This window comes from Beta vulgaris, chromosome 5 (genome assembly GCF_026745355.1).
Source record: "Beta vulgaris subsp. vulgaris cultivar EL10 chromosome 5, EL10.2, whole genome shotgun sequence".
NCBI classification, from domain to species: Eukaryota; Viridiplantae; Streptophyta; class Magnoliopsida; order Caryophyllales; family Amaranthaceae; genus Beta; species Beta vulgaris.
In genome coordinates, this window is record NC_079206.1 from 39,404,465 (window position 1) to 39,476,553 (window position 72,089).

Here is a 72,089-nt window from a genome sequence, read left to right on the forward strand (position 1 = left end):
CTTGTAACCCTCATTGGGACATCAAACCATTCCCCAGTTTCTTCTCAGTTATGTAACACAGACCCATTACATGACACACAAACACCCTCAGTTATGTAAACCCAGAACAAAATGCTTTCATTCTTTTCATAAAGACCCTCATCACACTGACAATTTTCAACCATTTTGAAATTTTAAAATTTCAATACTCATTCCACTTGAACTTTTTGCACCATGCAACATCACACAAAAGCCCACAAGAAATTGTGAAGATTTGTTTTCTTACCTCGCTTTGTAGGTACTGTAATCTCTTTTCTTGTCGCTTTCAACTCGTTTTCAATCTTCTTTTTCGGAGAGAGAGAAACAGGAGCAGAGATGCCGATTTTGACCCGGTAGAATCTGCTTATTCTTGGATGATTCTTGAGCACTATTTCATCAGGGATGGTGTTTTCTTTCTTGGGAAATTTTCAGGATCACCGGAATTTTGGGTTTTGGAATACATGGTGAAAGTGTTTTGAAGTGAGGTTGAAGATGAGAAAGGAGAGAGAAAGAAAGATGAGTTGATGTGAGAGGGAAATTATGAGGGTCAGTGATGTGAGGTTGGGTTTATAAAGTAATCATGATTCGTGTGAAAAGAAATGGAGAGTTAGGTTTAATGAAACGGTTTATGGGTTTTGGAAGGCATTAATGAAGTTTCTTCATTTAACTTAGATTAATTGAACGCGTAATTGTGGATAATTCAGATTAATGTTTTTAATTTTGGACGGAAAGGTGTGAAAAGAAAGAAAACAAGGAAATTTGGAGGAAAATAGAAAATAGAAAATAAAAATTTACTCTTGCATATGATAAAATGTTCCATAATTACAAACTACATACGTACCAAATATGTGCAAGGACACTAAGGGTAATATTCAAAGACATATGTGAGTCCTTATACTTGACCCTAGGTGTATAATTTAATTCATGAAGTTGCAGGACATACTTAGTAAGAAACAATTTGGGGGAATCAACATCATGTGTACATTTAAACAATTTTTATCATTCCTAGTTCCAAGCGTATCTTTTCAAACCTGTCCCTAGATAGAGGTTTAGTCAATATGTCAGCTATTTGATTTTCAGTTGGACAAAAATCAACTTTGACTAATCCCTTCTCTACATTGTCTTTTAGGAAATGATGTCTAATGTGAATATGCTTGACTCTAGAGTGATGAACTGGATCCTTGGAAATGCAAATGCACTAGTATTACACAGATATAGGAACACACTTAAATTTTATGCCAAAGTCACGTACCTGTTGCTTGATCCATAATACCTAGAGCAGCAGCAGCAGCTGCCACGTATTCAGCTTCGTTGTGGAAAGAGCAACAGTGTTTTTGTTCTTTGAGCTCCAAGAAACCAAGCTTGATCCTAGGAACTGGATAATCCCGAGTGCTTTTGCGATTCACCAAGTCTCCAGCATAGTCAGCATCGGAATAACTTACTAGATCAAATATGTCACTTCGAGGATAGAACAAACAAAGATCATTACTTCCTTTCAAATATCTAAGAATCCTTTTGGTGGCTGTCAAATGAGATTCCTTAGGATTTGATTGGAATCTGCACATAAACCAACACTAAAGGATATATCAGGCCTACTAGCAGTTAGATAAAGTAAGGAACCAATCATACCTCTATAGAGTTTCTGATCTACGGACTTACCACTTTGATCCTCATCTAACCTTGTACCTGTTCCTATAGGAGTATGGTTTGTTTTTGCTTGATCCAGTCCATATTTTTTCAATAACTCTTTACGTATTTTTGTTGATGGATCATTGTTCCTTTCAGTTTGCTTGATTTGCAAACCGAGAAAGAAGTTTAATTCTCCCATCATCTCATTTCAAATTCACTACGCATTAACTCAGCAAATTCTTTACAAAGAGATTCGTTAGTTGCACCAAAAATTATATCATCCACATAAATCTGAACCACTAGGATGTCTGTTCCTTTGGATCGAAGGAACAGGGTCCTATCAACTTTCCTCGTATAAAATCATTATGAAGTAATAATTTTGAAAGTCTTTCATACCATGATCTAGGAGCTTGCTTAAGCCCATAAAGAGCTTTATCTAGCTTATAGACATGATTGGAAGATCCGGGTTTTCAAAACCAGGAGGTTGTTCCACATAGACGTCTTCAATCAAATATCCATTTAAAAAGGCACATTTGACGTCCATTTGGTACAACCTAAAACCCATGAATGTGCAAAGGCAATCAAAATTCTTATTGCTTCTATTCTAGCTACAGGAGCAAAGGTTTCATCAAAGTCAATACCTTCTTGTTGATTATACCCTTTGGCTACGAGTCTGGCTTTGTTTCTTATGACTGTTCCATGTTCGTCTAGCTTGTTCCTGAAGACCCATTTTAGTCCAATCACCTTTTGGTTTTTAGGCTTGGTCTCAAGATGCCAGACCTTGTTCCTCTGGAACTCATTCAGTTCCTCTTGCATGGCGTTTATCCAGTCAGACTCCAGTAGGGCATCATTGTGATCTCGTGGTTCTGTCATAGACAAAAAGGCATGGAAAGCACAAAATTTTTCAGTTGGGATCTCGTTTGAGTTCCCTTTTCAATATCACTTACTATTAAATCCAATGGATGGGATTTAGTGTTTCCATGGTCTTGGTTCAAATCTCTTGTCTCTGCTCCTCCAGCTTAGGAGACTTCATTCGTCTCTCTACTGGATGAATTTCTGTGCCTGTTCCTCCTGTATAACAGGATCAGGAACACTATCTCTTCTTCAGAATATGCTTTTTGTCGGTTCCTGTAGGTGTTAGTTCCTCATCTACTGACTCCTCAATACGAGTCAGTCCTATTTCAAAGTCATTTTCATGACTTGGTTCCTGTAGAGAGTTAGTTTCAACAAAAATAACATGGACACTTTCCTCAACACACATTGTTCGTTTGTTGTAAACTCTATATGCTTACTACTTAAAGCATATCCAATAAAAACAGCCTCATCGCTTCTAGCATCAAACTTTCCTAAATTGTCTTTACCATTGTTATGTACAAAGCATTTACAGCCAAAGATTCTAAAGTATGAGATATTGGGTTTTCTTCCTTTGAGTAGCTCATAAGGGGTCTTCAAGACAATAGGTCTTAGCATGACTCTATTGATTATGTAGCATGCCGTATTCACTGCTTCAGCCCAGAAATTCTTCGGAAGATTGCTTGCTATGATCATTGTTCTTGCCATGTCCTCCAAAGTGCGATTCTTCCGTTCTACCACGCCATTTTGTTGTGGAGTTCTAGGAGCTGAGAAGTTGTGATCAAGACCTTCGTTTCTGCAAAACTCATCAAATTTGGAGTTTTCAAACTCCTTACCATGATCAGAACGCAAGTGCTTAATTTTAAAACCACTTATTCTTTGAGTTCTTTTTGCAAAGTTAACAAATTCATCAAATGTCTCATCTTTGCTATGAGAAAAATAACCCAAGTGTATCTTGAAAAATCATCAACTATACAAGCACATATCTCTTACCAGATCGACTTTGGATTCGAACAGGGCCACATAAGTCCATATGAATCAATTCAAGAGGACTTTGTGTACTTACCATTTTCTTTGATTTGAACGAGGATCTAACTTGTTTACCTTTTGCACATGGTCCACAAACTTCATGATTTGAGACTTTGATAGTTGGTAATCCAACCACCAAGTCCTTACCACTTAGCTTCTGGAGCAATGTCATACTTGCGTGACCACATCTTTTATGCCAAAGAAGTGGTTCATTGTCGACGGCACTTAAACAAGTTAGATTGTTCCTAGGAACAAGGTTGAGATCAACAACGTATGTGTTCCCTTTCCTTGTTCCTTCAGAATTTTGGTACCTGTTCCTGCATTACTTACTACCAACATTCATCAGTAAAATTTACACTGTTCCCTTTGTCCAAAATTGAGAAATACTAAGAAGATTGTGTTTTAAACCCTCGACCAAAAATACATTGTCTATGGAATGTGACTTAGACTTTCCTACCTTCCCCATTGCTACATTGTTACCGGTAAGATTGTCTCCGAAAGTCACAGTTCCTCCATCATAGGCTGAAAGCGAGAGAAATTTCTCTTTATCTCCTATCATGTGTTTAGAACAACCGCTATCGAAGTACCACAAGTTGTTCCCCCTCACTTTAGCCTGTGTCAAAAGCAATCAGTCAGTGGTAGGAACTCAGTTTGACTTGGGTTCCTCTGTCGGGCTAGTATTTCTCTTAACTTTCCACACTTGCTTAACTAAGTGGGTGTTCATTTCAATATGTTCTTCTCTGGAGGAACAGTCAGACACTAGTGTCCACTGTTCCCACAGTAAGAGCATATTCGGCTGCTTGGAAGATCAACATATTTTTTCATTTTGTTTTTCTTCTTGTGATTGAAACCTAACCCACTTCTTCCTTCATTTTTATATTTTTGTATCCAACTCACTGGATCAGGAAGTTTCGTTCTTGAAGATTCCATTTTCTCTTTAAGTACCAGATATTTACTTAAAACTTTTCATGTTCGAATTTTAATTTTTAAAACTCGGATCTGGTATTTATAGAGGAACTGGTTCCTTCTAGAACGAATATTTCAATTCAGCCATTTCCATATTCAAGAAATAATTTTCATTTTTAGCTTTTCAAAAGCTTCTCGAATAGTCGTTTTCATAAAGACTTCAAAGAATCTTTCCTCAATGTTTGCATTACTGTTTTAAACCAATTTGAATGTCCTTTGGTGACTTCTAAGGCTTTTCTAAATTTTCTTCTCTAACACAAATGGCCTTGTAGTCATCCAAAGTTTCCAAAAGTAGTTTTATTAATTGATTCTTTGAAAGTTCTTTTAATTCTTCTTCAATAACATTTATGCGTACCTTGTTGTTTGGCAAGTCTTCTTCCTCGTCTGTTTTTGCCATGAGACATAAATGAGCTGTCTTCTCTTCTGGTTGTTCACTAGTGGAAAAATGAAGAAGGGTTGCGCTTTTGGACAGCAGCCCTTCACTTTTTAAGTAGGGCTGCACTTTACAAGCACAACCCTTCTACAAGTGAAGGGCTGCGCTTTTTAGTAAAAGCGCAACCCTTCTAAAAGAGAAGGGCTGCGTTTTTAGGTAAAAAGCGCAACCCTTTTAGACCAAAAAAAAAATTGAAATCATATAGTTTCATAAAGCAACATCAACAACAGGCGTGTAAATGCAATTCCAGAATTAAAATTTAGATTTTTATTGATTCTGATAAGTATCATACAACCAAAATAATGTAATTACAACTGAAATTAAATAATTCTAGAAATTAAATAATTCCAGAAAAAAAAAAACGAACAAAATAGAAGAAAAAAGAACAAAAACAAAAACAGAAGTTAACAAAAATGAATAAAAAAATGAAAAAATGACCCTAAAATTATAGATCTGAAAATGAACTAATCTGAACATTAACGAAAATTAAAAAAAAAAACCCTAAAAAAACTAATCTGAAAAAGAACAAAAAATGAAAAAAAAAAACGAAAATGAAAAATGAAACCTAAAATTATAGATCTGAAGTTGTTGCTCTCATGGTTGTTGTTGCTGTGTTGCTCTCGTGGTTTACAAAATACGATCTAACATTGTTCTTAACATGTTGTTGAATAGACTTGATTGGGTAATAATTCCACCTCGCAAATCCTTGATCTTTAAGACCCTCAATTGCAGCCAAACTTGTTGCTACAACCCAAGTTCTTGTGTTGTTCATCTTTGCAAAAGTAAATATTTCTTCTTGTGTTTATATTTTTTTGTTGAATGTAAGATTTGATGTAGTAGTAAGAGTAAGTAGTGCGTTATATTACTCGATCATTACTCGAACAGAAGGGCTCTCGTGGACGTTTAGTATACCTGGGAGAAAGAGGGTTGAATGGAGGAGAGAGAAAGAGAGAATGAGAGGAGCCCTTCTGTTCTGTGAACTGAGAGAAAGAGGGTTTTTTTTTGTGAGGAGGCGTGAGGATGAGAGGCGTGAAGATGAGAAAGGAGTAAAGTGTATGAGGGTTTTCTTGTGAGGAGATGAAAAGCCTTCAACCGTGTATGAGTTTAGCGGGCTTTATTTAAGGCCCAATAGGGCTGCGCCTGTTTAAAAAAGCGCAGCCCTATAAAGTAGAAAAAAAATGCAGCCCTACTAACTGAAGGGTCGCGCTTTTCTACAAAAGCGCAGCCCTTCTGTTCTGTAGGGCTGCGCTTTTGTAGAAAAGCGCATCCCTTCATTTATAGGGCTGCACTTATATAAAAAGCGCATCCCTTCCTTTTTTTTCCTAGGGTTCCTGCTCCTCGTCTGAATCCGATTCTCCCCAGGCAACAACCTTGGCTCTTCTCATATCAACTTTTGAGAAAGGTTTTTGCTATTCCTTTCCCTTCTCCTTGTATTTTCCTTTGCTCTTTTCATTTTCCCAGAAAGGGCATTCCTTTATAAAGTGATCCCAACTTCCACGCTTGTGACAACTTAGCTTCCCTGGCTTTTTCAAGTTCTTTCCTTTGTAATTTTTGTTGAAGAACTTTTTGAATCTTTTTATGATCAGTGCTACCTCTTCATCGATCATCAGTTTCTGAATCCTGCAGATCATCGGACTTGAGAGCCAAAGCCTTAGGCCTATTAGAGTCAACTTCATGAGTTCCTAGATGAATTTCGTGAGTCAACAAGGAACCGGAAAGTTGCTCGATATTGAATGTGGTGAAATCTTTTGTTTCAAGCAGGGCAGTGACCTTTGCCATCCATTTTTCATCCTGAGGAAGACTTCGTAGAACTTTTCGTACTTGTTCCTCCGGAGTGATGATCTTTCCTAGAGATTCAAGTTCATTAATGATGTTGGAGAACCTTGTGAGCATCTCCTGAACAGACTCCTTAGGCTTCATTTGTAATAGCTCATATTTGTGCATGAACATGTCAATCTTTGATCTCTTGACTTCGTTTGTTCCTTCGTGAGTAACTTGAAGAAGTTCCCACATTTGCTTGGCTGATTTGCATCCCATGATTCGATTGTGTTCATGGGGACCAAGACCACAGTGGAGAATCTTTTTGGCCAAGTTATTCATCTCCATCTTGTCGAAGTCATCTTTATCATATTTAGAGAGAGGCTTGGGGATTTCTTCACTTTTTTCATTTTTCTCTGTGACTTCGAAGTCACCAATCTCTATTACTCTCCAAGCTTGATAATTTTCGGCCTTGATAAAAAATTTCATACGGTTCTTCCAGTATGGATAATACTTGCCATTAAACATGGGTGGACGCTGAGTTGAGTAACCTTCTTCCAATCTTTCTCCTGATGTGTTCATCGTTTCCAGGAACTAGCTCCTCAGTGTTAACTGATTTTGGAGGAACTAGGCTCTGATACCAATTGTTAGTCTTAGTATTCAAACAATTATGAGGCTTTTCATTACGAGTAATAATGATTCTTATTCAAAGATCAATATATCACGATTATATTCAATATATGATAACTCACTAGAAGAGGTGAATCATATAGTAGGTAATGTATATACTCCCTCCGTTTCCTAAAGATATTCCCTCTTTCCGTTTAAGTGCGTTTCCAAAAGATCTTCCCTCTTTTACTTTATTCCTTATTTGGAATTTTTTCTCTCTTTTTACCCTCTCATGTCCCTATCATATGGTCCACCATTACATTATTAATTCAATTTTACTCCCTTTCTCTCTCCTACTTTTGCCCTTTTTTATTTGTTTATTTATCTTAACCCCTTTCTCTCTTCTACTTTACCCACCCCACACTCCACACAAATGGATCCTCCTTGGTATCTGTCGGAACAGTAACAAGGAAGATCTTTAGGAAACGGAGGGAGTACAAACTAGATCTTGTATAACGTTTAGCAGGAGGAGCAATCTTAAAGCTTGAATGAAGATTGAATGAATATTGAAGATTTTTGGATATATGTTTGAAGCATTTGAAGTCGTTTGAAGAGGTATTTGCGTGTGAAAACTTGAATGGAACAAGGTCTATTTATAAGGAAAATCGGGAAAACAAGATAAGATCCGTGTTGTGCAGTATGCACACATTAGTGATGCGTGACATGCATTGACCGTTACGTGTCTGAGTTTTGCTTATTGTCTCGATGTCACGCGTGCACAACCTGGTGCACATGACACATTAGACTACGCATCGCGCAATGCATAACCGAGTTTAATTTGTTATCCAAAATTAAAAGATTTATTTTATCTTTGATTACATATTATCATTTCACTTCGAAAAACAATTATCGAAAGGATAAAATTTGATTTTGCATAACAACTTTTAATTTAGAAAATAAATATCGCAAATACAATGAATTATCAAGAATAAATAGTTGGGCTTTTCGAGTAGACTGGAAAAATACAATTAATTATCACGAATGATTAATTGGGCCTTTAAAATTGGACTTGGAACAAATAAGTAGACTTTAGGTTCTTAAAATGATTTTGGGCTTAGCTCTTTGGATTACTCTCCTTTGAACCTGACCAATTAGGATGATGGTATCTTTCATCATTGGGTAGTAAATTGGGGAGATACAATTATGTGTTTACGATTATTGTCTTCCACCATGACTTCTTACAACCGTCCAACCTAAACTTATCATTTTGTTTGTGCATGTCCTTGAATCTAGTTTAATATAAAGCGTTTCTCTTATATTTTGTTATTCTCCTTTTATTTACTTTAAAGGTGATCATTGGCCGGGCCGGACTTTGGTAAAAAAAAGTGGCCCGTTTTCGGGCAAAAAATCCGCACCAGTATTTTGGGCCGCACAAAAATTTGGCCTATTTTTCCAAATGTAGGTTGCTTGCAGCTTGACCTTTTTTAACCAAAAAAATCAGGCCGGACTGGGCCGAAAAAACATACCCATAACCCGCCCAAAATCGAGTCGAGCCTATGGGTCGGGCTAATCTTAATTACCTCTAGTTTACTTTTGCTAAGTACCTATTTTGAGTAATTTAATATTGAAAATTATTTATAAGTTAGTCAGGCCTTGCTAAAGTTAGTAACACCAAAAGGCATCTGCCCTCATGAGTCATGACACTCCAGATCCCATGCGATAGGATATCATATGCTCGTCGGCAATTATTTCCAATAAATATACTACCTTTTATAATACTATCACCAAAAATTATTTTTTGAACATAGTCTCAATGAGGTCTAATCCGCTTGTTAAAAAAAAAAAGAGGTCTAATCCCAATGCATCGACTATGGACCCAGGTGCACAGTGATGTAGGTGCACCCGGTATCAAACGACATTCCTCTATATATAAAACGCATGGAAATCTTTGGAAATAATATTGAAAAGAACATCACCTATTAAATTAAAACCCATAAATTTTGAATAATTAATTTTCGCTAGATACTTTCATGTTCTTTTTATGTTGTTATTCATTTTTGTGATTTTGAATAGTTTTTTGTTTATCAAGTCTTATATGCGCATGTTCTTTTATAATCAGTATGATGTTCTTTACTAGATATCATCATGTTCTTTTTTTTTGTTTTATTCATTTTTGTAATTTATAATAGTTTTTGATATCTCGCAAAAAAATAAAAAATGTTGTAAAGTTTTAAGTTGTGAGGAAAATTATAAAAGATTGTTTCCCACAATAAAATAGTACATAAAAATTTTGTTTTCACAAATTATCATTTTTCTTAAGGAAGTAATATGTTCCTTTATTAATTAATTATGTAGTGTTCTTTTCATATAAATATTATTCTAATTTAACTTGCAATATACTTTTTTTTACATAATTGGTGAAAAGTGGTTTGTTAGTGAAAAATTGTGACAGTAATTCTTTGATTTAGATAAGAGTAGTTTTTTTTTATCCACATGATGCGTGATGGAAATTCCATCCAAATGAATCGTGATGGGTTGGTTTGGGTTATTTTTATCATATATAATATTAAAGCAAGAAAACTTCAGCCTACGTGGCAAGACATGAAGCTTCCTCTGCTCTCCTTCACCCTAAACTTTCCAGCTTTCTCTTTGCTTATGCCACGTGGCACAAATGTTTTTCTAATGTTGAACATTCTAATCACCCTTCATCCTTCACCGAGTGCATTGTGCAACAAATAGTGTAAAAAAATCAATTACAATAACTAAGGAAATTAATCAAGCTTTTATCAATTAAGGAAACAAATCAAATCTTATTATAACCGATTATTATAATTCAACCAATATTAAAAAAAAAAATAACGCTTCCCTTCAAAAAAATAAAATAATGCATAATCAACCAATAGTAGAACGGCAAAACAGCAGCAACAATACTTGGTCCGACAACAGGGAGAGTCGAGAACCCCCAGCAGTAGTAGTTACTTAGGGGGCATCAGATGGCGCAAACTGAATGATGTTACAAAAGGGTGATCGGAAAGTATTCAATATATGATTAATTAAAAGAAAAACTTCATTCTGGTGCTATATATAATTATATGAGGAGTATGTTGAAGAAATATTAAATGCACATCAGCACATAGGGTTGAGATTTAGATGAAAGTTTCGAAGGAGTTTCATTCTTTAATTGTCAATAAAATAATAAAATGAGAAGGGGTTTATATAATTATGTTGTACAGAAAATTCCAAATCATTCTTCATAACCAACTTGCCATGCCTCACAAGTTACGGCTCATAAAAATTGAAACCACTGGTATACAAATACAAAAGCTAAACTTGCTGATAACATAGTATGATAAATGCTTTCTATCATCTAATATAAAGCCTTTGACTTAGCTATTTTTGTCATGTATGTTGTATAGAGTGTACAAGATAACAACAAGACTCATGATATAACTTACGTTCGCTTGATAATTCATTTTGTACTAACTTAGGGCCTGTTCTCTTCGGCATAAAACAGTTGAACTGAACTGAGCTGAGTTGAACTGAACTGAATTGAATTAAATTGAATGTAATAAATATATAAATAATATTTAAAAAATAATAACATGCATATTAAATAATTATTATAACGATAAGTAATAATAATGAATATTAATAGTATTTTGGATATTTTTAAATGATAGTTATGAATAAATAATATTAATAATCATAAATTGTTATTATTAATAATTATAATTAATGATAATTAATAATACTTATTTTATATTATTTGTATTAATATATTAATACTTGATGATGATTATATAATAACAATAATATATAAGAAGTAAATTAATATTACTATTTTAATAATTAGATTTAATAATATAATAATATATTTAGTAATAAAATTAATGATTGGGTCGGACCGCGCAAAATTGCATCAAAAACCGTTTTGACGCGATTTGATTAGTTTATGGGCTAAAAAACGTGGGTTCATTTGTGCTTTGAACTGAACTGAACTGAATTGAACTGAACTGAATAGTGATATGTGAGAGCAAAAGTGTAACACCCTCCAAATTTAAATAAGTGTAAAATCCAATAAGTATAGTTTTAAGAAAATCCTTTATTCAAACTTGGAGGATATTACCGCCCATTTACTCTCTAAGAGTAAATGAAAGGGAACAAAAGATAAGTTAACCCAAAAGTCATAAAATGGAAATATCATTACAACCCAAGTTAATAAAATCTAAAATAGTAACTCCAAATAAAAACTAAATAAGGTCGTCTAGGTGAATTAACTAAGCCTCCTCACACGAGATCCCGTCACCAAGTCCAACCTGCAAGTAATAGAAAGAAGACAACAAGGGAGACAACTCCCAAAATCAGAAAAACTGAGTAATTCGACTCCGATCCATCCCGTAAAAATAATAATTTTAAAATAAATTTTTGATTTTAGAAATATAATAAAGTGCTCCACAATTCAACACTAATGTGTGGATTTTCAACGTTTGTATTACTAACTCCAAATACAAGTCATATATCATAACGTTTAGGCACACCACTTAAAATAGTAATTTTAAAATTAAGAGAGGGAAATGTGAACGCCAGTAGGCCGGGACTAATCCCTATTAACCGCCCACTTCAACAAGAGGTCGTCACCCCAATATAACCATGGCCAAAATCATAGAGTCCCTAGTGTGCCACCCCTTCTACTTGGATCACAACAAATAGAAGGAAGACAACAGTTCGTATCGTATTTATAAATCAACCTATAGATAGTTATACCATCGTATAGGGCAACCTGTTCAACACCCTTTCAGGCTTCATTACCCTCCTTAGTTTTTATTTAAAGGTCACAATAAACATAAATTCTCAAGTTGATAACCATACAATTCCACATGTTTTGTTAACATAAAACATACTCTAGTCGTAAAGGTTTTGCCACAAGAATAATCACATAATACTTTAGTTCAAAAGAACACATGATTATAACATATTTATACTCTTACCAAGTTATAATAACATACTCCAGTTCATAGTATTATGAGGATCCTACTGTTATAATAGTGATTAGTAACTCAGAAGTTCATAATATTAGTCTATAAAAAAATATTGGTCACATACATAATCACTTAATCATATAATCACACAGATAGCCGTTTTGCAACGGGAACTAGAGTACGATGAACATCGAAATTATCTCGAGTAGCGCAGATACGAATAATAAAGTCACCCCTAGAAAGCTCCTTCTACAAAATCTTCGTCTACAATAGTAAGTAAATGAACTAAATTAGTTACCTATATATAATACCCGACGTAATTAAAATTTGTTAAATTGAGGATAGTAGGTACTATAAACTTTTACATTAAAATATAAAACCAAGTGTTAAAAGTTGTACAAGAGTCTTTGTTCAAATTTAGAGAATGGAAAGAAAATGATAATATAAATAATATAATATAATAAAGTAAAAAGTAGATATCTTGCAAAAGTAGAAGATGTAAAACATCTTCCTTGAATAGTAGGCACGAGATGACACAAGGGTGAGAAGAAAAAGAAATAATAATAAAAAAAAGTAAAGTAAAAGAAGTACGTAAAGTGAAAGGTAGTAAAGTGAAGTAGAAAAGGAAGGAACAAGAACTGGAAGTCCAGTTCCTTCAAAAATAAAACAGAGAGCTTGCACAGAGAAGAGACATAAGACGGAAAAGAATAAAGAGAGGACAGAAGAAGAAGATGGTCGGACGGTCAGCCAACGGAGCCGGTGGTGGTCACGGCGGTACGGTGCAGACCCCCCCTGTTTTTTCTTCTTCTTCTTCTTTTTCTCTCATATTTCATTTTACAAGAACATGGTGATTCGAAAATGGTTTCTTACCTACTGGAATTTGGAGTAAAAATTGTGTTTGAATGAGGTGTAGGAGTCCGGTATTTATAGTCTTAGAAGAGGGAGAGAGGAATAATTCAAGAAGGAAGGAAAGATTTGATTGAAACAAAGAAGGAAGGTTATAATTGATTTTTCGAAATTTTTGGGTGATGATTGATTGAGAATCAATTTGACAGAATGCTTGATAAACTGACAAGATTCTGAAATCTGCGTGAGATTTGCTTCAAAACAGATTTTTTTTTTTTTTTTTATAAGATTATTATTTTCCGAAATTCAGATTTCCAAATAATTCAAGTATTTTAGGTAATAAAGGATTTTCGAATTTTTAAAATAAAATCATGAATTTTGTAGTTTGGAGAAAAATAATTATTTAAGAGTTTAAGAATTTCGGGATATTACATTCACTCCTCCTAAAAAGCAAAGTTCGTCCTCGAACTTAAATCGCATAGACTCTCTAAGTTAGAAAACGAAAAGTTAGTATTACACTCTTCCCTTCATTAAGGAAGTTTCGTCCTCGAAACTTTACCATATCTGGGGAAAAAGTTCCGGATATCGGTTTCTCATGGCATCCTCAGCTTCCCAAGTGGCTTCCTCGGTTTTCTGATTCGACCATAATACCTTAACTAACCTCACCACTTTGCGTCGAGTATCTCGCGTTTTGGTATCTAAATTTTAATGGGTCGGTTTTCAAAGGTAAGGTTTTGATCTAATTCGACAGTTTCAGGTTGAAGGATATGGTTTGGGTCATGAACATATCTGCGAAGTTGAGACACATGGAAAACGTTATGGACATTGGCTAGTTCCGTAGGTAATGCTAACCTATAGGCCACCTCTCCGATTCGCTCCAAAACTTCATAAGGGCCAATATATCGAGGGCTTAGCTTCCCTTTTCTCCCAAATCGCATTACACCTTTAGTTGGGGAGACCTTGAGTAAGGCTTTTTCTCCAATCTCGAACTCTAAGTCTTTCCTTTTTTTATCTGCATACGATTTTTGGCGATCTTGAGCGGCTTTCATGTGTTCTTGAATGAGTTTCACCTTTTTGGTGGTCTCTTCAATCATGTCGGGCCCCAAATTCAATGACTCAGTCACATCACTCCAGCATATAGGGCTTCGGCATTTTTGTCCATACAAAGCTTCATAAGGTGCCATCTTTATACTTGAGTGATAACTATTATTATAGGAAAATTCTATATACATCAAATGGTCGTCCCATGATCCTCCAAAGTCCATCACGCACGCCCGTAACATGTCTTCGAGTGTCTGAATAGTTCTTTCCGATTGTCCATCAGTAGCTGGATGAAATGCTGTACTAAACTTGAGTATGGTTCCCACAGCTTCTTGAAGCTTCTGCCAGAATTTGGATAGGAATCGAGAATCCCGATCAGAAACAATATCCTTGGGTACACCATGCAATCTTACTACCTCCTTGAAATAAGCATCTGCTAGTTGTTGCATTGACCATGTGTCCTTCATGGCCACAAATCGTGCTTTTTTGTCAAACGATCTACTATGACCCAAATGGCATTCTTTCCTGACTTAGTGTTTGGCAATCCCATAACAAAGTCCATAGAGATCGATTCCCATTTCCATCCTGGAACCGATAAAGGCTGTAACTTTCCACCAGGTTTCATGTGCTGGATCTTAACCTTTTGGCAAGTTAAGCATTTGGCTACGAATTCCGCCACTTCTCGCTTCATTCTGGGCCACCAAAAGTGTTGTTTGAGGTCTTTATAGAGTTTGTCTCCGCCAGGGTGTATAGAGTAATGGGAATTATGAGCTCTTTCAAGATTTGTCCTTTAGGGTTTCATCATTAGGAACACACCATCTTCCCTTGTACTTTGCTATTCCTTTAGCATCGACCTCAAATTCAGGTGCTTGACCCTCCTCTTTCATCTTCCTCAACTTAATCAACCAATCATCTGTGCTTAGCTTTGCTTGAATTTCTTCGAAGAGGTTAGGCTCGACAGAGACTGCATTTAATCTAGCTTCTACATAACCATGTTCAACCACCTCTAAGTTTAACTTATGGAAGTCCTTGCATAACTCGTCGGCTAAGACCAATACATTCAAGGTATGACTACTCTTCCTGCTTAGAGCATCTGCGACTTTGTTGGCTTTGCCTTCGTGGTAGACAATGTCGAGATCATAATCATTGATGAGTTCAAGCCAACGCCTTTGTCTCATGTTTAACTCCTTCTGAGTGTAGAGATATTTTAAACTCTTATGGTCTGTGTACATTGTGCACTTGACTCCATACAAATAATGTCTCCATATTTTGAGTGCAAACACAATCGCTCCTAACTCTAAATCATGAGTAGGGTAATTTTGTTCATAAGGTTTCAGTTGCCTGGATGCATACGCTACAACTTTCCCATGTTGCATTAGCACACACCCTAACCCATGCTTTGAGGCGTCACTGAACACCTCGAAGCCTTCTGTTCCACAGGGTAAGGTCAACACTGGCGCTGTTGTAAGTCGTTTCTTCAATTCTTGGAATGCTGACTCACATTGGTCGTCCCAATGAAATTTAGTGGTTTTCTTCATTAGGTTGGTTAGAGGTTGAGCAACCTTAGAGAAATCTCTAACGAATCCCTATAGTACCCTGCAAGACCCAAGAAACTTCTAATTTCCGTAACACTTGTGGGTCTAGCCCAATCGGTCACTGCTTGTATCTTTGAGGGGTCAACAGCAACTCCGTCCTTTGAAATCACATGGCCTAAAAATGCGACCTTCTCTAACCAAAATTCGCACTTTGAGAATTTGGCATACAATTTCTCTTGGCGAAGGATCTCCAAAATTATCCTCAAATGGGCCTCATGTTCTTCCTTATCTCTTGAGAAGACCAGAATGTCATCGATGAATATGACCACGCACTTATCTAAGTACTGCTTGAAGGTTCGGTTCATGAGGTCCATGAATGCAGCAGGCGCATTAGTGAGTCCGAATGGCATAACTGTGAACTCATAATGGCCATACCTTGTGCGGAAGGCTGTTTTGGGTATGTCCTCATTTGCGATCCTTAGCTGATGATAGCCAGAACGCAAGTCGATTTTTGAGAATATTGCAGCACCTTTTAACTGATCGAATAAATCCTCGATTCTAGGAAGTGGGTATCTGTTCTTGACAGTGACATTGTTTAACTCTCTATAATCAATGCATAATCTTAGAGACCCATCCTTCTTCCTAACGAACAACACTGGGGCTCCCCAGGGTGAGACACTTGCTCTTATATATCCTTTCTCCAAGAGTTCTTCTAATTGCACTTTCAATTCTCTCGTTTCGGCTGGGGCCATTCGATATGGTGCTTTAGAAATAGGGCCTGTCCCGGAACTACGTCGATTTTGAAATCAACTTCTCTCTCTGGTGGCATTCCTGGAATTTCTTCTGGAAATACATCCGGGAATTCACAAACAACAGGAATGTTGGGTATCTCCTCATCCTCCTTACTTATGTCTTTCATGTGACACAGGTACACTGTGTAGCCTTTCCTAAGGTAAGTTTGAAGGTTCAAAGCTGAGATAATCTTGATTCCAGGTGTAAAGACAACCCCTTGGTAAGATATCCTATTCCCTTGCGGTCCTTTAAGAGACACTTTTTGTTTATGACACTCAATCTTGGCCTTATATCTACTCAACCAGTCCATTCCTAAGATAACATCAAAGTCTTTCAGGGAAAACAAGATCAGATCAGCAGGTAGATCAGTCCCGCCTATGGTAATAGGAATGTCTTGAAAAAGGGTATTACATGGGATTGTGGTCCCGGTGGACATGACAATGTTGGCTAGACACGACGATGAAGGTTCTAAAGAAAACTTTTCCACAAAGGACTGAGAAATAAAAGAATGAGACGCTCCAGAGTCAAAAAGTAGGAAAGCAGGATTAGAGTTTACGAGAAAAGTACCCGTCACGACGTTACTGTTGGTGTCCGCTTCAGTTCTGCTCATGACGTGAATTCTGCCATAAGTTGGACGTGCACCATTTCCATTGATCTGGTTGTTGTCTGGGTAGCATTTGGAGTGGCTTGATTACCATTGGTGTTTGGAACTTGAGGATTGGCAGGGCGATTAGGGGTCTGGTATTGGTTTCGATTGGTATTCCCATTATTGTGGTTTCCCCTATTTTGCCCATTTTGGTCAGTTTGCCTATTTGGACACTGGTTGGCCTTGTGTCCAGGTTCGCCGCACTGGAAACACTTAATTCGCTCACCCTGACATGTGAAACCTGGGTGACTCTTATTGCACTTCTTACAGACAAACACCTTCTTATTATTGTCTCCTGGTCTCCTTTGACCTGATTGTTGTTGTGAGAACTTTATTGTTGGTATAACGACCTCCCTGATGGTTACCCCCGCTATTATTTCCTCCATAGCGAGCCTTTTTCTCATAACCTTGAGTTTGAGAGTTCCCACTTTGGTCCTTCCTCTTGATTCGTCCCAACACTTCCTCTTCTCGTTTCAAAATTCTCTCCATGTTGCAAGCTTTACCATAAGCCTCCATAAAAGTGTGGGAGGTACTACCGCCTAGTCTCTTTTGAATTCTAAAACTAAGTCCATTCTCAAATTTCTGGGCTTTTGTAGCTTCATCAGGAACCATATTGGGGCAAAACCTAGCATATTCGTGAAATTTCTGAGCATACTCTTCTACACTCATAGTAGATCCTTGATTGAATCTAGTGAACTCACTACATTTTTGTCTCCTAATGTGCTGGGAAAGAATCGGGCCCTCATAGCAGTCTTAAAAGTAGACCAATCAAAATTAGGTTGCATACGAATGGTTGGTCCTTGGGTTTCCCACCAAAGATCAGCATCCTCTCGAAGGTAAAAGGTAGCATGGTCAACCTTTTGGTTGTCAGGGGTTCCATTAGAGGTGAATATCTTCTCTATATCGCGCAACCAGTTTTCTAACACAAGAGGATCTTCTCGACCAATGAAGGTTGGTGGTTTCAAATTGGCAATTTTCTTGGCCATGGTTGCTTGGGATTCCTCACCGACATGGTTGTTGAGTTGGTTTTGAAGAACAAGTCCAAAACTTTGAGATAATTGCTCGAGAGTTCGCAATCGAGCAGCAATTTGTTCGGGAGTCTCAGACATATTTTTGTTTGAGCGGAAACGAGAACGAGTATAGACGTTAAATTGCATAAGCTACCTAGAAAAGAGAAAACAATGGTGTGACCACCATTTATTATTGATGTAAAATATAATAATGAGACATAAGTATTTAGTTTGAGCTAGTAACACAACTTTAGAAAAAGTAAACATCTTTATTCAATCATTCAATCGACATAACATCGTTGGTCAACATAACATCTATTGGTTCTAAAAAAAAAAATTTTATTGCACGTAATAAAATAAAAGAAAGAACAAATTAAAGGTCATCATCCTCCATAGGCTCTTCATCCTCCATCTCGGACTGAGGGTGGGTAGGGTTAGGGCTTCTATTAGCTTCCCCTTCATCAGAACTAGAGCCATTTACATTGAGATTGTAATAGTATTCTTCCATAGCATCAATCATGACCCTTCGTAGATACTCAATGGTCAGAAACCATGATCCTTTATGCGTGTACCTCTCAACATTAGGGGCATCATTAACATAAACATCATTGTATTTTCTTTTGATTGCTCCTAATGGTCCTCGCTCGGGTAGGGTTGTCAATAATACATATGCTTTCTTTTCAGGAGTGCAAAAGTCTGAATCTCCATACAAGTCATTAAAATGGTAGCTTTCAATAGCCAAGTTCAAACGATGGACATAATTACAAACATCCTCCCCGTATCTCATGCGAATCAAGTAAGGTGAAGCAGAGAGAGGGCCAGTGAGTTTCCTCGCTGTCCTTTTTCTTGCGGTTTGGTGAAGTCTTCCCATCTAAAACATAAAGAAGCATATATTAAGTACTTAGAAGTAGTACTTCAAAACATTAATAAAATAATCCCTTTTCGAACCCACTCTCATAACTTAATTCATTTAGTCCTAATTTTATTAATTTAATTTACTTAACCTATTTAGTTCGTTTAGCCCAAGTATCCCTAGTTAATGTTAAACCTAAGCTCTTGATAATATCCCGAAATTCTTAAACTCTTAAATAATTATTTTTCTCCAAACTACAAAATTCATGATTTTATTTTAAAAATTCGAAAATCCTTTATTACCTAAAATACTTGAATTATTTGGAAATCTGAATTTCGGAAATAATAATCTTATAAAAAAAAAAAAAATCTGTTTTGAAGCAAATCTCACGCAGATTTCAGAATCTTGTCAGTTTATCAAGCATTCTGTCAAATTGATTCTCAATCAATTATCACCCAAAAATTTCGAAAAATCAATTATAACCTTCCTTCTTTGTTTCAATCAAATCTTTCCTTCCTTCTTGAATTATTCCTCTCTCCCTCTTCTAAGACTATAAATACCGGACTCCTACACCTCATTCAAACACAATTTTTACTCCAAATTCCAGTAGGTAAGAAACCATTTTCGAATCACCATGTTCTTGTAAAATGAAATATGAGAGAAAAAGAAGAAGAAGAAGAAGAAAAAACAGGGGGGGTCTGCACCGTACCGCCGTGACCACCACCGGCTCCGTTGGCTGACCGTCCGACCATCTTCTTCTTCTGTCCTCTCTTTATTCTTTTCCGTCTTATGTCTCTTCTCTGTGCAAGCTCTCTGTTTTATTTTTGAAGGAACTGGACTTCCAGTTCTTGTTCCTTCCTTTTCTACTTCACTTTACTACCTTTCACTTTACGTACTTCTTTTACTTTACTTTTTTTTATTATTATTTCTTTTTCTTCTCACCCTTGTGTCATCTCGTGCCTACTATTCAAGGAAGATGTTTTACATCTTCTACTTTTGCAAGATATCTACTTTTTACTTTATTATATTATATTATTTATATTATCATTTTCTTTCCATTCTCTAAATTTGAACAAAGACTCTTGTACAACTTTTAACACTTGGTTTTATATTTTAATGTAAAAGTTTATAGTACCTACTATCCTCAATTTAACAAATTTTAATTACGTCGGGTATTATATATAGGTAACTAATTTAGTTCATTTACTTACTATTGTAGACGGAGATTTTGTAGAAGGAGCTTTCTAGGGGTGACTTTATTATTCGTATCTGCGCTACTCGAGTAATTTCGATGTTCATCGTACTCTAGTTCCCGTTGCAAAACGGCTATCTGTGTGATTATATGATTAAGTGATTATGTATGTACAAATTTTTATAGACTAATATTATGAATTTCTGAGTTATAATCACTATTATAAAAGTAGGATTCTCATAATACTATGAACTGGAGTATTATTATAACTTGGTAAAGTATAAATATGTTATAATCATGTGTTCTTTTGAACTAAAGTATTAGTATGTGAATATTCTTGTGGCAAACCTTTATGACTAGAGTATGTTTTATGTTAACAAAACTGTGGAATTGTATGGTTATCAACTTGAGAATTTATGTTTATTGTGACCTTTAAATAAAAACTAAGGAGGGTAATGAAGCCCGAAAGGGTGTTGAACAGGTTGCCCTATACGATGGTATAACTATCTATAGGTTGATTATTAAATACGATACGAACTGTTGTCTTCCTTCTATTTGTTGTGATCCAAGTAGAAGGGGTGTGCACACTAGGGACTCTATGATTTTGGCCATGGTTATATTGGGGTGACGACCTCTTGTTGAAGTAGGCGGTTAATAGGGATTAGTCCCGGCCTACTGGCGTTCACATTTCCCTCTCTTAATTTAAAATTATATTTTAAGTGTGTGCCTAAACGTTATGATATATGACTTGTATTTGGAGTTAGTAATACAAACGTTGAAAATCCAAACATTAGTGTTGAATTTGTTGGAGCACTTTATTTATTTCTAAAATCAAAATTTATTTTAAAATTATTATTTTTAGGATGGATGGAGTCGAATTACTCAGTTTTTCTGATTTTTGGGAGTTGTCTCCTTGTTGTCTTCTTTCTATTACTTGCAGGTTGGACTTGGTGACGGGATCTCGTGTGAGGAGGCTTAGTTAATTCACCTAGACGACTTATTTATTTTTTATTTGGAGTTACTATTTTAGATTTTATTAACTTTGGTTGTAATGATATTTCATTTTAAGACTTTTGGGTTAACTTATCTTTTGTTGCCTTTCATTTACTCTTAGAGAGTAAATGGGCGGTAATATCCTCCAAGTTTGAATAAAGGATTTTCTTAAAACTATACTTATTGGATTTTACACTTATTTAAATTTGGAGGGTGTTACAAAAAGTATTGTCAAGAGCTGAACTGAATTGAATTGAATTGAACTGAACTGAAAATAAGCTGGGGAGAACAGACCCTTAATGGTCCATGTTTTTCATCAATCTATAAGATAAAGAAATAAAGTCGTATACAAAAGAATTAGCTATTTAACAGATGAAAAATTTCCCTTGATTTATATTTACTATACTCTAAAGAGCATAAACATTTCCTTCAATCTTGCAGAAATTGTACAATATAGAAAAGAAATATAGAGCAACTTTTATTTATCTAATCGGCCTAAGCATACAACAACGCCCACTCAATTATTTTTCATCCAATTTTTTGCTCCCTATAGTCCCAACTATGCATTATGTTAGTAAAAACACATTGCTCAATTTTAAAAACATTAAAATAGTATTTGCTTTTAACTCTCAATTTATTTTCAAGCAGTAAACATGAAGAAATATTATTCATCAAAATTTTTTATTATAAGAACTCTTTTCCATAACAAACCAAGAACAATTTATAGTAAGTAAAAAAAATTGATCTGCACTCATATATGTTTCAAAGTATGAAGATTTTAAACTAATAAATTATTGTTTATTGCGAGAAATTGAAGGATGTTTTGGTTTATATTTATAGATATGTTCTGAATATATAGATATACGGTAACACCCTGATTTTTATACTAAAAACTAAGACATAAATTATAAAAAACAAGATGGATAAATGGGTGACGAATGGGACATAGCACCACCCAAATCTAATCTAATGTGTCACCAGCTGCATCCAACAAACCACCACCGACTTTTCATCTATTTAATATGGGCTTTTATCTGTTTTCGAAATTTGGGTGAAATAGATATTCCTATGGAACTTTTTTTTTTTGACAGAAAATGACAATGTTGAACATTAGCATACAACAGTTATAAAATTACCAAGGTATATGAAATAAACAATATATTTGATACTTTCTAATGATATAAGTAATGATAAATAAAATATAAGATTTGAAATTATTAATTGAGGGATAAATGAATACCAAAAAAAAATCACATAATGCAAGATAACCACAAAAATTAAAAGTCATAAGTTGCTTTAAGTAGAAGGATCATTCCAACCATGAAAGTCTAAATAGTATTCTGAGACAAAAGAGAATAAAATGTATTTGGATTACTCTAGAACAAAGAGGGTATTAAAGATTAATTTACATTAATTTTCAACGTAACATACAATGATACAAGACTATAAAACAAGTATATATAACAGAAATAATATGATTAGACTTTTGTGACAGGTCATTGAAGATTCTCATTTATGTGTAATTATTCCCTTAAATTGTAAAATCTGCCAATTTTTTTTTTGAATAGATAACGCCTGTCAAAGTTCCCCGTGGCATGGTGGTTCGGTGGGTGGTGAAAAGTGGGTTGCCAGGTGCGGTATAGTGTGGTGTAAGACAACAAGAATTGGGGGTGAGTGGAACTGCATAAAGCGGGAGCGAAAGTAGTTGTATGATTGAGTGTAATAGTAGTGCAAATTGTGTTTTTATCAGAGCTTCCGAGTGAAGCTACAGGCAGAGCGGCAAATTTTTCAATCAATATGTTTTAATTCTAAAATTATGGTTGGTAATACGTCCTACCATAATATGAACTAAATTAGTCACTGAACGCACGAGTCATAAATCAATTTTGAACATTTCTTATTACATGATATGACTATAAAAACTTTGAATCGTGAGCTAATATCACACTACGTTTTCAGAAGAAATGTCTTAAAATCTTAAAATTATATAAAAAAAATCTCGTGCATTTTGAACGGGTCCAACAACTTTAAATGACAAAAATATTTCAATCACCATAATCGATGTGATCATGAGTTATGGGTTTCAAATTTTAGAATGCAACTCCCGAGTTATAAGTCATAAGTCATTAGTCATAATTGTGCAACTCACGGGTTGTAAGTCATTTTCATCCGAATCAATGTGATCAATACTTATTATTACAAATAAGTGATATGTCATAATTGGACTCACGGGTTGTAAGCCAAGTCAAATTATTATTAATTTACCATAAGCAAGGTACATGTTTTTATTTCATAAAACTATATACTAAAATATTTCCCTAAATCTTTAGTAAAATTTTATTCATACATTATATATTGTACGATACAATAAGGATATATCACAATTATATTACATTTGTGAGCACTAAATTTTTTCTAATATTACATCGTTGGTAAATTAAAGAAAATGATAAACAACATTAGCATAATATATTCTAGATGATTTATATTGTACAATATAATTAACAAGGATATAGCATGGGTAACATAAATCATAATGGTGCAACGCATGAGTTGTAAGCCAATTTATAATTATTTTGAATACAAAATCATAAAATTTTAATTCAGCAGCTAATACCTCAATTATACATTTTATATTCTTTCAACTTTATATGCATGTTGTATTCTAATAATTATACATTTAATAGATTTGGAACAGAAAAAAACTACTTAATAAACTAAAGGATTCCCGTGCATTATGCACGGGTCCAAAAACTAGTTTTGAGCAATAAAACTTGTACACTGTCGGTTTGATTTAATTTAGGAGGATTATTTTTTAAAAAAATCTTACTTGTTAACCAGGAATGTTAAAACTTAGAAGATAATTGTATCTTGCGTTTCATTTTAGACAACTTGCGTTTTGGAATGGGTGCACATAGCTCTATGTGAACTCTAGTCCATATACATATTTGGGGTCTAATCCAGCATTTTTCCATAACATCGTGGCCTGCCAACAGCTCCTTAGGCAAAGAATAGATAAGGTGATACCGGATACGTGAGAATATGAAGATGTACCAAGATAGACAGCACTGAAACCCCAGCAGGAACATCTCTCGAGTTTAAGGCCACCCCATAACTTAAAGGCGGTGAGACATCAACGGAGTTGGGGCATGTGGTAGTCAGAAAAACTACCAACTAACTGCTACTACTAACCCAACTGTACTCCTCCCTAAATATTTAATGGGTTCAACAACATACGTTATTCCTGGCCCACTGCTTTCATTTTCCTGCAATCTCAGTCTAAGTCACCGTAAATACGGTTGTTTATCTCCATCAGTAGCTTCTCTACAATCTTCCTCAACATCTCATTCTATCTCCTCTTCTTCTTCTTCTTCCACCCCATCTTCTGCCTGTTGTAGTTGGCGCGCCGACGGAAAAAACCGTGTTAGAAGAAGTTGTGTGTCAATGGCTACTGATTTGAACAAGCCTACTGTCCTTGTTACTGGTGCTGCTGGCAGAACTGGTATAAATTTCAGTTCTCTTCTTCTCTTCTTATTATGTTATCTATTAGAATTTGGCTTCATTATATCAGTTTAGAACTACAACTGTTATTTGTGGTTTTTGATTGCACATACTGTCATACTGACAAATCAAATTTTGGGGTCAGGGTAATTAACTATTGTTATATTGGTAACTTACAGTTGATATAACAAAAATATGACGGAAATTTGAGAATTTAGAAATGAGAATTGAGTGGGAAATTAAGTTACTAAAATTTTGGTGTTATAGGGATTTTATGGTGGATCGAGATAGGAGAAAGAAGTGACTTTTGAGAGCTATAGGGCGATGCTAGAACAAATGAGGATGAAATAATAAAGGCGAAATCAATTTTGAACATTTAGCTAGCAGCTATGTTGCACGGAAACGGGTACGGGGACGGAAAACGGCAAAATCAAAATTGTCAAAAATGGGTACGGCATGGATTCGGCAAAAAAAAGAATTTTTTTTTAACTAAATCAAACGTTCATACATAAATAGTTTAAAGTTAAAAATACCATACAACAACAACTAAATTTAATGTCTTAAAGTTGATAAAGCTTAGATAAGGCAACACATCAATCTTCAAGGAGCAACTCATTTTCTAAATCCGGCTCATCTAGTGAGAGCTTTGCAAACTCTAGAAACCAAACATCCTCCAATGAATCAAATGCATCTCCACCAATATCCCACATCTTTGTATAAAGCTCCCAATATTCTTCGAAATTCCTTGATAAAAGGCGAAGATTGTTGTGGATGAAAATCGAATCTTGTGCACGACTTGGATTTAGCTTGTTCCTCCTAAGTGAGTGAATAAAGGAATAAGTACTCCAATTTCTCTCACTACAAGATGATAAAGTAGGTTGCCCAAGCACTTTAATTGTCAAAGATTGGAGGAGAGGAGTTTGAGCTCCAAAGTTTGCCCACCAACTCTTAGGATCCATAGAATGCATCCTTGAGATACAAGTTGAATCCTCAAAAGGTCCACTTTTCATAGAGAATAGTGCATGTTCTGTTAAAGTTATTTTAAGCTTATCCTAAAATAAGGAAAATTAAGTTTAGTTTTATTGGTAATAAAAGATTGTAGCCTTGATTATAGGTTTACCATTTACCTATTCATAGTTAAGCATGTTAATATATAATATGTTGTAACTTATGTAAAGCAGAAGTAAGAAATAAAGAAAATAAGTTATTCTCCTCTTCCACATTATATTATTCTATCAAATTTTGTATCAGTGGTATCAGAGCCAAGTTATTTTTAAAGAGAGAGAGAAAGTGTTATCAAACACAATATTATTCAATGGCTTCTGAAACGAATTCCAGTTTTGTCCAAGCCGCAATCCTCTTTGATGGTCATTATGATCATTGGAGTATGTTAATGGAAATTTTTTGCGCTCAAAAGAATTTTAGGAGGTTATAGAATCTGGCGTTCCGAAACCAGTAGAAGGCACTACTTTTTCAGACGCTGAGAAAAAGGAACTTGAAACTAAAAAGCTTTTAGATTTAAAAGCAAAAAATTTCCTATTTCAAGCTATTGATCGATCTATCCTAGAGACTATTCTTTGTAAAGATACGTCAAAGGATATTTGGGATTCGATGAAAAAGAAATATCAAGGCTCTGTGAGGGTGAAGCAGGCACAGCTTCAAACCTTGAAAAGTAATTTCGATACATTGGAAATGAAGGAGAACGAATCTATTACAAGCTACTTTGCTCGTACAATGGAAATATGCAACAAGATGCGATTCCATGGAGAAATTATGACAGATACGACTATTGTAGAAAAGATATTACGAACATTAACAAAAGACTTTAATTATGTAGTATGTTCAATTGAGGAATCAAAAGACATTGACGCTCTCTCAATTGATGAGTTGCAAAGCTCATTATTAGTGCACGAACAAAAGATGAACAAAAGTTCACCTAAAGAAGATCAAGCGCTAAAGGCTTCTACCAATACCCAATTTAATAATTTCAGAGGAAGGGGTAGAGGAAGAGGTAGAGGTCGAGGAAGAGGAAGAGGAGATCGTGGATATAAAGATGATGGTAGGAATTACAAAACAAGTAATGACCATTATCAGAATAGAGGTAAAAATCAAAATTCAGAAAAGTCAACGATTGAATGTTATAGGTGTCATAAATTTGGTCATTATGCTTCTGAATGTTACACGAAGTTACCCACAAATATAGGAAAAAGGAGAAAGTTCAAATTTTGCTGAAAATAAAGAAGTGGAAACATTGTTGATGGCCACTCAAGATAACATAATCGATGCAACATCAACATTTGGTACGTGGATACAGGTTGTAGTAACCACATGAGCGGATGTAAGTCATCTTTTTCACATTTAAATGAAGATTTTCATTCTACATTAACGTTTGGTGATTGCTCTTCAGTAAATGTTGTGGGTAAAGGTGATATAAAAATAAAAACCAAGAATGGTTCAATTGAAACAATTTCAAACGTAATGTATGTTCCAGACCTCAAAAGTAATCTACTGAGTGTTGGGCAATTACAAGAAAAGGGTTATAAAATAACCATACAAAGGGGTGCTTGTGAAATTTATTCGCCTACTAGAGACATTACTATTGCAGTAATTCCAATGAGCTCTAATAGGTTGTTTCCTTTGAAGATTGAAGGCATTCATTCTTCTTTTTTGGCTAAATTAAAAGATCCAATATGGCTTTGGCATTTTCGTTATGGTCATCTAAGTTTTAGCGGATTAAAGACACTACAACAAAAAGAAATGGTGATAGGACTTCCCAGTATCACGGCTCCCTCTCAAGTTTGTGAAGAATGTGTTATTAGCAAACAACATCGTTCACAATTTCCAAAAGGCAAGTTGTGGAGAGCAAAAGATGTTTTGGAATTAGTACACATTAATATTGTGGTCCCATAAATCCGACTTCAAATGGAGGTAAAAGATATGTGATTACCTTTACTGATGATTTTTCAAGAAAAACATGGGTCTATTTTCTAAAGAAAATCAGAAGCTTTTACTACTTTTAAAAGCTTTAAAGCTCTTGTTGAAAATGAATCTGGGAAAACTATTAAAAGCCTCCGAACTGATCGGGGAGGCGAGTATTGTTCAAAAGAATTTGAAGCTTTTTGTAAAGAGCATGGTATTCGAAGAGAGCTTACAGCAGCATATACACCACAACAAAATGGTGTATCAGAAAGAAAAAATAGAACGATTTTGAATATGGTAAGAAGTTTATTGGCAAGAGGGCGAATTCCAAAGACTTTTTGGCCTGAAGCGGTAAATTGGAGTATTCATATTTTGAACCGAAGCCCTACTTTTGCTGTTTTGAACATGACTCCAGAAGAAGCATGGAGCGGAAGAAAACCATCTATTGATCATTTTCGAGTATTTGGGTGTATTGCTTATGCCCATGTTCCAGATGTCCAAAGAAAGAAACTCGATGATAAGGGTGAAAAATGTGTATTTTTGGGAGTAAGTGAAACTTCCAAAGCATACAAATTGTATAATCCTTTCACACAAAAGGTAAAAATTAGTAGAGACGTCGTATTTGATGAAGAAAGTACATGGAATTGGAATGAGAAATCATCTATTCCATTAACATTTGATGGCGATGAAGATGATGAAGTTGAGGATGAACTAACAAGGCAACCACATACACATAATATTGAAGAACCGAGTAATCAAATTGAAATTTCACCAAGTGAACATCCACCTGTCAATCATGCTGAAAATAAGGACGTCACGCCGTAATCGTAGAAGGCCTGAATGGATGAAAGATTACGACGTAACAGGAATTGATCAAGATGAGGATTCTATTTCTCATTTTGCTTTATTTGCAGATTGTGATCCTACAACATTTGATAGTGCCGTTGAGGAATCTAAATGGCGCAAAGCAATGGATGATGAGATAGCATCCATTGTAAAGAATAATACTTGGGAATTATGTGATCTTCCCAAGGGACACACAACCATAGGTGTGAAATGGGTTTTTAAAACAAAGCTAAACAAAGATGGTGAGGTAGACAAGTATAAGGCACGATTAGTAGCTAAAGGATATAAACAACAATTTGGGGTTGATTATACAAAAGTATTTGCTCCTGTTGCAAGACATGACACAATCAGAATGGTAGTATCTCTGGCAGCACAAAATTCTTGGTCTATCTTCCAGCTAGATGTCAAGTCAGCATTCTTGAATGGGTATTTGGATGAACAAGTATATATAGATCAACCACAAGGTTATGTGAAGGTTGGAAAAGAAGAAAAGGTTTATAGATTAAAGAAAGCTCTTTATGGATTGAAACAAGCCCCAAAGCTTGGTATAGTCGCATTGAGACTTACTTTATTAAATCTGGTTTTGTGAAGTGTCCATATGAACACACCATGTTCATTAAAATTGGAAAAGACGGAAAAATGCTCATAGCTTGCTTATACGTTGATGACCTAATATTTACTGGAAATTGTGAAGAGAAAACATTTCATGAATTTAAAAAGTCCATGATGGAAGAATTCGAAATGTCTGATCTTGGACTAATGCACTACTTTCTAGGCGTAGAAATCATGCAATCAACTAATGGAATATTTCTTTCTCAAAAGAAATATGTTGGAGATATATTGGAGAAATTTCAAATGAAGGATTGTAATCCTGTAAGTACTCCAATTGAATGTGGAATGAAGCTACATAAAGATATTGATGGGAAGAAAGTTAATGGTACACTTTATAAACGGATGGTAGGCAGCTTAATGTATCTTACTACTACAAGGCCTGATATACAAATTCTGTAAGCCTAATAAGTAGATACATGGAGAATGCAACGGAATTGCATTTGTCAGCTGCGAAAAGAATCCTTCGCTATCTACAAGGAACTCGAGATTTTGGTTATACTATAAAAAGGGTGAAAAGACCAACATGATTGGTTATACTGATAGCGATTATGCGGGAGATCAAGATGACAGGAAAAGTACTTCTGGTTATGTCTTCATGTTCGGAAAAGGCGCTATATCTTGGCATCTAAAAAGCAAACCATTGTTACTTTTATCTAGTACGGAAGCTGAGTTTGTTGCAGCCACGGCTTGTGCTTGTCAAGCCATATGGATAAGAAGAATATTAGATGAACTAAAATTCAAACAAGCTCAACCCACTAAAATATATTGTGACAACACCTCAACAATTAAGTTGTCAAAGAATTCGGTGCTACATGGAAGAAGCAAGCACATTGATGTCAAGTACTACTTCTTAAGAGATCTATGCAATGATGGAATAGTTGATCTTGTGCACTGTAAGAGCGAAGATCAACTTGCGGACATTTTTACAAAAGCTCTAAAAGAGATCTTTTTGTAAATTCAGAAATTTGTTGGGTGTTCGTTCTTCAGAAACTAATGAAAGTTAAACTGATATTGTACCATTATCAGTTTAAGGGAGGCAATGTTAAAGTTATTTTAAGCTTATCCTAAAATAAGGAATATTAAGTTTAGTTTTATTGGTAATAAAAGATTGTAGCCTTGATTATAGGTTTACCATTTACCTATTCATAGTTAAGCATGTTAATATATAATATGTTGTAACTTATGTAAAGCAGAAGTAAGAAATAAAGAAAATAAGTTATTCTCCTCTTCCACATTATATTATTCTATCAAATTTTGTATCATATTCATCCATTACTTTACCAACATCATCACTAAGTGCAAATAATCTACGAAAGCACTTCATTCTCTCTCAACATACTTCACCATCTCTATGAGGAGCAACTCTAGATGGAGCTCCAAGTAGCCATTCATCACTATAGAACCTTCAATATTTTAAAAAAAGGATTATAAATTTGTGTATAAATATAATAAGATAAAAAGAATGCCAAAGAATATATACCTCGGGTTCAAGGAGTGGGCTAAACAATGGAGAGGAGTGCTGCTTTTTGCACAAAGAGCTACCAAGATTTCATAAACCACATGAAAAAAGGCTTTAAACTCCCGGATGAGGACGACATTCTTTCTTGTAAATCTCAAACTTCACTTGTTCAATCATAAAATCCCACATCTCATACATTAAGTGAAGGCATGGTTTATCGGTATCACAATGCCTAATCATGTCATAGATAGGCCTTGTGAAATCAACAATGTAAGATAGTTTGTCCCACCAATCATCATTCACAATCTTCTCCTTCACAAAGTTTGCCTTCCCCTTGTCTTCTTCTCTATAAGAAGTCCACTCATCACTTATAACCATAGCTTGAAGACCTCGTTTGATGAGCTTAAAACTCTTAAGCATCACAATAATGGAGGCAAAGCGAGTATCGGCCACGGAAAGCAACTTAAGAGGAGAAAACCTTTGGAACATGGCCAATCTCATGTTGTGGTCCATGATGAAATTTTTAATTTGAATGGCATCCCCATGGATTTCAGTGATCCAACTACATTCTTCATAAGTTTCATGATTGCTATTCACATTCCTTGCCGCACAAATATTCTTCAAAGCAAGATTAAGGGTATGAGCAACACATGGTGTCCAATAAATGTGAGGAAACTCACTCTCAATGAGCTCTCCCGCCCCTTTGCAATTTGCTGCATTGTCAATTATGATTTGCACAACATTTTGATGACCTACTACTCGAATGACTTCTTTCATGAGATTAGCAATGAAATACTTATCTTTCACTTCACCAAAACAATTCACAGCTTTAAGAAAGATTGGACCATTACCAGAAGTAGCCATGAAATTAATGAGAGGGTTTCTTGTTGGATCACTCCATCCATCAGTCACAATTGTTACCCCTTTTTCTCTCCAAGTTGATTCTAGTGGTGTCATTAGCCTCTCTACATTAGCTTTTTCTTGGACAAGTAATGTAGTTCTAAGCTTGTTGTAACCAGGAGGTTTGTAACCTACTATATTATGGGTAGCAACAAAAGTAAAGGCCCTCATATAGTGTGGATTCCTAGCAAGATTAAATGACAACCCTCCTGTGTAAAACATCCTTGCAATTTCTTGATCCAATTGATCCCTAGTTTCAATCCCAAAACATCTAGTAATAGGTGATTTATCAGACTTCCTTTTCTTGAATGTAGCATTGGAGTCCAAATGAGAAAGAGATTCACTAGGCAAAGGAATCCCTAGGGCCCGAATCAAGTTTCTTATTCTCAAATTCATCATCAAGTTTTTGCATTTCGTTTATCAACACGAGACACTTTCTTACAACATGCAATTCTTTGACCCTTAATTTGAAGCCAATGGGCTCTAACTCTAGAATAACTAGATGTTCGATTTTCATTACAAAAATTACATTGATATTTCCATGTTCCACCAACCGCCCCTTGTTTTTCAAATCTTGTTACAAACCTTCACAATGGAGGAAAACCCTCACTTTTCGTTGATTCCGCACCAATTGACCCAGACCCATTACCCCTGCTGATACCAATATTAATACTTTGTTGTTGAGATTGGGATGTCATATTTTTCCTAATAAACACATTCAACACAACAATCAACAATTCAATAACACAACAATTTCAACAGAATCAACACAACAACAATTCAACTTTCAACACTCAAGTAAAACTAAATAAACTAACAACACTAAGTCACTAACTAACTGCCTTTCTTCCTAAAAAAAAACCAAACAAAAACACAAAAAACGAAAAAAAAGGCAACAAATACAGACCCAAACATTTTACATGCGAAAAGTCGAAAGCCCTAGAATTCAAAAGTCGAGAGAAGCTCACCTAGGCTAGTGAGAGAAGAAATCCCGCGAGTCGAGCTTCCAAGGAGAAGAAAAGAAACAGAGAAGAAAACCGTCGACTTGCGAGTCGAGCTTCCAGGGAGAAGAACTGGAGAAGAAAATCGGGCGACTGCTTCCAAGGAGAAGAAACTTGTCGAGAGAAGAAACCGGCGAGAAGACCGGTGACCGGCAGGCGGCGAAGCACTTAGAATTTGGGAATTTCGAAAATCTGAAACCTTAGAAAATGAATTTGGGCCTCTCAAAGTTCATTAAACAAGGTGGGTACGTGGCTCTCTTCTAAAAAACGTCCCCAGCCCGTCCTTGAATTTGACTTAGCCGTCCCCAAAAACTACCCGCGTACCCAGCCCTTAGGATTCGTTCTGGGTAAGGTGAATCCGTACTGTACCCAGGATGTCCCCGTCCCTGGTACGGGAAACGGTGCCTAGGAGCCGTTACCATGCATCATAGGCTAGCCAGAGTGGTTTAACTTTAACGTTGTGTTTGGAATTTTATTTTAGTAAAGGAAAGGAATGAGAGCGAATCAAAGGGAAGAGAAGAGATGGGAAAGGGAGGGAAAAGAAGGGAACTAAAATCCTCAATTTAGAGGGAGTACTTATTTTTGTCCATATATGGAAGTTAGATGTTGAGAGTAATTGAAGAAAACATTTTTTTAAAAGGTAGGAAGGTGCACAGGGATGATAGTTTCAGATTATTCATGTCATTACGAGGATGAAGAGGTGATCATTCATGCAATGTGAAGCTCTTAGAACTACCATGTAACATACTCGGGAACACAGAGAGAGAGAAATAAATATTTAAAATGCATGGGTGATCTACTGATTGTCCAGGTCACCACCTTCATGCATTCCCCAATTCACACATTGAATCATTTTCTCTCAATATGACCTCCCTGCCTTGGTATTCAAGTGCATGAAAACTTCGGAGTCCAGGTGATACTCTTGTGATCTGTACTGAAGAAACTTCATTGTGGATGGACCTTGTTGATCTAATCTTCTATGGTATATTTACGACCACTTCCGGATTCCTTGACTCATGTTACTAGATCATTCTATAGGCATCTCTGCATTTTATTTTTTCTTGCTTGAAGTTTGTGGATAACATTACAGTCAGCTAGTTGTGGGATTTCAGGTTTGTGTTGGTACGAACATTTCTGGTCCAAGTCAGAACCGAGAATGATGCTTGTTTGTGTGGTTTCTTGAGGACAGTACCCATGAATTCTAGATTTCCTCTCTCTTGTACTGAAATCAAATGGTTGAATAGAATAAAACTCGTTTACAGAACCTCTTGATTCCTAATTCTCCTGGGCTTGATTACTTGTAGAGGCAAAATTTAGTTACCAGGGGAAGACAATTGATTAATTCGCCAACAAAACAAAAACCAAAACGAAAAACTGTGCTTAAATATCAGTAGATGCTGAATTAATTGTAGCAACTAGCAAGGAATGATAAACAAATTATTATTTAGGAAAAAAAGAATTGATGACGACGTCCTTTGTTTGCATCTTTTTATGTAATAAATCAAGGCTTTTGGACTGAACTTTTAAAGGATATGACATACCTTAGAGGTCTCACTTTCCCTATACAGATTAGAACTGGCCTACTGATGGAGTCGCAACCCGCACCCCTCAACACCTTTCAATTACCCCCACATATGTATGGTTTGTATCAGATCTCTTGGTTTTGTTCATTCATGTAGTAGTGTGATGTGTAAGCACCTCGTGATTTCAATGAGAAACACAATAATTTTGATCTAAGAATACTAATAATCGTTTAGGTGAATAAAGGGTTAATCTTGGAACATTTTATGGTTGGAAGATCGAATCTTTAACTAAACCAAACTAAGGATATTACTCTTGTTCCCATGAAAACCATAGGGTCTCTCACTAACCTCGATTAGGAGTTGCACTCGAACAACGATCTATGTGTTTTTGGTTAGACAACCAACATTCAATGCCAAAGCACCCAGATACTTTTAATCAAACTCGAAAACTCTAACTTCCTTGTTAATGCTCGAAATAATACATATATAGTAAACTAAGAAGCAAAGTCCTAAGTATGAGACTAAGAGAAGATAAAACTAAGCATCACACCTCAACTAATTCTACAACTACACACCTAAGTAATTTGAAATGTTAAGACTCCTAAATGAAGTAAATAACTAATACTCCTATGATTAAGGGACATTTGAATCCTAACCATAATAGGATTCCCATTAATCATGTCACACACCTAACATAATTATAACAAATAAAAAAAACTTAAAGCTCAAACCATGTAAAACCTTTCCAAATAGAAAGTAAAACCATGGAAGCGAAACTAATGCAAGAAAGCATTAAAACCTCCAAGAAAGCCCAACCTCCAAGAAAGCTATAGAACTTCCAAGAACCTTTCAAGAACCACTAAATAAAGGAACAATGATCCATTTGTGCTTCAACTCATGCATCATAGTGTCAAGTTCTTTGTGCGCAAGACATATAATCCCTTCTTTAACAATACAAAACCTCTTTAAGCTTCACATATGGATGGAGTTTCTAGCCTCACAATAGTATACACTCTACAATTACTCAACCAGTGTTTTATAATTTCACTTTTCACTCACAATAGAATGGATCTTTTCTGTACATAACCCTTGAAATTGGGGGAGAGTAACTCCCCACCTCTTAGGATCCTTGCTCCGATCCTATCTAAAATGAGAACATCCTCGAAAAGCACAAAATTCGGTACGTGGAGGTTATACATGACAATTCCCGTCAAAAAAAAAAAAAAAGGTTATACATGACAACTCTTTTTGTGCCTACATGTTCATGTGAAATTTACTCATTGTTATACTTAATAGATCTCACAGCTATTTTCTGATCCTGATATTGTCTGTTTAAAGGTCAAATTGTTTACAGTAAGTTAAAGGAAAGATCCAACCAGTTTAGTGGGAGAGGTTTAGTCCGAACAGAGGAAAGTAAGCAGACAATCGGTGGAGCAGATGATGTTTTTGTTGGAGATATAAGGGATCCTGATAGCCTTAACCCTGCAATCCAGGGCATTGATGCCCTTATAATTCTGACAAGTGCTGTACCAAAAATGAAGCCAGGATCTAATCCTGCCAGAGAAAAGCCTGAATTTTGTTTTGATGATGGAGCATATCCAGAGCAGGTAATTACTTCAATAAGGTTTGTGATTGTCTTTTTTGGTAAGTCCGTATCGCAATTTGATGAAAGCTTGCGGCTTATTAGGTTGACTGGATAGGACAGAAACATCAAATAGATGCTGGTAAGAATTCCTTTGTTTTTATCTTCGCTTTGGTGTTCCATTCTTCTTTATTATACTAAGTATGTGAAGCATAATTTTTGTGCGCTTTACTTGTGAATCTCATTATTTCTTGAACAGCCAAAGCTGCTGGAGTAAAGCAAATCGTGCTGGTGGGATCTATGGGAGGAACAAACCCTAATCATCCCTTAAATAGCCTTGGAAATGGAAATATATTGGTAATTTTTGTATAGCTTTGACATCAGCATTCTCATGTTTGGAACAACTTTTGGTGTATGGATATGGTTTTCCTGAGATTCGGGTTCATATTGATGCTCAAATTGCTTAATGTTTATTATTATATGAGGTTATATGACAGGTATGATTGTCAACCACTGAACTATAACATTATAGTCAATATTCAAGCTCTTGCCTTACTTTATGTTCAGCAACATCATTCTGTAGAAAGTGATGATGTAGATTAGGCATATCTTTAATTTGAAAAGTATTCTTTTGTTTTTTTGCTACAAAAATTCTCTGCTCGTGATGTGTGATCTTCTCCCTCAATTACCTGCAAATACAGTTCCTCTTCACATTACACATACTTATTTTAGGTAATATCAAACAAGTTCATACGAATTACTCTGACTTGTTTGGATAGATAAATTTATACAAGGCATTGTAAGAAGCAACAATAATGCCAAAGAATTATTCTAAAACTTGGGGTCGGCTACATGAACCAACAAGTTATATCTCATAGCCATCCATGAAGATCCTCTTCTCCAATCATGTGTATTTAGTGCTATATGCTTTGCAAATAAACCCATTTTCTTCAAAAATTTTTTGAACTCCCTCTATTCAGTTCATCTTTGGTCTCCTTTGGCTTATCTTAAAAATCCATGATCCGATTTGACTTACTTTCATCACTGTTGCATCTTTTAGTCAACCCCACAAGTTCCAGACCAACACAGTCGGTTTTCACTAATCTTATCCTCAATCCTCACTACCATTTGAACTTGTTGAGACTTGAGGAGAGGAAAAGACTTAAGGCCCTTCATTACTCATCTTTATGTCCTCACATTTGTTTCCACTTCTCGAACATATCCTTAGTGCCCATCAAAGCATGTCTGGCGTTACTTTGCTATAAGTCTTCTCTAAGTTATTGAAATTCAAGTTTATATATTTCTTCCTCAATACTCCATTTACCTCATTAGAGGAATGGCTTTTCTACTATGTTGACCCAGCATGAACGTAAATTAGTTCATCGAAATGACTATACATTCTCAATTTGTGCTATATCACTCTCTTCCACAGTTCTATTTTATGAGGCATAAGCTTTGTCCCCAATAAATTGAGCAGCTTGTGCATCTCCTTTGTTGTTAAAAATAGAGACTATGGTGTTTTTTCCGCCATTCTTGCATCTTCTTGCCTATCGGATCATCCTCCAAATATTGTTGACCATGTGTGTTAATCAATCAATACCAACAGTTTGTAGGCATCTCCAAAACTTCAAAAGAGATACTATTTAGGCCTGCTATCTTCCTTAGTTTCACTTTTCAATGCTTTAATGGCCTCTACATTCTACATACATAATCTTGGTTGACTTACTGGTTTCTTCTTAATAGCTACTGGCTACGTCTCTTGAAACATCATTTGACTTCCACTGCAATTCGAATATCTCAGATCGAATCGGTATTATCAATTTTCATTTGAATGGAGATCGTAATACCCATTATTATCATTTATCAAAAACTATTAAACGAAATAAAAATTTGATTAAGATTTTAGAGAATTCGAAGGATGAAATGGATAGACCTAATCGAGTTTTTTCTTTTTTACTAAAGGCTTTTTAAGAAAGATTTGCGAGTAATAGAGCCTGCTCTTCTGATCCCGATTAAGACTTTAATCTTTTTAGTCTTGTCATTTCTCAGGAGGATATTAACCTGTTGAGGATGAAGAAATTAAAAGAGCTGTGTTTGATTTAGCTCTGGATAAAGCTCCAGGACCAAATGGTTTTCCTACATACTTTCTTCAAAAATATTGGGGAATAGTTGGTAATTCAGCCACCCGAGTTATTAAGGCCTTCTTCCACTCATGATATATTATGTCGAAAATTAACCACAAATTGAGATTCCAAGTAATGCAAACCACTTTAGACCGATTAGTCTCTTCCCAACCATTTCTAAAATCGTTTCCAAGGTCATCATTAATAGATTAAAGGTGGTGGTAGGGAAGATTATCCATCTCGTTTAAGGGGCTTTTGTCTCGAATGTCATATGCAGGATAATATTTTGAAAGCCTATGAACTTTTCGAGTCCTTGAGTAAGAGAACAAATTAGGAAGGTTGGATTGGCATTAAACTAGATATGGAAAAAGTCTATGACTGACTAGAATGAGACTTTATTTTTATCGCTGTTAATAAACTAGGTTGTTGTGATAAACGGGTTCAGTGGATATACGCCTGTATTTCCTCCGTCTCTTTTTCGATCCTTCTTAACGGAGTTCCTGGAGATATGTTCAAACCCTCTTCGGGGATTACACACAGTGATCCCCTTTCCCCTTATCTTTTTATCCTATCTTTTTAAGATTGGTAACTAAGGTCTTAAAGTGCAGTTGTTGACTTTTGCTGATGATACTATGATTTTCGCTAAAAAAATTTTGGTTAACTATTGCTCTATGTCGGGTCAATTAGTTAATTTTCATAAATCGGCATTTTTGTACTGTTGGAGGATAGAACTCTCTTCTAGGATATTTTGCAAATGAAAGAAAACGAGTCCTTGGAGGAATACCTTGGATGCCCCAATTTTCTTCAATGGTAAACAAAAAAACTTTTGCTAAAATTATGCAGTCAGTTTCTCAGCAACTCCCTAGGTGGAAAGCTAACTCCTTGTCCCAAGGAGGAAGGAGTGTCTATTTAATGCCAATCTTGCCGCCAAGGCAAACTATTAGATGCACATCTTTGTGCTCCCTAATTCTACCCTGACTCTTCTTGATAGAACATATCGAAATTTTTTTGAAACAAAAATCATGATAGCAAAATTCCTAATCTTATTGGTTGGGACAAATTTTGCCTCCCTAAAGACACTGGTTGTATTGGATTTCGGAAGGCTAGCATCAATAATAAGGCTCTCCAAATGAAACTCTTATGAAAACTTATATCTGATCCGTCGAATTTGTGGGCTGAGGTTGTTACTAAAACATATTCTAAGAATCAGGACATTTTGAAAGCCAAAATCCCTGCTTGGACTTCTTGGCAATGGAAGAAGCTTTTACCTCTTAGATCTGAATTTGCTAAAGGGATAAGATGGATTGTTGAAATGGGTTTGACATAGACTTTTGGGAGGATATTGGGTCTTACTTCATCCTATTAGCAAAAGTCTTAACCCTCCTGCCAATCTGGTAAGTCTTAAAGTCCATGATGTTATCTTGTATAACAGTTGGAACATCCAATTCCCTAATTGATTTCCCCCCCCCCCCCCCCTCAATTGTTTCTGGCATTAGTGCCGTTTACCTTCCTACTCATCACACGCCAGACAAAAGGGTTTGGGGCCTTGCTCCTGATGGAATATATTCTGTTAATTCCGGTGTCCTTTTTCTTGAGGGCGTGCATCAATTGGATAAGGTGGCGTGTAACTGGATTTGGAAATTAAATGTTCTCCCTAAAATTTACTCTTTGCTTTGGAAAATATTTAATGATGCCTTCCTGCCAAAGATAGACTTGAAAAGTGTCATGTGTTTACTCCTCAACATTACGTGCGTGCTGTGTGATGCAGCTAGGGAATATCTCTCTCACTTATTTGCCAGTTGCAATTATACGTGTGATACGTTCACATTCTCCATTCCATGGGGTTGCTGGCCTAACCTCCCCCATTTCCCCTTGGAGTTAACCTTTACAGACTACATTTAATTGATCAAAACCACTATGGATTCAGAGAATGTTGCTAAGATCTGGTATGTTAGAAATCAATGAGTTCTCAGAGATGCCCACACCACGGCTGTGGCAACAGCAAAGTGCTGCGGCTTTTTTCCTTGAATGGTCTAGTGCTCAGTCTATTGAAAAAGCCTTCTTGTTCCCCCAGCGTGAATGATAAGCCCTCTTCCTCTAGCTGTACTCCTAAGATTGTTTCCTCTAGCAATCAAATTGATAAGTCGATCAGGTCTATCCATTAGTTGTTGCTAAATGATAATAATGGGTATTACGAATTCAGATTTGATTTCAGATCTACTTTGTATACATCCTTATATACCTCCGACTTTGCCCGTCAAATAATTTCTTTTGCCTGACTTTCTCGTGGATATATTGTATTTCACAATATTAACATCATCCTTACATTTATCCAAGGCCAAGTAGCATTCTTTTTTCTTCTTCACCGCTCTTTTACGTCTGCATCCCACCATGTTGTATATATATCGTGTGCACTATGTTTTCCCCTTTGATAATTCTTGGACCTCCGTGAATATTGTAACAGAGTAGAAGTACATATATTCATCATTATCCAAGTAGATTTGGGATCCATCTCAGAGGCCTAATCAGCTTCTTTACCACTCTATTGGTAAATCTTTTAACAATACCTTCTTTTACCATACACCTGCAAGGAATCAGAATGGGGGAACCAGTAAACCCTTGATTACTTACATCAGAAGGTATAAAAAGGGGAAGGCACAACATTCAGCCACCTCACCAATGCAACGTCACAATTAGTTAAGGGCCAGGAATATTCTACAGGGTAGTGGGGTGATTTACTGTCACCACTGACATTTTAGTTATTGTACAGAATTACAGAATTTCTGTGAGTGGGAGCTATAAATAATAGCTGAGGTGAGAAATGCAAATCATCAGAATTTTGTAATAGAAAGTGAGACAACATTGGAGAGTCCTTGCCTCTCGAAGAGTGAGGGTTGTAATTGATTTTGTGCTACTCTGGTTATTATCAATACAAGTAATTATCCCTTGGTCCTATTTTATTTCTTCTTCACTGTTTAGATTCTTGCTGGATCCTTTTGGTTTGTACCAACACCATGTACTTTTTTCTGTTTATTTGAAGACTATTCCTTCTAAGCTCTAAGATTTTATTCTATATGAACATCTTAGCAATCTGCTATGTAGCTACCCTCCCCCATTATATAATTTTACAGTTAAGATAACTATAATATCCGTATTTCTTTTCAGTAGGAATTTGTAATTGAGTTGCATTCGTTCCACTTTGAAATGTCACCTAATGAGCAGCCTGATTTTAGAACTACGTTTTAGCCATGATCATGTCATATGATTGTGCGAAATCCAAACTGGAATCCCCTCTCCTTTATCCTTCTCTATGAAAATCTTCCTGAGCCTCATTAAACCACTGGGAGTGGCCCCCACATTTCCATTTAGGTCTCCACGGAACTGATTAATAGCTTCTTTGTTTGAGGAATACCTTCTAGGTTGTACCAGTGTCGCATAATTTGCAGATCACTCAACAACCCGAAACGAATTCGGGAACGGAATTTGTTTCCATAGGTGAATTCGGTTCGATAGGTGAGTTCTGTTCCATTTTGGTTCGTAGTAGTAATACGCTTTAAGAATATAGACAATCTTTAGCATTGAATCTAAAACAGTAAACATGAGAGAAATATGTACTATGCACTTGCAGTGCGCACATCCCAATATTCAGAAAAGTAAAAGGAGTCCCTTGACCATTTTTGGAAAAGGAAAAGCAGCTCCGTAGCAATTGTCCCCCTGCTAAAAAAATTAAATAAAAATCTAGAGAACTAATACAAGTTATCTTTAACAAGCCGAGAGAAAGAGCTTATAGCTGAAAGGTATATTTAAAGAAATGTTTACTATTATTTGTAATGGTAACAAACTAACAATGCAGTGATGCACACCATCTTTAGTTTCGAGATTGATTGAAAAACAAAAATCCCATGGTAATTTTATCAATCCGTGATCTGATCTCTTTCTAATTTCAAATTTAGTCTTTGTTACCCAACCCTAGATCTGAAATTTCTTTAACACAAACACTTCCTTCAACCATGGATACATGATGTCGTGTGAGTGGTACTTCCCTGTTTTAGCATTCTAACTCGCAAACCACATTGAATTGGAACAAAAATGAACTGCAAACTGGAACGAGCAAATGAAAACAAAGTTCGTGGGGGTGTGGAGTGAATTATGTGACACCGCATCCAATCCTCTCAAAACTGATTTTAAGAGCGTCATCTACATCGAGTGGTGCATAAGCACTAATTACTAAAGATCTGTTTAACACATGGTTATCATTCTTTAGTCTCGTAATCCTATCATGTTCTCTATTTACCTCAATTGCATCGTTTACTAGCTGACCATCGATAATAATACTAATCCCATTTGTCCCATCCTTAATATCACTACATGCAACCCATGACGTAACTTTGGCCTTTTCTCCTACCCACTTGGGCCCTGTTTTGGACTTACTTTTCAGTTTCTATTTCAGTGTTCAGTTTCCTCTCACAAGTTCAGTTAGTGCACTTCAGGCAATTTCAGTCTACATGAAGAGGGCGTTAGTATCTGGAAAACACAAAATGTTTATATTTCTTCTTGCATCAATTCTAGCAGCCCACCAACTATCCTGCAAGAGACCCTATACTTCAAGATGCTACACAGATTAATTTCAGTTCTCTTCCTAGATCTCCCTTGTTAAGATCCTAGAAGTCCTTGCAATCTTACCCATTTGACACCACACTTGGCAATGATGTGATATGCAGCTTCCGGTCGGCAACCTGTAAGCCTTGCTGACTTCACACTGCATTAAAGTTTAAGAAGTGTATCGCAGCGCATAGTAGGAAATGCCCCACCAAACTGTAGTCTTGGCTCATGCTTATTGATGTGACAATATTTACCGCTGGCTGTCATCTACCGCGACCCTCCGTTACCTGAGCTTGGGACCGATAATAAATGTAAGAAGTGGCATATAATTGCGGAGTTATCAGAGCCTTGTTGACTTATTGATGCGACAATATTTACCACTGGCTGTCAATCTGAAGATACCCTTTCTTTGTCAATTGTTATCTTTGAAAATTGAGACTCGTATTGTTGCGTCACTTATATCTTCACTATCCATTTGTACGAGATTTAGCTTTTTAATCTGTTTCATGGCAGTAAAGGCTGTACAAGTAGTGTATTAGTTGGTTATTTAGACACCCTTGACTGTGAACATCAAGGTTTCATGAATTGGTGTTTGAACTGCCATAGTCTCAATTACACTTCTTCAATACACACACCTATTGTAGCTTGGCAAGGCCCACACATGATAATAATGCTTGTCATTGTTATCATGATGTTGGCAATATTATGTCTTGTCTATACATCATAGTGGAGGTACGAGACCTTTGATTCTTGCTGGTTGAAATGTTTAAATAGGATCCATTCTTTGTCTAAATTCTGGACGATGAATTGTGCTTGGAATTTAGTTCATTAGACAACGATGGATATCTGAAAAGTATATTTAGTTATTGCATCCATGAATCTCATAGTCTGTTTCACTTGTTATATATGTCAATTTAAAACTATATAATAGGACTGATTGTATCATAGTCACAATTTTACAGGTCTGGAAGAGGAAGGCAGAACAGTATCTGGCTGACTCTGGAATTCCGTATACGATCATAAGGTACGCACTTCTTTCAACATATATTGCATATGTTATAACAAAGTAGTACTTAGCCTAGCTAGTGGTAAGGGATTCTCTTTGTCTATTCATGGAGTAACGAAAATGTGCGACTTGGAAGTCATTTGATCAAACCCCACTAGGGGCTCTTTGGGCGTGAGGATTCCCTTATCCTCTCCCCCACTTCCCCCCCCCCCCTCCCTAGAATTTTGATCTGCAAACCTGGAATGTTGATATACGAGACGTGTTGGTTTAGTAGGGTCTAACTCCTTGCTAAAAGAAAGAAAATAATATTCCTTGTGCTATTACTGAACTTCGCATTTCTGGTGTAGTGGACATGATCATATTAAACAACTCAAGTGCTTTTAGACTCTTTTTTTTTTATAAGTTTAGGTGTTCAATTATCTTGTTTAGTCTCCATAGAATATTTTGTTGTATGTAGAAATTAGTCTATTACTATCTATATGGTCAGAATTTTGCTAAGGGTGTTGGTATATTGTCTCTAATGAGTAGAGTTGATTTTGGACCTGAAAGTGAGGAACAATGTTGAGACAACAAAAAACTGGGTAATCAGATTCAGAGCATAGTTATGATTCCATGCTTTGGCTATTTCTTACTAAGCTGTTTTCCCCAGCCTATCCTTTTCTGTTCCATATAGATGCGTAATCAAAAGATAAGAGAGTTTTAAACGGGAAAGCATGGGTCCATGAGTCATGGCACATAACTGCAATTAGGTCTGCGTTGAGCTAGCATCTTCAGCACTTGTCCTGATTAAACTTAGCAATAATATAAGAAATAAATTCACAAAAAAAAAAAAGAACAGGAATAATGGAGTATGGTTGTGCCAGGGCTGGAGGCTTGCTTGACAAACCAGGCAGTCTGAGGGAATTGCTTGTTGGAAAGGATGATGAACTTCTTCAATTAGAGACAAGAACTGTTCCGAGGGCTGATGTTGCTGAAGTCTGCCTTCAGGTATATAGCTTTTGCTCATTCTTTGGGATATGATTGCTGCCCCATTTTATTTGCTTTGTTAAAGATCTTTTTTATCTTTAATTGCTCTTTTGCAAAATGTTTCCTCTTGTTTGTTTGACAGCTCTAGTCCTATTTACATAGCAAACAAGACAGTTCACAGTTCTCTTTAACAAATTTGGAGTGACAAGCTACTAAACTTATTCTGTTATACCTTGTCAGGCTTTGCAATTTGAAGAGGCAAAGTTTAAGGCATTCGACTTAGCTTCGAAGCCCGAGGGGAGTGGTGCACCAACTGCAGATTTTAGAGCTCTCTTCTCCCAAGTTACAACTCGTTTTTAACAAATTAACGTTTCTATCATAACATTCTCTTGGACACTGTTATGTGTATTGTGTCTATTAATATCAGCCAAAAACGCTGATTCTTTTACTGTCAGTATGTTTGGGTTGTTTTTCTATGCTAAATGTGCACGAATGCTAATTGACTAAATTGTAGAGGTAGGGTGCCTGAGAGAATATCTCCAATATGATCTTTGCTTGGACTCATCTTCATTATCTTGTTTATTACTACTGTAGAGACATGAGTACCAACAAGAGTGTAAATGATACAAGTCGAGTTTGAGTTTAACTAAACTCGACTGGAACTTGTTAACCCGTATTTGAGCTTGTCTCGACTCGTGAACTTGTGAGCTCGATATTCTCAAGCTCAAATTGAGCTCAAAAATCAAAACTCGAGCTCATATAAGCTCGCTAATTGATTAAATTTTTCATTTTTTATTCTTACATCATTCTTTACCCGTGAGAATACATGGCATTTTTTGCAATATATACAACACTTTTTTTCAATTGAAACCATAACTAACACAAAATCTAATGGAAATCTAGATTTACCATGAAAAAATACAACCGAATGTCTTAAGAAGATAAAATCAAGTTTATTTCAAGTTCACAACTGTTTCGGGTAAAAACTTGTATTATGCGGGATGGATCGAGATTGGGATTATGGATGGCTGGATACTTGGAGTCGGCTAGGAGACCTGCACAAAACGATGGTTAGACTACCCCGGGGGTGAATCCGGGATCGCCCCTTCGACGATCAAGTCAGTTGATATGAATTAATTGGGATTTGTGAAGTGGATTGTCTATGATTTCTTACCTCAATAAATGGGGATCTACCCACTATTTATAGGTGTTGAAATGTGTGAAAGTTGTCCCTGCCACGTAGGCACGGAATTTAAGGCAAGTGGGTCCCACTGGGGGACTTCCATGCTGGCAGGAGGTCTTTAGGCCTTGGACCAGGCAATGGCCCACCAGGCAAGATTGGGCCCAAACATTAGCCCCACGCGAAATATATGGGAGGGGCCTTAGTCGATGCCGTGTGTTTTGCGGAAACCACGAGGTCGTTCTTTTACTGCGAAGGGTGAAGAGGCCTGGTTTGGAACCATTCGAGGACATTTGGACCTTGCATAACTCGAGGGAGTATAGAGGCCTCGTTCGAGGTTGCCCAGGGGCCAATGAGCCCTAGGTAACTCGAGGAAGTTGAGAGACACCGCTCGAGGTTGCCTAGGGGCCAATGAGCCCCAGGTAGCTCGAGGGCGTTCAGAGACCTCGCTCGAGGTTATCCAGGAGTCAATGAGCCCCAGGTAACTCGAGGAAGTTGAGAGACATCGCTCGAGATTACCCAGGGCCAATGAGCCCCAGGTAGCTCGAGGACGTTTAGAGACGTCGCTCGAGGTTACCAAAGGGTCAATGAGCCCCAGGTAACCCGAGGAAGTTCAGAGACGTCGCTCGAGGTTGCCAATGGCTAATGAGCCCCACGTAGCTCGAGGACGTTCAGAGACCTCGCTCGAGGTTACCCAGTGGCCACTGAGCCCCAGGTAACCCGAGGAAGCTCAGAGACGTCGCTCGAGGTTATCCAGGGCCAATGAACCCCAGGTAGCTCGAGGACGTTCAGAGACCTCGCTTGAGATTACCCAGGGGCCAATGAGCCCCAGGTAACTCGAGAAAGCTCAGAGACCTCGCTCGAGGTCACCCAGGGGCCATTGAGCCCCAGGTAACCCGAAGAAGCTCAGAGACTTCGCTCGAGGTTATCCAGGGCCAATGAGCCCTAGGTAGCTCGAGGACGTTCAAAGACCTCGCTCGAGATTACCCAGGGGCCAATGAGCCCCAGGTAACTCGAGGAAGCTCAGAGACCTCGCTCGAGGTTACCCAGGGGCCAATGAGCCCCAGGTAACTCGAGGAAGCTCAGAGACCTCGCTCGAGGTTACCCAGGGGCCAATGAGCCCCAGGTAACTCGAGGAAGCTCAGAGACCTCGCTCGAGGTTACGCAGGGGCCAATGAGCCCCAGGTAATTCGAGGAAGCTCAGAGACCTCGCTCGAGGTTACCTAGGGGCCAATGAGCCCTAGGTAACTCGAGGAAGTTCTGAGACCTCACTCGAGGTTACCCAGGGGCCAATGAACCCCACATAACTCGAGGAAGCTCAGAGACCTCGCTCGAGGTTACCCAGGGGCCAATGAGCCCTAGGTAACTCGAGGAAGTTCTGAGACTCCGCCCGGGGTTACTTTGGTGACCAATGAGCCTCGAATAACTTGAGGAAGCAACCTCGCTCGAGGTTACCCAGGTTCACTCGAGGGGTATGACACCGTAGCGCTTGACGGGTGTCGATCTCAGCGACGTTGGTGGTCGAGATATCCCTCACTCGATCTGGGTGAGGTGCCTAGAGGTAGGTCTTCGGCCTCCATTTGGGCGCGGATTGCCCAGGGAGTTAGAGCTCCGGCGAGGAGAGGTTTTCTCGAAGGTGCAACCGCACTATGATGCTGGATCCAGCTGGGATCCAGCCAACTCTTTTAGGGGAGCTAGAGGAGACTATGCCGGGAAGCTGGCGTTTTTCGGGATTTTTGATAGGCCCAATGACGTGGCGTCTTGAGGTGGCTCTGAGCCCGTCGGGATATTAACCGTCCTTTTCAGGCAGTCTATATATACGAGGACAAGTACTTTATTTTGTCTCATTTGTGTTCTGATCCTTTTGAGAATCCATATCCCTTTCCGTACGATCTCGAGAGCCCTGAAGGTCGATTGCTTCTTCTCAACCCGCGGACGGACCTCGAGAGTCTTTTCTTAGCAAGGTACGATCTCTCTTCCTTTATTTCTTTCCTTTTCTTCCTTATGGACCGCTCTGGATGGAGCCCACCATCGATGGACCTGGGGGGGTACCTCTTCTAGCTCGGGGACCCACCTCCCTTGCTGGAACCATTGTTCGACGGGATCCTAATCGGAGGGATTCCGGTGGTGTCCGCGGCCTTCGAGTGCCTGGACCCTGCCCAGGTCCTCGACGCCCTACCATATTCGAGCAACGGTACATCCGTGCTCTCTGGTGGGAGGGTGAACTAGACAACCCCCCACTCTGTTACCATTGCTCGACCCCGTGCCGTTAAGAGTTACTTAGATAATCTTCTCGATAACCAGGTTATTCGAGTGATGGAAGGAAGCAGTGAGGTTGATTCTCTCACCGCGAGCACGAGTGGTAGGAGTGAGAATGTAGGGACTCTACCTCGAGGGATAGCCCACTTCCACCTACGGGGGCCTTTGATGGATTTCATATCGGGAAATCTCCGGTTCCTCGAGAGCTCCTACTTCATCAAGCACCCCTATGCCCTTTATATACCGGAGCCTATCGAAACTGTCTGCACCCCTCCAACGGGCAGCATAGCTTTGTACAAGGCGCACCTCGAGCTCGGGTTGAGGTTTCCTCTACACCCCTTTATAGTCGAGGTACTATCATCTTATGGTCTGGCCTTATGCCAGCTTATGCCCAACAGAGTGGGCTCAATGGTTGGGTTCCTGGCAGTATGTAGGATGATGGATGTCCCACCCTCCTTGGTTTTATGGAGGAATATGATGAAGTTGGTCGCCACGTCCGTAGGTCCGAACGGGGAAGGCTGGTGGAGCTTACAGGTTCGACATCCTTACAAGATCGTGGGTGCTATGCCTACAAACCAGCAGTTTTTTCGTACTGAGTTTATGTATGTGTATCGAGCCGAATAATGGGATTTCCCCGTGGTCCCTCTACTCGAGGGGCCTAATGTATGGTTGAACAGGTTTGTACCTCGGATGTCGGAGGATGAGGCTAGGTAGCCATTTACTGCCAATGTCTCACTATCCTCGAGAGGGGTGATAAGAAGCAGGTCCCTGAGTTTTGGAATCCTGCCGCAGATGACCTGAGCAATGAACATTTTCTGTCGGCACTAGGGTTGAGCCCAGCCTATCCCCAGGGTAGGGACTTTTGTATGTTTAAGGCACTCGACCATTATCCTCTTTTTCAAGTTTCTCTTAACTTGTCTCGTTATTTTTGCAGTTATTGCTCGCCAGGAATTGAACGAGGAGATGCAAAAGCGACTGACCACCAATCAGAGGGTCCAAGAGCAGCTCAAGATGAAGCTGTCGAAGGGCGACAACAAAGGCCCTCGAGCCCCAAAGGTAACTTTTGCTTATGAATGGTCGTGTTTCGTATGCTTATTATTCCCTAACCCTTCGTCTTTTTCAGGATCCTTCAAAGAGGCCGAAGGTCCATCCTCCCACCAAGTCCGCTGTCGTTACTCCTCAGGGGGAGGTCGAGAGGAGAGAGGTGGCTTCGAAGGATATTCCCTGACCAACGAAGGACACTTCAAAGTGCAAGGGGAAGGCGGTCGAGATACCAGGGACGGAAGATGTTTCCCTAGTTCGAGAGGAAGAATTCCATCTCTCGAAGAAGAGGAAGGCGGTAGAATCCGAGGATGATACTTGGATTTCACACAGAAGTCTACTCTTGAGAAGGCTTACCTCTTCGACACGGTGGTTAAGAGGTTTATCTCGAAGCCAGACCTGAAGCTGATCCGCAGCCTCTTTGAGGAGGAGGAGGTCTAACAAGTTCACTCATCCTGGATTGACGTAAGTTAGAACATTCGCTTGTTTCCTGAGCTTCTATTTTTGTGATGTTGCTAACACTTATTTTTCTTCAGCACTCGATCCATATGGCGGTGATGAGCCATCGACACACTGCTGGCTTCCGCAAGCTTCGAGCGGGTTTGAAGGAGAAAACTGAGCTGGCTGAGGAGCAGGCCAAGGAGATCGAGGAACCGAACAAGGGCTTCAAGGCGGAGAGGGCACTCTGGGCCACGAAAAAGGCCGCCTTCGAGCAGAGGATCAAGGACTTGACGAGCCAAAGAAACTGTGTCCTGTGCCAGCGAGATGAGATCATTGAGGAATGGAAGACCTCGAAAGCTGGGCTAGAATTCGCGGTGGATATGGGCTTGGAGGCGTCCGAAGTAGCTGCTCGAGAGGCGGTGGATAGGCTCCAGACTGCCTTCTGGAAGGTGTATCCCCAAGCGAGCTGGTCTCCAGTCGAGGCAAAGTACAATATTTCTGCTGAGGCAACTTTCCGCGAGGGTGGTGAGGCCGACCCCACGCTCGAGGTGGATGATGCCATCGACATGGACGAATTTATGGGAGGGGAGCCTCATCAGGTCGAGAACCCCCTAGCTCCCGGAGGACCCATTGCTGACGATGAGGTGGTCCCAGAGAGCTCGAGCGACCGGGTGGCCTCGAGTGACAGTTCCTCTGATAGTGGCGACGACGAGGTAGTCTCTGAGACCTCGGAGAGCGACTCCTCGAGCAGCTCTGCTTAGTTTCTTGCTTTTTAGGCCTTTTTGATATCTTTTGATTTTGTATTTATCAGCGCCCTGCGAGGCAGTTTAGGTTACTTTTGGTAGAAATGAAGATTCATTTTCAGCCAAGCCCTTAGTGGCTTTTAGGATGTACTTTGTTCTTTGATGGAATTGAAGATTCATTTTTTTCTCATCTCTTTCTCTTATTTTATGTCCTTCGATGTTATATGCTATTCGGTGCTTGTACGCCTTTCGGTGTTTGAGGGTGTAACACCCCGATAATTCTCTCTTTCTAGAAAATACTTTTATAATAAACCTTAGAGAATTACCCAGGCATTATCGCCCGTGTGATAACGTTTCGGCTTACTCCGAATTTTGCAGCGGAAAACAACTTACTAAAACCAACTTTATTAAAACTTATGAAACCAATAACAATGTCTAAAACTAAAACACACTAACTAAAACTAATGTCTGAAAACACAAGTTCCTACGAAAGCAACTTAAATAATACTAGTAATACAATGAGTCTCTCCATTCCAGATTCCCAAAGATGCATCTGCGAACCTGTAATGTCAATGCTTTCTCGACTCTGCTCCCCCGAAGGATCACCACAGGATCAATAGGCAAAGCCATGATCACACACACAACAAGCACGTAATCAGCAAAGCTGAGTACTACATATCAGGCATAAACAATCCTAAACATGATACTACAAAAGTAACTTGCACGGATAAATAATAATATAAACATATATAATCTGCAGACAACTATTACTGAACTAGACTCTAAACTTTATTGCTAGACTCGGTCTCCTTCGGTCTCTTCGGGTGACAGCCATGGCTTCTAGTTCCATGTCCCCACAGACGGCGCCAACCTGTTTCGGGTAAAAACTTGTATTATGCGGGATGGATCGAGATCGGGATTATGGATGGCCGGATACTCGGAGACGGCTAGGAGACCTGCACAAAACGAGGGTTAGACTACCCCGGGGATGAATCTATGATCGCCCCTCCGACGATCAAGTCAGTTGATATGAATTAATTGGGATTTGTGAAGTGGATTGCCTAGGATTCCTTACCTCAATAAATGGGGATCTGCCCACTATTTATAGGTGTTGAAATGTGTGAAAGTTGTCCCTGCCACGTAGGTACGGAATTTAAGGCAAGTGGGTCCCACTGGGGGACTTCCATGCTGGCAGGAGGTCTTTAGGCCTTGGACCAGGCAATGGCCCACCAGGCAAGATTGGGCCCAAACAACAACCATTGAGCAAACAAAGATTACATGATATGTGATTACATTAGGCTCCATCGCACAAAGGCAAATATATATTCAAACCATTTTCACACAAATCTGCTAAAAACTGTAAAAACAAACATCAAGACTTATCACTTTGACTTATCACTTTGTACGTTCATTAGAAGGCACAAGCATTCTTTATCGCTATTTGTCGTCCGTAGTCACTAAAAATCGCCCGTATTTTTTCTTTATATTGCCCCCTTGCCCCTCCCACTTCACTCTACTCATCCAATCTTCCTCTCTCACTTCTCATCCACTCTCACTCACTTCCCTTAGTTTGTCACTTGGCCCACCACCACTCGACCACCACCACCACCATAAACTTAAGCACCACCACCACCATCACGAACTTGAGTACCACCACCATTTCCTGGGCGTACTTGAACACCACCACCATTTCCTGGGCGTACTTGAACACCACCACCACTTGTGAGCACCACCACCACCAGAGCACCACAACTATTTCCTAGGTGTACTTGAATACCACCACCACCCGAGAGCACCACTACCCGGGGTCAACTTTAGCCCCACCATCGGGAGCCAACTTCACCATCAGCGGAGCCACCACTACCACGACCAACCACCACCATGACAATGTCCGACGAAGAACCGTCAACACCGCCATCAACATCCGGACGTAATGTGGTTAGTGTTTTTTTTCGGCCACCACACTTGGTAATATTTCAAAATTTCATTTCCTCCACCGAGGAAATGAAATTTTTTTGATGGCGGTGTTTCACATCTGGACAAAGATTACAAATAACAATGGGTACTTATTTTTTTTTGTATCAACATCCGGACGTAATGTGGTTAGGTTCCACGCTTGAGGTTGTGTTTTGATTACAAATAGTTGAATAATGTCACAATAAAGAATAAGTACCCATTGCCTAGGATTGAGGATTTATTTGATCAACTTAAGGGTGTTGGAATTTGCTCTAAGATTTATTTGAGGTCTGGGTATCACCAATTGAGAATTACAAAGGAAGATATACCAAAGACAATGTTTCGTACGAGGTATGGGCATTATGAGTTCACAGTGATGTCATTTGGACTTACTAATGCACCTGTAGTATTTATGGACCTTACGAATAGGACTTTTCAGGCTTATTTAGATAGATTTGTGGTGGAGTTTATAGATGATATATTGGTGTATTCGAAGGACAAAGAAGAGCATGAAGGTTATTTAAGGAAAGTTTTGGAGATACTTTGAGAGAAAAAGTTGTATGCTAAGTTATCAAAATGTGAGTTTTAGCTTGAGAAAGTAGCATTTTCAGGTCATGTGATTTCGAAAAAAGGTGTTGTTGTAGGTCCATCAAAGATACAAGCCGTAACAGAATGGGGGAGACCTAGTAATGTGACTGAGATTAGAAGTTTCGTAGGACTTGCTGGCTACTATAGGAGGTTTGTATAGTGGGATGAGAAGTGTGAGAAAGCTTTCCAGGAATTGAAGTAAAGACTTACTTCAGCACCAGTTTTGACGTTACCATCTGGATTAGAAGGTTTTGAGGTGTATAGTGACGCTTCTAAGAATGGGTTGTGATGTGTATTGATGCAACATGGTAAGGTGGTAGCATATGCTTCAAGACAACTTAAGCCTTACGAACAGAATTACCCTAATCATGATTTAGAGTTAGCTGTTGTAGTATTTGCATTGAAGATTTAAAGGCATTATTTGTATGGTGTGTCATGTAAGATTTTCACTGATCATAAAAGTATGAAGTATATATTTACTCAGAAGGAGTTGAACATGAGACAAAGGAGATGGCTTGAACTCATTAAGGATTATGATTGGGAGATATTGTATCATGAAGGTTAAGCGAATAAAGTTGTTGATGCGTTGAGTAGGAAGACTAGTCATACAATGAACATGTAATATCCCAAAAAATTTAAACATGTTTAATAAATAATTAAGAAAGTTAAATCGTTCACTTAGTAATTGTTTTAGTTAAGTAAGTCTAACTATGATATATTTATTTTTGAGCTTTTAAATAAATAAACTAATTCTATGAAATATTGTAATTGAGGAGTAAGATTACTAATAACAACTAAGTGAGTAACCTATATTACAACAAAAAGGAAACCACCCAAAATTCAAAAAAGAAAGAAAGAAAGAAAAGGGAGGCAAAACCTCCCCTAAGAAAACTCACGGTCAACCGACCACCCATCCCCATCTACTCCCTCTTTGTTCCCTACACTAATCTTGTAATATCCCGAATTTTTAACGAGTTTGAAATAATTATTTTACACAAATAATTTATTTACATTGACTTTTTTTCTTTCTTAAAACTCTAATAATTTCAAATTATCCATTTTAATTTGTTGATATATATATATATATATATATATAATATATAATATAATATATATATATATATATATATATATATATTATATATATATATATATTATATATATATATTTATTTATTTATTTATTTATGAAGTCATCGACAAAAAAAAAAACTATGTATGTTGATTTTCTTAGCTATATTAAAGCATTAAGTATAATCTGCAAAAAAAAAAAAAAAAAAGAAACACTACCTCTCCATTTCATTCAAGTTCATACGACAGAGTATGGAGCATTCTAACAATTTCTCAAATTAAATCCAAGCTCTTAGTCTTCCAATTAGCCAAGTAAATTCAACGGACCTTCTAGAATTGATCAGCAACTTCCGTTACTGATGGAATACAAAAAAAAAAGATGAGTTGTTTGATCTTCCCAATCTGATCCATCTTCCTCCTCTTCACCTCCCATTCCTCCATCCTATATACACTCCTCTAATTCACATCACTCAGCACACATCTCTTCTCTTGCTAACTGGTAATGTTCTCCCTCTTCTCCTTCCTTTGTAATCTGAACTCCAATTTCACGGCTACAATAACAAAAAAAACAGTCTTGAATATGTAAGCAACCCATCAACAGTACAAACCGCCGAAATTCGCCATACATTGACACACACAATACCATTCTTTTTCTCTACATCCATATATATACTCTGAATGTCTCGCGAATTCAATCTGTTAAGCAAAAAAAAAGAAATATAGAGAGAGAAAATGCTGACCTAAATGAACCCACCAAAGACACCGGAGTTCTGGCGACCCAAATCGGCGTCGTGCTCTGGTTGTCGGAATGCCAATCTAGCTCCAGCTTACTTCTTGTTCCTCTTCTCTGCTTCCTTTCCCTTCATTTCTTCTCTCAGTTATATTCCTTCATGATATACAAATATGTTTTGCAAAGTCAATAACTTTGGTATAATGGGTTACAACCCAATTGCTTTTAATATCATAAAAAAAAAACAAAAGGAAACCTTGCTCTTGTCTCTTATACGAGTACAGCTATGTTTCCCTTCTTATTTTAATTTTTTTTTTCTTTTGTCTAACTTAAAAGACTAACAACCTTTTGTAATTACAATTTAGTTTATGTCGCTTTATTAGTCAACTAATTAGAATTATTATTGTGCTATTGTAGACGGAGAATACTTAGAAGGTGAATTTTAGGCCGACTTTTGCTACGCTACGTGCACTCGAGGTAATTCGCAATGTCCATCCACTTTAGAATCCCGTATAGGAAAATTACGTGCTACGTGTTTACAAACGTGCAATTGTGTGAACTTTATTATTATTGTGTAAAGTACTACTATATGTACCATATGACTATATTAGTAATAATATTGTTATTATAATGTTATAAATAAGTACTTTACCATTTACTATGATGGTTTTGTACAACTAATGTTATTATATTATTCTAAGGGAACTTGGTACTGGTATAATTAACGTCAACTCATGTTAGTTGATGACTATTGGATTATGGAAAAGTTATGATTAAACGATGTATGTGATTTCGGACTTTATGGGTAATGTGATATTGGACGTTTGACTTTTCATAACCAAAAGTAAATAAAGTGTATCATGTGTTATTGTATGTGTATAGTGTGGTGTATGTTGTAATTATATGTTCTTGGTTGTCCTAAAATTTACTAATTACTTAAAGTGGAAATATGAAAAAGGAATGAAACCTATGAATTTGGATCCTCCATAGGTAATGAACAGCTACCCTGTGAAGTAGTGAACCTAGTGCCGTTTGATCACTAGGCTACCAACAGGTTGTGAACTTTTATTATTCTGTTATTGTCTTCCTCCTAATAGTGGACCTAGTGGCGCGCGTTTGCGGAGATCATTAGGCTATTAGTGAGGGATGTGCACACTAGGGACATTCTGTAAAACGATATTTGCCATAGATTATTATTTGGGTGACGACCCACTGTTGAAGTAGGTGGTTACTGGGACTAGTCCCGGTCTACTGGCGTTCCATTCCCCTTTCTTAATTAAAGATGACTTTGCATGAATTATATAATGTATTATATTAATGCTGTTTTATGATTGTTTGTATACTGTGTACGTGTATATATTATAATATAATATGTTATATACTATATGAAATTATTTTCAAAATAAAACTATTACTATTTTACGGGATGGAGTTGGAATTACTTAGTTTTTACTAATTTTTGTATATTTCTTCCCTTTTTCTTTTCTATTAAATTTTGCAGGTTGGTGAAAGGGGATTACGTTCCAAGAGTGAGCGCTCAAGTAGTACTAGATCCACCTAGTTGTGAAATAAAAGACTACCTTATTTTGAGGATTTATTATTAAGTTATCATAGGATTTTGGATTGTTAAGGCGCGACTATTTGGTTTTATTTAATTTCTTAACTAACTAGTTTCAAGTTCTATTATTCTACTATTACTTTAGTTAGCCTTACATTTATTTTCGAAAGAAAATAGATGTGGCGTAATAACCCCAAAATTTGAATGGTCGTTTTTTTTTAAAAGTAAAAATGTTGACGTTATTTAATAAAATACAGTTCAAATTTTTGGGGTTTTTACAAATCTGCCCTAATTGAACCACCATTTATCATCTACCACCTCCATTTTTATCTCCAAACACTTGTCTATAAATGTACAGAAGAAATGAGCTTTGAATCACAAACTCAAACCACAAAAATCATAAAATTTCTCTCCTCTAACTCCTCTTCCTTCTTGGCACCATCAAGTCACCACCACTGTGCGCACCACCACCCTTTCACCAACGAAATTACGCCAGTTCCTTGCCGGCAACCCACGCTGTACCTGCAGCCCGTCGCTGCTCTCTTTCTCTCTCTCCTTTTTCCTTCGTACGCCCCTGTGCTTCGTTCGCTGCTGCTGCTTTCCGCCGCTGCCGGAGCTCCGAAGTCCAACGGCCGAAGCTGGTCGGTTTCCGCCTCCTACCTCCCGTACCGCCGCCTACGCCGCTTGCTGGAGCTTCTGCTCTGTTTGGTTTCGTCCTTGCTCCAAGTGAGCAGAGGTATAACACCTCCTTTCTTTTCATTTTCTCTCCAAAATTCCGATTTCAAGTAATATAATGTTAGCCCACTTGTCACTTGTTACCTTTTGTTTATTAAACTAAGTTGGGCCTAAAAACTGATTTACATTAGTCAAACCAACTCAATTCAATTGTTGCATGTGTCTTAGTTGGGCTAAAATCCGATTTTCTTATAATGTTAGTTAAGCTACTTATTAATTGTTGGGCTAATGGAGTTAATTGAAACCGATTTAGTGCTTTATTAGGCTATGTTAGTTTAATTTATTAAGTTAAACATAATGTTGGGCTTACAATCTGATTTACGTAGTCAAGTCACTTAAGTTAATTTTGTCGCTTTGATATATTGGGCTTAAGTGGACTGTTTTGTTGGTTTTAATAAAATCACTTGGTTTAGATTAAACCTTTAACTAGTTGGATTAATAATTATGTTGAGGATTAGTTAAAAATATTATGCTAAACTAATTAACTCCTAGTTTATATAATCTGAATTTTTGTAAGAGAGTATTAAGAATACTAAACTTGTATAAATAATTTCATAAGTTTATTAACTACTAATGTAGGAGGTTAATGCTAATATTTTAGATAACTAGAATAATGTTAATAACCAACCTAGTTTAGTAATCGTGCGAAAATTGATGGTTGATCATGGAGAAGTAATTTGATAAGCTTTTATAATTAGTTTTAGTATCTAAAGCATAGTAGGGGATAGAATTGTAATATATTAGTGGTCACTAGATTAATGATGATAATAATTCAAGTTTAGTAATAACCACACCTAAGCTTATTTAGGAAATAATGAGTTGTTCGACAGTAATGGTATAAACTCTAAGATTAAATTAAGATTGATTATGCTTAAGTATAACTCGAAGGTCTAAAAATACTTTTAGGTAATCTCACGACCTAATGAAAGAATGTATAAGTAAAACATAACGTCTAATTAAATTGTAATAAATTTCATTATTCAATTCTTTATTAAATTAAAGGAAGGAATATTACAAGCCTCCCCCGGCTCTGAAAAAAACGTAACTACGATCCCAGGTAACGTCTACTGCTAACACCCACAATCCCTTTCTAATGATGTTTTATGGTATTTCGCACTACGTTGTTGATGTATGAATTGTGGGATATGAAATGTTTTGATGTTTATGAAACTATGAGTATGATGACACTATGATTTTAATGATGTTTCATGATTATGGTTGCAATGATGTGATGTAATTATGATATGTAAAAGAGATGAAACATGATAAAGGATAGTGAAAGATGGTTCTTGGTAGTATGATACGGGCACCGCAAGTGTCACCTATCTTGTGACCGCCCAACTGTTTATGATATGGGCACCGCAAGTGTCACATATGTTGTGACCGCCCGACGGTTTTATGATACGGGCACCGCAAGTGTCACCTATGTTGTGACCGCCCGACTGTTTAAATGATATGGGCACCGCAAGTGTCACCTATGATGTGACCGCCTGATTGTTATGTAATGGGAGATGTCCCTTATGTTATGATGTACTAGCCAAGTTACCTAATTAAAAAATACTCCCTCCGTCCTTTATTAGTTTACCCCTTTTGACTTTTCACATTTATCGATATAAAACTTTTAGTAATAATATCTCTAATTATGTATTTGTAAAATTTATAAAATTTGATATTCCAAAACTACATATTGAGACGAATCAAACAATATCACACATGATTATATTTTCCTTACGTATAACGTACAAATGATGGTCAAAGTAATAAAGATGAATAGTGTTATAAGTCAAAGTGGGTAAACTAATAGAGGACGGAGGGAGTATATGATAAGAATTAACTTGATAAAGGATGATGGTAATTTTTTATGTTTTTGATTAAATGACATGTTTACGAAATAGTTTTACTATTTTTCTCCTCCCTGTTTGCTAACAAAATGATTTTACATGTTTTACGATGTTAGATAAGTATGTTACCGAGCCTCTGGCTCATGACGTTTTGTTTTCTGTTTTAGGTACTGATGATGATAACGGGATGACGTAGCTGCGAGGAGTTGTTTAGTTTTAAGCTTCCTTAAAAGCACTATTGATTTTATGTTAGTTAACGTTGCTAAGTTTCAACTTTAATTTTTTTTTATGGATAATCATGATGCTTTAAGTTATAATATGTTTAAGTTATGAATCTATGTTAGCCTTGTGCTTTCCAATCTGGAAGTACGGCGATAACGCATTGACCTTACAGGTTCCGCTGCTAATGACTCTCTAATTAACCTAAAAATGATGATTAGAGGTTGGGACGTTACAGAACATGATGGTGTTATCCGAGAGATAATTGTGTGAAGAATTCAGGAGAATGAGTTTAGAATTCATGGAGCAAGGGCAAGTGGAAGCTCAATTGAATGCATTATGTGTGCAACCCACCTTATTCGATGAGATTGGAGTGAAGCAAAGTAGTGATGAGTGGATGGTGAAGATTAAGAAAATAAAGGAAGATGGAGTTGCCATCGAGTTTGACATCGATGAGAATGGTGTTGTGAAGTACAAGGGAAGATGGTGTGTGCCTAAGGATGAGGAGTTAAAAAGAAAGATTTTGGAAGAAGCTCATAATACGCCATATTTTGTGCATCCTGGAGGAGATAAGCTTTATAAGGATTTAAAGCAACATTTTTGGTGGAAAAACATGAAACATGAAGTGGCATAGTTTGTTACAAAGTGTTTGACGTGTCAGAAAATGAAGATTCAGCATATGAGACCTGGTGGAATGATGCAACCTTTAGAAGTGCCGAGATGGAAATGGAAGTCTATTTCAATGGATTTTGTGATGAGATTACCACTTACCAAGTTAGCTAATAATGCCATATGGGTTATAATGGATCGTTCGACAAAGTCAGCCAGGTTTATAGTAATGAAGGATACTTGGAGTATGCAACAATTGGCTTGTGCATATGTGCGAGAGGTTGTGAGACTGCATGGAGTACCAAAGTATATTGTTTCAGATAGAGACTCGAGATTTTTGTCCAAGTTCAAGGAGAGGTTACAACAAGCATTTAGGACATTGCTCAAGTTTAGTACAATTTTTCACCCTGCGACAAATGGACAGACAAAGAGAACAATTCAAACTTTAGAGGATATGTTGAGAGCATGTGTGATAGACTTTGGAGGATCTTGGGATGATTATTTGCCAACTATAGTGTTATTTCACAAGGAACAATACAAGAGGGGGCGGGTTGAATTGTATGTGTAGAAAAGAACCTAACTTTTTGCGAATTTTTAAACTTGAACAACGAAACAAGTTAAAGGAACACAAGGGATGTTTACGAGGAAAAACATCTTGGGCCCAACAAGAAGAAACAACCTCGATCACTAGGGATTTTAAACTCAACTCTTTCACTGATTAGGCTAAACAACTTTGTTACAATCTAATTCTATTCGCGAGCCACACCTTAAGTTCCTAAACTCAAGTTCCTGAACAACTGTTCCCTTAACGGTTGTTCCTCTCAACTTCACTCGACGTTTTCTCACTTTAACTCGCTTTACTCAAAGGTCTCTTACATAACTTCACTCAAAGTCCCCTTACCCCAAAAACTAAAATACAATTGATCAAATAAACATAGTGGAATTAGAGTAAAAAGGCAAAGAACAAATGACTTTTATGAGAGAATGAAGGCACTAACACTTTACTTAGTTAAACTCACTAAATCACTTAGTCAGACGCTTATTGGTACTTAATTAGACATTAGTTTATAGTGTTAATAACTTAGAACGTGGGATTAAAACAAGTAATAGTGGTAGAACCATTATCCTATGACGTTCCTTAACCGGAGGAACACGTTCCTTAATCATCCCATGATCTCCATGATCATCGTTAAAAGTGGGAGAGAATTAAGTTACTGCTCTTTAATTTTCGCAACCACTTTAAGCATTAATTCGAAAATCTGATTTAATTAAAAATATTTTAATTATTAATACCAAAAATGAAATCCTTTTACCGAAAATATTATCTTTAAAATATTTCCATAAAAACTGAAAAGAATTTTATTATCTTTAGAAATTAAAATCTTTTCCTTAAAAAGATTTTCCTTGAAATCAGATTTTTGCTTAAATAAAAACGGTTACCTACAATCTAGGCATAATTTACTCAACTGACATAAATGTACCGTTGTAATGCTTCATCCTAAGTCTAATACCTTTTAATAGTTAGTTCCTTTAACTTATTAGTTCAGCGCCAGTTTGTTTGTTCCTTACAAAGGAACAAACGATTATTCTCATTCTAAATTGCCATAGTTCCTTAGCATTCTTACTCGTTCCTTCACAATGGAATTAGAAATAAAAAGCCTCGCTTTAGTCTTCTTGCTCCAATGCTGCTCCAGTACCAAATATTGAAACATTTTTACTTAGCCTTCAAAATACAAACTTGATTTCTTCCTTGACTTAGTATTCTCATTGTTCCTTTTATTGATACCTTGAAATTCACTCACTTAAACAACTTGTTAGTCCAATACTTAGTTTGCATCTTTGTTCCTTTGTCATCATCAAAAATAGGGTTCAACAATTTTCCCCTTTTTGATGATGACAACAAATGTACAAACTAAGGAAAACAAATAACATGAGGGAATGAAAAAGATAAAATAATAAAGTAAATTTAAATACGACAGATTAAGGATTTTAATTTTGATTTTTCATTTTTCATTTTTATAACTTTAAGTGTTTAGTTTGTTCCGTAATCTTTTTTCCCCTTTGTCATCGTCAAAAGATCAAACTCGTGGTGATTTCATGAAAACTGATCAATACCTTGAGACTATTAACAAGAACCATAAAAATGGTTAAGTTAGGATTTTCAAAGGGAAGGAGAATGGTGTTACTTGATTTTCATAAAGTACAAAAAGAAAAAAAAAAGAAAAGAAACAAAAGCTAAGAAGTCTTGTTCCTTGAAGAGAAACAAGAACTAGACATTAGGAAGGGAAGGAGAATGGTGTTCCTCAACGACTTGTTCCTCAATGTTAGTCTGATATAAACACTAGGTCAACTACAAGAGGGGGGGGGAGGGGTGAATTGTAGTTGGGGAGATTTTTAAACTTTTTGCGGATAAACTAAAATGTAAGCTAACAAAGAGAAGTAGTAATAAGGAAGAACTCACGAAGATCCTTTTAACAAGGTTATCTTCCTCAATTTTCTAGGAAGAAACCTTGCTCTTTTATTTATAATAGTTCTTACAACTTATTATAAATCAATCCTCACTTAGTTCCTCTAGGAACCAGTTCCCAGTCACCTTGTTCCCCATGAACACGTGACTTTCCTTACTCGGCTTCACCAGAAGTCTTCTCTTTCTCTTTCTCTTTTCTCTCTCTTGATTACAAGATTTTGTTTTCTCAACCCACACTCTAAGAATCTTACAAATGTGTATGTTAAAAGAAGAAGCAAATTACAACAAAGTAAATATTCACTTGATGTCGCATGAAAGTTCTTAAGTTTTTCTTCAAATAATCTCTCCTTTAAATAGCTGTCGAAGTATTTCCTTCATTGGGACATGGTGTGCTCCATACTCTCCTCAACTCGTGTAACTGGAATGATGGAGATCATGGCTTTTGCTTTTGCTGCATTTCTTCCACGATCTTTGCAACGGAAATAAGCTCCTTACACTAGCCGTTAGTGGCGAGGTGATTGGAGAGTTTCAAGGGATCAGCTCCTCAATATTTGCCACTCCATGAGAGTTTGTTGGAGAGAAACAAGGAAGCATCTCCACGATATTCTCTATGTTAATCTCGCAATTTTCATCTATTTCCTTGCATAATCATAGCCACAATATATCTACTTACTTAAAGCATCTTTTGTCCAAAGATTTCTAAGTTACTAGAATATTAATCATACCATATGATAAAGATTCAAAGGTAATAAGATAAATATCTTGACTTAGATTAAATAATCAATCTTTCTCAACAAGATATAAATTCGAATTGGAACATTACATTATTTTTGGTTTTTATATTTTTCGAATAAATAAATAAATACTATATAGTAAAATTAACCTAAGTATTTGGCATCATCAAAATATGAAACACAACAATGTTCCCCCTTTTTGAGTTGGCAAATAATTGGCAAAAATTACTACGAAAAAACGGAAAATTAAAAGATTAAGAAAAAAAAATTAATGCAACAAAAGAACTAAAATAATCTAAAACTACTTAAGACTCTAAGACACTAAACTGTACACGAAACTGTGACTAGGAACAGAGACAACAATCCTAGGAACAAAGACAAAGATGATACAGAGACGCAATAGAGAATAAGAAGAGCAGAAAGTTGTTTTTTCAAAATGGCAATACATCTTCCCCCTTTTGTCATCATCAAAACTAAGTTATGAAGCCTGCAACACTAGTAGAGTCAACAATCTTAAATTAAGTCAAGTATCTCTAACACAATATCTCAGAATATTAGCCATCCACACATTCCAAGAAAAAGGCACAAGAACTAGCATAACAAAGTAGTCAAATATCAGGAGCAGAGTTCAAGAAGCAAAATAGCAGATGATGATAAAAAGAAAGATGCATATATTGAAAGGCAGGAGATTGCAAAAAAAAAAAAACCAGAATATACGATGCAATTGATCGTCAAATATACAACCCAAAATGCAAAATATTTTCAAGTATAAGGGAGAAGGGACTGGGTCAGGGTAGTTCATGAATGGGAAAGGAGGCAACAACAATATCGATTTTGGTACAAATGTTGGAAGCACCCTTGTTCATAGCATGAAGAAGCTGATCATGCTGAACATCTTGATGTGCAATTCGAGCTTCCAATGCTTGCACCCTAGTTCCCAGTAGAGCAATTAAAGCTTGAATCTCCTTGAGTATCCCATGAAGACCCGAAGTAGATAAGAGAAGGAAATCCACAATGTGAGAAGCTGAACTGAAGATTCTTGCTCCTCTTCCAGATCAATCATGATCCCACCAACAGGGTTCCTCTAAGGTTCATCAAGCCTCTGACTCTTCCTCACAGCCTGCTTGACCCCAGATCCTACATCCTCTTCTCTCTTCCTCTTGATAGCAGGGGTAGCCTCCTTCTCCATCTTAATTTCACCTCTTCAACCTCAAACCCCAACACACCCCCATTAACTTGTAGACTTAGGCGAGAGAGGGTGTCTTTGGTTAGGTAGTTCTCGGGTTCTAGAGTAAAATAGGGTTTTGAGGGCAGTTGAATCTTGCACTTTTTCAAGATTATGGTAATGAGTTTACCATAACCAATGCGATTTTTGTGGGTGATACAGTGAGTAAGGTGGGTGATGATTAGGGCATGGAGATTAATTTGGATGTTGTTGGCTATGTAGTACATGAGAGAGAGATCAAGAAGATTGGCTTGGGTTCTTTTGGAGGTGCGAGGAACAAGGAATCGCCACACAAGTTGAAAAATAAATTTATGGAAAGGCTGAGGTCTTTTTGATCCATAGACAGATCAGTAGGATGTCCACCAAAAAATTTCAAAACTTTTTCATTTTTAGCCCTACCCACATTGAGTTAAGCCTTTCCCTTCACATATTCCTTGTACCCAGCAGCAGGTACATTGAACCATTCACTAAGTTTTTTTTCATCAAGTTGAACCAAGTTTCCTCCAACCACACTGATACACAAACCATTTGTATTCACAAATTTTGAACAAAATTCAGTCATCTTAGATTCATACAACCCCTCATCAATACATAAAACTTTCGACCATGTTTGAAACAAAATTATATCAAAAAATTTCGTCCTCTTCACTTTCTTGCAAAACCAAATCAACACAAAAACCAATAAAAAATTTCGAAGACTTCGACTTTTTACCTCGTTTTGTGGGAATTTGAATTTTTTTGTCTACTTCGTCTTCTTCCTCAATTTCATCTTCTAATTTCTTGGAAGAGAGGTCCAATTCCACCGACTTTTCTTTGCATGCAGAAGAATCTTGGCTTGAGGCCTTGATACCATTATCACTTTCATCATAATCCACAAGAGGACTTTTCTCTTGTGGAAGAGAGATACTTTCGGTGCTTGAGCGTTTGGGTGCCATGGAGGTTAGGGTTTTGGAGTAGAGAGAGATAGCGTTGGAGAAATTTTCGGATGTGATGGTTTTGCAGTGAGTATAATAGCGTGAGTAATGATGAGATGGAGGGAAAGGTTAATGAGAGGGTTTTTATGCACGTGAGAGGAGGAGATTTATTTAATGTGGTTCGTTCTCCTTTTCTTAGACATTCAATATTTCAAAAGGGCATGCATTTTATTTTTCAAAACAATGCAACGTAAGAAGGGTGAATACGAAAAAGAAAGTTGAGAAATAAAGAGAGAAATAAAATAAAAGAATAAAGAAAAATAGAAGAAAGAAAAAGAATGAAGAATATTTGAACTAATGCTTATGATACCTTCTAACTAAGTTGTACAAGTACTGTATTATTTTCAAAGTACTAGTGAGGACACTAAGGGGAATATTATGAGATTAATGTGAGTTCTCAACCTTAACCAAGGTGTATGAATAAAATTCATGAAAATTGCAAGACACACTTACTAATGACTATTACTTAGGGAAATAAATATAAAGGCATTTTCAAATTATTTTGATCATCCCTAGTTCCAAGCGTATCTTTTCAAATCTATCTCTAGAAAGTGTTTTGGTCAAGATATCAGCTATTTGATTTTTAGTGGAACAAAATTCAACTTTGACTGAATCTTTTTCTACATTGTCCTTCAAAAAGTGGTGACGAATATGAATATGCTTGACCCTAGAGTGATGTACATACTCGGCCTCAGCTGTTGAAAGTGCAACAGTGTTTTGTTTCTTTGAACTCCAAGAAACTAAGCTTGTTCCTAGAAACTGAGCAATTCTAGAAGTGCTTTTTCGATTTACCAAGTCTACAACATAGTCAGCATCAGAGTAACTAACTAGATCAAAATTCACTTCAGGATAGAACAAACAAAGATCATCACTTCCTTTCAAATACCTAAGAATTCTTTTGACTTGTCAAGTGTGATTCCTTAGGATTGATTGGAATATGGCACATAAACCAACACTAAAGGAAATGTCAGGTCTACTAGCAGTTAAGTAAAGTAAGGATCCAATCATACCTCTGTAAGGTTTCTGATCTACGGATTTACCACTTGGATCCTCATCTAACCTTATGCCTGTTCTTATAGGAGTATGGTTGGTTTTTGCTTGTTCCAGTCCATATCTTTTCAGTAGTTCCTTCACATATTTTTGCTGATGAATCATTTTTCCTCTTTCAATTTGCTTGATTCGTAAACCAAGAAAGAAGTATATTTCTCCCATCATGCTCATCTCAAATTCACTACTCATTAAATCAACAAATTCCTTGCAAAGAGATTCGTTAGTAGCACCAAAAATTATATCATCTACATAAATTTGTACTACTAGAATGTTGTTCCTTTAGATCGAAGGAACAGGTCCTATCAACTTTACCTCTTAAAATCATGTGAAAGCAAGAATTTTAAGAGTCTTTCATACCAAGATCTAGGAGTTTATTTCAGTCCATCAAGAGCTTTATCTAGCTTATAGACATGGTTTGAAAGATCAGGGTTTTCAAATCCAGAAGGTTGTTCCACATAAACGTCTTCCATTAAATACCCATTTAAGAAAGCACATTTAACGTCCATTTGGTACAACCTAAATTCCATAAATGCAGCAAAGGCAATCAAAATTCTTATGGCTTCTATTCTAGCAACAGGAGCAAAGGTCTCATCGAAATCAATACCTTCTTGTTGATTGTACCCTTTAGCTACAAGTATGGCTTTGTTCCTTATGACTTTCCATGCTCATCCAGCTTGTTCCTAGAGACCCATTTTAGCCCAATTACCTTTTGGTTCTTAGGCTTGGTCTCAAGATGCCAGACCTTGTTCCTCTGGAACTCTTTCAGTTCCTCTTGCATGGCATTAATCCAATCAGACTCTAGTAGGGCATCATTGTGATCTCGAGGTTCTGTAATGGACAAAAAGGCTTGGAAAGCACAGAAATTCTTGAGTTGGGACCTTGTTTGAGTTCCCTTCTCAATGTCTCTTATGATAAGATCCAGTGGATGAGATCTTAGGTGTCTCCGGGGCCTTGGTTCAAAACCTCTTACTCATGTTCCTTCAGCTTGAGGTTCTCTAGTTGTTTCAAATTCTGGTTGTATTTCTTCTTCTTCTTATGTTCCTTCATTTACTTGTTCCTCTTGAGGAATATGATCAGGAACAGTCATCTCGTTTTCAGGAATATGCTTCTTATTAGTACTTGTAGGTGTTAGTTCCTCATCAACATTGGCTGACATTTCAGGTTGAGTCAATTCGATTTCAAAATCATTTTCATAACAAGGTTCCTACAGAGAGTTAGTTTCATCAAATATGATATGGATGCTTTCCTCAACACACATTGTTCTTTTGTTATAGACTATATGATTTACTATTTAAATCATATCCTATAATAAATGCCTCATCACTTTTAGCATCAAAATTTCCTAGATTGTCTTTACCATTGTTGTGTACAAAACATCTACAACCAAAGACTCTAAAATAAGAGATGTTGGGTTTTGTTCCTTTGAGAAGCTCGTAAGGGGTCGTCAAGGTAATAGGTCTCAGCATGACCCTATTGATGATATAGCAAGCAATGTTCACTACCTTTGCCCAAATTGTAAGATTGCTGGCTATTAGCATTGTTCTTGCCATGTCCTCTAGAGTACGATTTTTCCTTTCCACCCACGCCATTTTGTTGTGGGGTCCTAGGAGCAGAGAAGTTGAGGTCTAGTTCTTCATTGCTGCAAAACTCATCATTTTAAAACCATGGTCAGAATGTAAATGTTTCATTTTAAAACCACTTACCCTTTGTATTCGTTTAGCAAAGGTTACAAATTCATTAAAAGTTTCATCTTTGCTATGAAGAAAAATAACCCAAGTGTATCTTGAAAAATCATCAACCATAACAAGTACATATCTCTTACCTGATCTGCTTTGGATACGTACAGGGCCACATAAGTCCATGTGAATCAATTCAAGTGGACTTTATGTGTGCTTACCATCTTCTTTGGTTTGAACGAGGATCTAACTTGTTTTCCTCTTGCGCATGGTCCACAAACTTCATGATTTGAGACCTTGATTGTTGGAGACGAACAACTAAGTCTTTACCAGTTAGCTTGTGTAGTAAGGCCATACTTGCATGACCACACCTTTTATGCAAAGGAGTGGTTCATTGTCAATCGCACTTAGACAAGTCGATTGTTCCTAGGAACCAGATTAGGTCACAACATAAGTGTTTCCCTTCCTAGTTTCCAGAATCTTGGTACCTGTTACCTACATCACTTACTACACAACACTCATCAGTAAACTTCACATTGTTCCCCTTGTCACAAAACTGAGAAATACTAAGTAAATTATGTTTCAAACCCTCGACCAAAAATATATTATCTATGGAATGTGACTGAGATTTCCCAACCTTACCTACAACTACTATATTACCTGTAAGATTGTCTCCAAATGTCACAGTTCCTCCTTCATAGACTAAAGTGAGAGAAATTTTTTTGTCTCCAGTCATGTGCTTAGAACAACCGCTATCGAGGTACCACAGGTTGTTCCCCCTCACTTTAGCTGTATCCAGAACAATTAGTCAGTGGTAGGAACCCAGTCTGACTTGGGTTCCTCTGTCGGGCTTGAGTTCCTTTTAACTTTCCACACTTGCTTAACTAAGCGAGTGTTCTTTTCAATATGTTCTTCTCTGGAGGAACAGCCAGACACTAAGTGACCATTCTTCCCACAGTAAGAGCATACTCGGTTGCTTGGCAGATCAACATTTATTTTTACTTTATTTTTCTTCTTATGATTGAAACCTAATCCATTTCTTTCTTCATTTTTATACTTTTGTATCCAGCTTACGGGATCAGGAAGTTTTGTTCTTGAAGATTCAAATCTCCCTTAAGTAACAGATTTTCATTTAAAATTGTATCGTATTCCGATTTCAATTTTTCAAAATCTGTTCTAGTATTTAACGGGGAACTGGTTCCTTCAGGAACAAATAGTTTTAGTATTTCCATCTCCATATTCAAGAAATAGTTTTCATTTTTAATCTTTTTAAATGCTTCTTGAATACGTCGGTTTTCATCAAAAATTTCAAAGAATCGTTCTTCAATACTTGCATTCACAGATTTAAACCAGTTTGATTGTTCTTTGGTGACTTCTAAGGCATTTTCCATATTCTCCTCTCTTATGCATATTGCTTGATAGTTATCCAAAGTTTCCAAAAGCAATTTATAAGTTGATTCTTTGTAAGTTCTGATAGCTCTTCTTTAAGAAAATTAATACATACCTTGTTGTTTGGGAAGTCCTCTTCATCATCTGTCTTTGCCATGAGACATAGAGGAGCTGTTTCTTCTTCAGGTTGTTCCTGCTCCTCGTCAGAGTCGGATTCCCCCCAGGCTGCAACCATGGCCTTTCTCATTTCTGTTTTTGATAAAGGCTTTTGCATTTCCTTCCCTTTCTCCTTGAAGTTTCCTTTACCTTTGTCATTTTCCCAAAGCGGACATTCTTTAATAAAGTGTTCAGGACTTCCACATTTATGGCAGCTTAGCTTTGTCGGCTTTCTTGTGTTCTTTCCTTTATAGCTTTTATTAAATAACTTCTTGAATTTTTCCACGATCAATGTTGCTTCCTCATCATCCGTTTCTGAGTCCTCTTGTTCTTCAGATTTGAGTGCCAATGCTTTAGATCTACTAGGATCAATCTCATGAGTCCTAGGTGCAACTCATGAGTCAACAAGGAACCTGCAAGTTGCTCGATATTAAATGTGGCGAAGTCTTTGGTTTCTTGCAGAGCTGTGACTTTCGCCATCAATATGTCATCCTGTGGGAGACTCCTTAGGACTTTTCAAACCTGTTCCTCTGGAGTGATAGTCTTTCCTAGAGAGTCAAGCTCATTAATAATATTGGAAAATCTAGTGAGCATATCTTGAACTGTCTCTTTAGGTTTCATTTGGAACAACTCATACCTATGCATGAGCATGTCTATCTTTGATCTCTTGACTTCGCTTGTTCCTTCATGAGTAACTTGTAGAAGTTCCCACATTTGCTTGGCTGATTTGCATCCCATGACTCTATTGTGTTCATGCGGATCAAGGTCACAATGGAGAATCTTCTTAGTTAAATTGTTCATCTCCATTTTATCAAAGTCCTCTTTGTCATACTTTGAGAGAGGCTTAGGAACTGACTCGCCTTTTTCGTCCTTCTCAGCGACTTCAAAGTCACCGATTTCAATGACTCTCGAAACTTCATAATTGTCAGCCTTGATAAAGATTTCCATACGATTCTTCCAGTATGGATAGTGCTTGCCTTTGAACATAGGAGGACGTTGGGTTGAGTAACCTTCTTCCAATCTTTCTGCCGTAGTGTTCATGCTTGCCAGGAACTAGCTCCTCAGTGTTAGTTGATTTTTGGAGGAACCAACTATAATACTAATTGTTAGTCTAATATAACCACTAGGTCAACTACAAGAGGGGGGAGGGGTGAATTGTTGTTGGGAAGATTTTTAAACTTTTTGCGGATAAACTAAAATGAAAGTTAATAAAGAGAAGTGTTAATAAGGAAGAACACACGAAGATCCTTTTGACAAGGTTCTCTTCCTCAATTCTTTAGGAAGAAACCTTGCTTTTTTATTTATAATATTACAACTTATTATAAATCAATCCTCACTTAGCTCCTCTAGGAACCAGTTTCAAGTCACCTTGTTCCCCTTGAACACGTGACTTTCCTCACTCGACTTCACTAGAAGTCTTCTCTTTCTTTATTCTCTTTCTCTTTTCCCTCTCTTGATTACAAGATTTTGTTCTCTCAACCCACACTCTAAGAATCTTACAAATGTGTATGTTAAAAGAAGTAGCAAATTACAAGATAAACCTTCTAAGTAAATATTCACTTGATGTCGCATGAAAGTTCTTATGTTTTTCTTCAAATAATCTCTCCTTTAAATAGCTGTCGAAGTATTTCCTTCATTGGGACATGGTGTGCTCCATACTCTCCTCAACTCGTGTAAGTGGAATGATGGAGATCATGGCCTTTGCTTTCGCTGCATTTCTTCCACGATCTTTGCAACGGAAATAAGCTCTTTACACTAGCCGTTAGTGACGAGGTGGTTGGAGAGTTTCAAGGGATCATCTCCTCAATATTTGCCACTCCATGAGAGTTTGTTAGAGAGAAACAAGGAAGCATCTCCATGATATTCTCCACGTTATTCTCCACGCAATTTTCATCTATTTCCTTGCATAATCACAACCACAATATATCTACTAACTTAAAGAATCTTTTTTCAAAGATTTCTATGTTACTAGAATATTAATCATACCATATGATTAAGATTCAAAGAGAATAAGATAAATATCTTGACTTAGATTAAATAATCAATCTTTCTCAACAAGATATAAATTCGAATTGGAACATTACATTATTTTTGGATTTTTATAATTTTCGAATAAATAAATAAATAATATATAGTAAAATTAACCTAAGTATTTGGCATCATCAAAACATTAAACACAAAACTCAACGACATCTTCCAACTTCTTCATCAGCTCTCCATGTTGCCCATCAAGTTACTACTTCAAACTGTTAATGGCTTGGGCCATCATCTCCATGTTTTTTTGTTGTTCAGTCACGGTATCACTAAGGACTTTCATTAAATTCATCATTTTATCAGTTTTAGCATCTAAAGTCCAGTGAAGGTAATTGTAAATCTTAATCATATGTTGATCAGGAAGACATACTTTGTTAACCCAACCACACTCATCTGAAGGAACTTGTTCCTGTCCCTTAGAACCAGAGGCAACAGATGGTTTAGGTGGAGGAACTGGGGTTGTTTCTTGTGAAGGACCAGTTATTTTGGGAAGAGAAATAAATGGGGAGGGAATAGTGTAAATGGAAGGAAGAAAAGGTGGTGGTGGTGGTGGAAGGTCAGTAGAGGTAGAGGAGAAAGAGTTTGTTTCATTCATCTTAACTGTCAATTGTTCAAAGCTAGAAGGAAAAGAGAAGGATGAGGGAGAGATGGAAGAGATGTTGGTTAGGGGTATTGGTATTTTTGGTGAGGGTGGAGGAGTTGGTTCCTTACGTGAGTTGTGATCCTATTCCTCTGCATCAGATAGGACTAAAGGAGAGTCCTTATCTGAAGGAACAGGGACAGTTTGAGCAATTTTCAATCTAGTTCTTTGTCTTACTCTTTTAGGAACAGGAGGGGTAGGCTTTTTAGCAACAGTTTTGCGCCTCTTGGGTTTCTGTTCCTTTGGTTCTATGGGGGCAGGAACTTGTTTCTCCAGTATAACTTCCACTTGTTCCTCTTCCATTGCCCTAGGCAGTTTTCTCTTGTGAGAGGAACTAGGAGCAATCCTCCCTTAAGTTAACACTCCCTCTTGCACAGAGAGATCCAATTCATGCAAAGTTTTTTCATTTAGAATATTACCTTGTTTTATTCCCAAGGTAGGCCAACTAGTAGTCTTCACTTTAAAGTGAGAAAGAAGAGACGTGATCAATGCACCATAGCCAACAACACAATTATTTTCAATACAATGCGTGAGATGTTGAATAAAGAGAGAA

General features: G+C 37.1%; 3 protein-coding genes across 3 annotated transcripts; 2 read left to right on the forward strand and 1 right to left on the reverse strand.

The window, feature by feature from the left end:
* Positions 1 to 17,798: 17,798 nt before the first annotated feature.
* On the reverse strand, positions 17,799 to 18,242 carry LOC130591406 (uncharacterized). Its single transcript, XM_057394718.1, has one exon. The coding sequence runs from the start codon at positions 18,240 to 18,242 to the stop codon at positions 17,799 to 17,801; it is 444 nt and encodes a 147-aa protein (XP_057250701.1).
* A 5,931-nt stretch (positions 18,243 to 24,173) lies between these two features.
* LOC104893667 (hypothetical protein) lies at positions 24,174 to 44,785 on the forward strand. The gene is made up of 7 exons (XM_010679796.3): positions 24,174 to 24,683; positions 35,281 to 35,549; positions 35,630 to 35,666; positions 35,784 to 35,881; positions 43,212 to 43,273; positions 44,119 to 44,242; positions 44,462 to 44,785. The coding sequence occupies exons 1-7, from the start codon at positions 24,401 to 24,403 to the stop codon at positions 44,579 to 44,581; spliced, it is 993 nt and encodes a 330-aa protein (XP_010678098.1). The 5' UTR covers positions 24,174 to 24,400; the 3' UTR covers positions 44,582 to 44,785.
* Positions 44,786 to 47,505: 2,720 nt separating this feature from the next.
* Positions 47,506 to 50,124, forward strand: LOC125493986 (uncharacterized). The gene is made up of 4 exons (XM_057394835.1): positions 47,506 to 48,512; positions 48,595 to 48,716; positions 48,784 to 49,166; positions 49,238 to 50,124. The coding sequence occupies exon 4, from the start codon at positions 49,250 to 49,252 to the stop codon at positions 49,901 to 49,903; it is 654 nt and encodes a 217-aa protein (XP_057250818.1). The 5' UTR covers positions 47,506 to 48,512; positions 48,595 to 48,716; positions 48,784 to 49,166; positions 49,238 to 49,249; the 3' UTR covers positions 49,904 to 50,124.
* Positions 50,125 to 72,089: the final 21,965 nt, after the last annotated feature.

Excerpts from the sequence above, each read along its gene's own strand:
- LOC130591406 (XM_057394718.1), bottom strand. The coding sequence starts at position 18,242 with ATGTCTGAGACTCCCGAACAAATTGCTGCTCGATTGCGAACTCTCGAG.
- LOC104893667 (XM_010679796.3), top strand. The coding sequence starts at position 24,401 with ATGGGTTCAACAACATACGTTATTCCTGGCCCACTGCTTTCATTTTCC. Across the intron at positions 24,684-35,280 it reads TGGTGCTGCTGGCAGAACTG|GTCAAATTGTTTACAGTAAG; the intron begins GTATAAATTTCA and ends GTCTGTTTAAAG. Across the intron at positions 44,243-44,461 it reads TTGCTGAAGTCTGCCTTCAG|GCTTTGCAATTTGAAGAGGC; the intron begins GTATATAGCTTT and ends ATACCTTGTCAG.
- LOC125493986 (XM_057394835.1), top strand. The coding sequence starts at position 49,250 with ATGGCGGTGATGAGCCATCGACACACTGCTGGCTTCCGCAAGCTTCGA.